This window comes from Sylvia atricapilla, chromosome 13 (assembly GCF_009819655.1).
Source record: "Sylvia atricapilla isolate bSylAtr1 chromosome 13, bSylAtr1.pri, whole genome shotgun sequence".
Classification (NCBI taxonomy): domain Eukaryota; kingdom Metazoa; phylum Chordata; class Aves; order Passeriformes; family Sylviidae; genus Sylvia; species Sylvia atricapilla.
In genome coordinates, this window is record NC_089152.1 from 8,792,485 (window position 1) to 8,863,765 (window position 71,281).

A 71,281-nucleotide genomic window follows, 5' to 3' on the forward strand; every position below is an offset into this window, starting at 1 on the left:
CAAAAGAATGAAAAGGTGAAGGAGGATCTAGAAGAGCTCTGCAGAGAAGCAGAATTAGCAAGTCATGAGCTATCACGTGGCTGTTCTCAGACTGAAAGGCTCTGTTGATTCGATTTATTCATTAGGGCTTTCCAGTAGCGTAGGTTATTAAGTAGGAGAAAGTGGGGTATATTACAACTTACTTTTGTATTTCCCTTCCTGGAGGATATTTAGCACCACAGAAGCAGAGAGAATTATTGAAAGTATCATGCCACATAAATGGGAGAATGATAGGAAAAAGAGCAGCAGCTCTCTGAAGATGGATCAAAAGAACAATGCTGGGAACAGGAAGTCAAGAAAGTTTCGCTCCATTTCGAGATCACTGATACTCTGCAATGCCAAAACCAGTGATGATGGGTCAAGTCCCGACGAGAAATGCCCTGATCCCTTTGAGATCTCTACCAGCTGGGGTCAAGAGGATTTTGACTGCTGTCCCAGAACACAGCTGCCATACACATCAGAGACAGAGGACAGCCCACCTGATCCTCCACGTGTGGTCACCAGCATTCTCCAGTCCAAAGCTGCAGCAAATGAGAACTGCAACAACACGAGAAGAAAGTTCCTCACTAAGGTAAGCAACTTGCGCTGTGTATTGTAATGTTTCCCACTGCAGTAGTTCCTAAACAGATTAATGAATACTTCTCAAGAACTCAGGGTTCTACTTGGCTTTTTCAGAGCCTATAAGCCTGCAGTGTTCCTGCTCTGCATAAAAAGCACGAAAATATACTGGTTTCCCTGCTGTGCTGTTGCACTCTGCTGATGCACAATCTGCTGAAATGGGCGCCTCTAGGCCATTGTCAGTGTTCAGACAAGTACAGCTGACATGTTCTATCTGCAAGAGACTCTTCAGCTTAAAATATAAACCTGTCACAGTAGCAAAGTGCTCTTGTAGTGTGATACCATGATATCTCACAAGCCATGCAAGCATGAATTATATTAATACTGTGTCAGACACAGGACACTCAGTAGGCAGATGCTCTTTCCATCTGATTCAGAAAGAAGGCATTAGTGTCTCTAAAATCACTAGAGATGTCACATTTCCTAAAGATGTAAAAAGTCAAAGAACCTCATATTACAATGTTATTCTTTATTCAGCTATGTGAACCCTAACAATCTGAACAATTTTTCAGTCTGAGCAATATATTTTAAATGGCTTTAGAAAGTTCTTTCAGTAGGATAGCCTAATTTTTCACCTTTCTTGCTACCTGTTGCTGTGATGTGTAAAAGGGACCTCACTGCAAGTGTCATCCTGGCACGTCCTTTACTACATGCTTTTTATCTATGCAAATATGTGCTTATGTGGAAGAACTGATTATTCAGCCTAAATAGTTTTCTTGTACATTCCATTTTGTTTTATATAAAATAAAATATATATTGGCTGAAATTAGACATCTATGTCTAATCACACAGCAGCACAAATGCTACTGAAAATCAGAATCTCTCCTTACCCGTGATAATGACCACAGCATGCCCAGCATTGCAAAGACTGCAGCAGGAAGGATGCAAGGTGTTTCCAGCCTTGGCAAAGTCCCAGCAGGAAGACAAAAACAAACCAATTTGCTATTGCACTCGACAGAAAACAAGAGCCAAGTCCCCAAACTCACTCAGTCCCCTGCAAAACCATACCAACTCTTCCTTTTTGGAAACAGCCCATACGCACCCTGCTGATGTCTCTGTGAGGGAAGAAGGAGCTGGTCTCTGTGCACTCCCTCATCTTCTCTTTTCCAAAGTTGAAGCACTTAGGTGTGTGTCAGCTGTCACAGTCTATTTCCTTGCCACATCTCCTAAGTGTGCAGGGCTCCAATAACTGCTGTCATCCATATCCATATGCAACTACTCAGTATCTTATTGCAGACTGTAAGTTTAGATAATTTGCTTTTATAGCTGGCAAGCAGCTAAAATAGGGATCTGGGGAACAGAGTAAGTCCCACAATGCCTTTGCACACATAAAATAGAACTGCTAAAGATATAAATCCACTCTGAGGCTGAAGCATCAGTGTCACTGAAGAACATGTGTCGGATGCTGACATAAATTAGTCAGCAGCTCAGTCCCTCACAGCAGCATTTGGGTTGCTTAGTGCTGCTGTAAACCATGAGTACTATTCAATTCCCACTCCAGAGCTCTCATAGCAATCTAAACCTCTTCAGATGCTACATGCTAATCTTCCATACCTTTCAGAGTCAGGGATCAATGAGTGATTATAAAGTTATATCTTGGCTTGGTAAGTAGGATGAACACTGGTAACAGCCATACCAACTCTGTCCTGTGCTGCTGCTGCTGCTGAGGCTTTCCCCCTAGAGTATGAAAGCAGTGATCTCTACCTTCCAGAGGGCACAAGCCTGTCAGAACAATCTTCTTGTACCACATCTTACAAAACTTAAGCCTTCTCTCATGAAGAAGTCAAACAAGCATTTTCTCATGTCCCAGTGTAATTCCCTCTCAATCTAAATGTGACACTTCAGAAATTCATGATGTGTGACTCAGAGCTGAAGAATCTTTGTCTTTGTTCAAGAAAATTGATTCCATTCTTTCTGTGGTGTTCTTGAGGATATTCCACTATTCTTCTGCTTTCCAGCACCTCCAGCCCTAAGCGTGACTCTGAAGGTGTTAATAACTCCCACAGAACTGAACAACTTAATGTTGCTGTCACAAGGAAGGAGAGAAGAATGCTTAAAAGTGCTGCATGATTTAATGTTCCCTGTGCATTTCTTCTCCAGAGTAAGGGGGAACCTATAACATCAGTATTAAAAATGCAAATTCCTTTTTTTCTTTTGCAAACCTTTAAGTACCTCTCTGAGCCATACTCTACTTGACTGCATGGGATTCACCATAAGCCATAAACCATTAGTAAATTGGTGTTTCAGGACTAAATAACAGAGGGTTTTTTTTTTTCCTTCTCTAATATTCTGTCAGCAATGAGAGCAGATGAACAGTCTTTTAATTAATTTGGCTTCTGTGACCCACTATTCACTTGCACTAACTATTGCTTGCTGTATCTAAAGGCCCAGGGTTACCCTGGTGTCATTTGTTCAGACTCTTTCTGAGATGAGGTGTGCTTGGTTTGCTATGGTGGACTGCCAGCTGGTCTATGTATAAACAAGCAAATCTCCTTTACAGTTTGCTTCTCATAAAACCAGCAATTTTCACATGGCCTGAAAGAAAAGAAACCAATGAAATGGCAAGAAGTATCTGATACCATGAGCATGGACACAGAAAACACTGTGGAAGATGTCTTTGCCTGCTCAGACTGAAATCACTCCAGTTGTTGGAGAACGGGGTAGGAATAGATGATATCAAATCCTTCAGAGATCAGCAGGCTCTGTGAGAGCTGCTGCAAGAGCACTTCTACTACTCCAAGAAGCATTCCATTACATCTCCCCAGGAGCCCCAAAACCCTGAGAAGCACTGAGAGCTACCAGTGGGGCTGGTAGCAGGCTTGAAATAGCACCTAGAATAAACTAGAATAGAAAAGGGGTGACTTCTGATGAAATAAACATATGAGCAAAGTTGAACTGACTGCATGGCTCTACTTGGTTCTAGAAACTTCTGCACCCTTTCTTCCTTTGGCCCCTGACCCTCTGCTTGAAGGAGAGAAAAGGCAGAAGGTAATTTTTCTCCTTTGGTCATCAGCAGAATACGATTTTATTAACTTGCCTTGATGCAAACACCAGTTAGCTGGCCCTTTGGTACCAGGAAAAGTGCTATGGCAACAGACTGTAATGTCTCAAACACAAGCCCACGGGCAGGATGGAAAACCAAAGCCAAGAGAAGAGACTGCATTTATTTAGATATTTACGTGTTCTCCTAAATTTTCATACTTCTCCCTTTCTGTCTTCCCAGCCTTCTTGTTTTTGCTGCACATCATCCAGGCCATCCTCAGCACAAGCTGGGAAAAGGGCTGTTCCATTAAAACAGTATGTGCTGCAAAATGCAGGCCAGCAAAGGCTCACAGGAAAACACACCGAAGGGCAGATGATGGGTGGAAAGGTCCTTCTGCAACATCTGATGTGCTGAATTGTCAATCTAGGGCAAAGCTGGTCTCATGCCCTGCTCCTTGCCTCATCCTTGCTTTCCAGCTTCTGCCATTTTACTGGTTTCAAAGGGAATATGCTGCTGAATTACATCTACTATAAATATTTTTAAAAGACCAAGGCATTGGGCTAGGGTATGTCAGAGCCTGTGGAGTGAGTTTATGCCAGAGAGACTCTGGCCCTTTCTCTGTTAGAACTGATGCAGAAAAAAAAATTGCTCCTTGAAGAAAATCCCCAAAGACCACATTCTTTCAGAAATCCCAGCCATTTCACAGTCATAAGACCAGAAAAGCTAAATATTTTAATATATTATTGTGCTGTTCATCTATTTCTTTTCCTTTTATTTTTTCCTTTTTTTTTTTTTTTTTTTTTTTTAAACCAGCAGTCAATTAGCTCATTGTCATGCACTTGGTTAACTGAGTCCAAGACCTTACTTGAACTAGCCTTGTATAACATTTCAATTCAGACAATCTAACTACTGTGTCTTACTTTAAGAGTGCATAAAAGTTTTTCAGTTTTCTACAGATGCCATGGTTACCCTTACTTCTAAGCAACATCTGGAACTGGATGTTTTGAGATGGGACTCTGGGCTAGAAATGTCTAATGAAAGTACGAAGGAAAAAGGAATCTTTTAAATGGCAGATAAAAAACATCCTCAGAAGCTTTGTCTTTTGGATGACAAAAAATGGGAACAGGAAGAGAGAGTTGGCCTGGATGTACAAATTACTTTTCCAGAACTAAACATGAGAAAAGTTAATCTATTCTCACCTGTGGAAAATTCAAGAAGGTTCCTAAACTCCTTTACTTTTTATCTTTCAGCCAAGCAGACTCAGTTTAAATACAATTTTGCTTTGAGTGGAACTTACAATGCAGATAAGAGTTTCTCCATAGTCTTGAAGTGCTGGGAGACAAAGCAGAGAGTTTATTCACTGGCAGCAAATATATGTTTAAATAAGTGTTCTAATAATGAAGAGACCAGGTTGACCTGGGATCCATCTGCCCCCACATCAAATCTGACAACTTTCTTTTAGCAAATTTCTCTAGGAAATTTCTTTAGCAAATTTCTTTTAGCAGATTTATAGGTGAATACAGTGAATACTGTATTCAGACCTATACATCACTTTTCAAAACAAACAGGACATTTTTAAAAGGAGAAAGATGAAAAAATAAATACTGTCTTTACTCTTGGAATCATCAGCAGTATTTCTGTGCATAAAATAATCAGAGAGACAGGAAAAAAAAATTAAGAATAAACCCAAAGCAAATAGGCTTCAGGCACAAAAATCAGTCAAACATTTATTTTTCTGAAGAACAGCTTTTGCTAATTTTCTGTCATGTTGCAATAACTTGGATATGAATATAATGATCTATATCCAGGACCCAAAAAATAAAGATGTTGACAACACACAGATATTTGCCACATGTCCATAGACCAATAAAAACCTTTTCTTTAAAAAAGTAATTCACCTAAATGAATTGCAACAATGATTGAGACACAGAGCTAATTTGAAATTTAGCCCAACTGGGTAAGATGACTACATATCTAAACAAAAACTGTTCCCAAGATTTTTCTGCAGCATATAAAGGATTTAACCTCTACTTTCCTAGTGACTAATTGCATGCAACTTACTGTTCTTGGAAAAATCTTCTGACCAGTTTTGATTTGGTGACATTTCACATGAATGTCCCAACACAACGCAGAGTTTCCAGCCTGGCATGTGTCCCATTGTACAAAATACAACCCCTTCCCCAAAGGACTTAAATGGTGCTGCAGTGAAAAACCTCAGAGCCAAACCCACTGCTCTCTGTGATGTCCTGTCAAACTGGGCAGAGACACATCACTTTTGGACAATTACTCATGAAAATATTTATAAACACAGTAGCTATATACTGTGAACAAGCTATAGCAAAGGTGTGACTCAGCTTTTAACAGAGATGAGTTGGGGACAGTCTGAAAAGGCCTATAATAAGAGAATTAATAAGAAAATGAAGTGTGAAGAACAGCTGTGCAAAGTTATGTGTGTGTGTCTGACAGGTGTCTGTGAGAAGATATATAAATCTTTCAAGGGAGCATTTCATAAGAGTAAGGACTCATAAGAAGAGAAGGTGGCAAGTCAAAACTTGAATCCTGGCTTCAGGAAAAAGAAAGGAAATTACTTTTTTAAACACTAAGTTTTTAATACCATTATTCTTTCACAACAGCCCAAATCCACAAGCAGCTGATATTTGAGAAGTACTCAGCCAACTGGCAGAATCATTTCCTACCTTTAATATCTATCTTCTTTTCTCGTGTTTTACAACAAGCACACCACCTTATTGAAAACCGTGTGAGTTTTAATAGAAGCTCCATATATGCAGAATCTGACATGAAATGTCAAAATTATACCTGAAATAAAGGACAGTGGAAACAAACAGAAAAGGGAACTCACTTTTTTTGCTACTCAAGATCTCAAATTTTAAGGCATCAGAATGTTAATCTTTATTTTGTTACCATGCCGAAGTCTTCAAAGAACTGCCATAAGATTAAAAAAAAAAAGAGAACATAATGTAATCCTGATTTCAAGTAAGTATTTCCCAAGATATTTATCTTGGGTGAAAAGTAAATATAAAAGCTCCAAAACTAATATTAGAGTTCAAGCCAACTGGTTTAAGATACAATTCTGTCCATGCTTATATCCTTACCAACATATTACTCACTAGAAGAATCCTTCATGAACAAAAAAGGCTTCGTAAAATTCAGACACTCCTCATTAAAGGCAGACAATCTGGAATGTAAGCAAACCCACAGAGTTAACGAGTCAGTCAATACAAGTATAGCCCTTATCCATTACCTACTGAATTCAGCCTGCAGTGAGCCCAGGGCCCCAAGTTAAATATTTCATTCATTCCCAGCCTTAGATTTACTCTGGCAGGTTTCAGAATGGGAGCCAGGCTTCGGCAGTCAGCCTGGAAGATAATGACCTTTATTGACATTGCTGTAAATTTGCATTTTGTGTTTGCTCTCAGTCAGGTATGATGTGATCCCTATTGATTTGTGGTGAAGGAGCACAATGACTCTCATCCTCAGGGCTGGATGAACTCTTTCTAGGGCAGAAATGAAGCCCTACTGATGGTGAAAGTGGCTACAGAGCTTTCCTTGTGCTCTCAGAGGGCTACAGATTACTGGAAATAGTTTATGCCACTTCAACCAGGAGCCCTGGGAGCAACACAGACAGTTGACCACTGTTATGTTTTGTGGCCTGTCCTAACATATGAAATTTGCCTCCCCTTCAGAAATCTATACCTCAGTCATACAAATCTCTTGGGAACAAGCCTGGATCCAGGATACACTGAGAGCCCTCTTCACTTTGTGGAGTATGGAGAGGCTGGCGAGGGCAGAGGAGGTGGGTTCAGTTGGGGGCAGAGTGAGTGAATACTTGAATCAGGAGAAATACTAAGCAAATGGAAAAAAAAAAATGTGGGCTAACTTTCCAGCTTTTCTCATCTCTTTAGAATTTTCAGGTATTCACACTTGTGCCACAGGAGTGTATTTCCTAGTCAAATGTGTTGTTCTTCATGTGCTTAGTTGCTCCATTCTTTGCTTTCCATATATGTCTCAAGGTACTACTTCTCCTTCTGAATGGCCCTGTGTTAATGATTCATAACTGCATTAAAGATGTGCTTACATTTTAGTCCTCCAGATGCAATGCAGACTACAGAAATTTCAAGCAGTCTGGAGTGGACAAAGAATTTTCCACTGCTGCAGACCTCTCTGGTCCCCTGCCCCCACTTAACAAGTCAGCAGCAGGGGTGGAGCTGCTAATGTTTTGTATACACTTATTTTACTTATTTTCCGTACAGACCTCTTCTGTTTTCCAGAGCACCTAATTTTCTGGCATGTGTTTATTTTCCTCCCTGTCTTTTCTTACAGTAGTTAGCATAGGCAAAGTTTACCCAGTTACTATGAAAAGTCTGTTATCTGTTCTCTTCCCTCATGCAAAGGGACACTATATTGTAATTCTTCCCTTTTGTAGACAGAAGCCACTGAAATCCCAAGGAAAATAACTTTTGTAAAACACTGACTCTATAATGCCACTGTTTTTTCTCAAATGGACAGTATTAAAGGCTCCTGTTCTCCTGGGTGGAAACCTGGTTCTAAGTCTTTCTTAAAAAGGCTCTGAATAAGTGTAAGTAACTTTTAACAGCTTTTAGTACATTTTTGCTCATGCAACCTTTCATCTTCTGGATTAGGACAGCTGCATCTGCAGGCTGTGTTCAAAATCAGGGAACAGCAGCTCAGGAATGAAGCTCTCTAGGAGTCCGAGGTGTGCATCTTTCTGGAAAGGGTTAACAGGCAGCCATGTCCCTGCTGAAGGCCCAGCAAACAGGTACAGTACACGTGGAGTTAGCAAGTTATTATAGAGACGTTTGTTTGCATGGATTTTGCACAATCAGTTTTTTGTGACAAGCTATGCCTTGAAGCTCAGTTCTAGAGAAAAGAAGTGATGTCTGGGAGTCAATCCTTACCTTGCTTCCAGTTGGAGACAAAGGTCAAGATTCTAGAAAAACTACAACCACTCAGTGATCTAATGCTGTTCAATCACACCAAGAAATAAAATCTGGAAGAACAAGAGAGTGTACATGACATCAGGTTTTCCAAGGGTATTGCCTTGTTAAGGGACAGTGTAGGGTGGCATCAGTTCCACACAGCCACTGGAAAGCAATGTGAGCCAAAGTTCCTGACAGGGAGTGAATGTTGTCTTTGATCAATTTTCGAGTACAAGACAGTGAGAAGGGAGGAATAGTTTGCCTGAATGTTAACTGTGTGATCACCAGGCAGCTAGTGATCATGAGGACTAAGCAGAAGAGAGCAGCAACATGAAAAAATCCTAGCAGGGGATGGAGTGTATCACATGTGGGCACCTCATGGCAGCCCAGGTCAAAGCAAAGGGAGAATTGCAACTGACTCCTCAGATAGGGAGACAGGTAGCACATGGATCAGGGCCATGCTATTCTGTGTGAAATAATATACAAATATTTCTTTTTTTCCTTTAAGGGATAGCTGCCTGAGCCCAAGGGATGAACTGTTATCACTAAATGTACAGTCACTGAAAGACCTGTCTGGAATGGAGGCTGAGTCTCTCATTCCCCCAACGACACAGCTGGTTAACATCATGATGGCTCACAAAGTAAGCATGAGCATCTACGGGGTGATTGGACATTGAGTTTAGAGAGGAGGGGAATTTGTTCATCAGACGTTTGAAGAACATGGTTTTGCCTTTCCTGAGAAAACCCAAAACCTCTTGTGGTCAGACTCCGCTGATTTTCAGCATAGCTTTTTCCCAGATAAACAGAGGCTATAGGGAGGCCAAGGCCCTGGGAAACTCTAGCAAGGGTTGTTCAAACCTTTCTTTTAGAGACACACAGCTTGCCAATCTTAATTTTCCATTTAGAAGTTGAAGAAAGGCAGAAATGGATTTAAGGGACGATCCATGAATCCCAGAGGAGATGGAGACGAGGACCTGCAACAAAGTAGTTCTGTGGATCTAGGATCTATGGTTAATAGCAAAGATTTTTCAAGCTAGCTAGCTTGGTAAGAGAAACATTGCAAAATAATTACCAAAATTCATCTTTAAGGATCTTCTCTGTGTTTCTTAGTCTGAAGAGTTTCCTGAGGGAATGGGACTGGAAAGTGCTAGTAGGATTTTACTATTTGGTAATATCCCCACCTGCTGTCCAAGCGGAAAATCAGCATTCCTTAGGTCTTGTAGCTCCAAACAGAACTCCTGAAATCAGGATTCTAAAACAAAGTGTTTTTCTTGGTTGGCTCCAGTTACAATAGAATATACAGATCGTGCTCCGACTCTGCTCTTGTGGCTGTCTCAGCTCCTGTGGTATATAACTGAGAAAAAAATTGGCATTTTGTTTTATTTGTATCAGTTTCCATATGGTGTCTGTATTTAGTAATGTTCTTCCTTTAACTGGGATTCCCTCTGGATCAAAATAATTGTGTCACAGAAACAGGATCAGAATCAGAGCTTGCAGGAACCATCCAGAAATTATTCCTAACATCAACTGTTATTTAGATATGAGCATGCATTTATTTTCCATCAGTGCATAGCAATGGGGTTTGTTTGTCGGGTTTTTGTTTGTTTTGTTTTAGGAAACACCAACATGTAAGGAACCTTTGGAAATACAGAATGGTTTTCTGCACGGTAAGGCTTCATGTCAGCGGACTCGCAGTAACTCCACCAGTAAGTTGAAGAGCAATAATCTGTTTTCTTGTAATACTCAGGGAGTGCAGATCACAGGTCCCCACTGTGCAATGGTACTATGGTGCTAAAAGAAATGTCGTCCAAATTTATTCTTGGCGCCCTTAGCTAAGAATTGCTGATGCATAAAATCATCAGCTTCTGTATTCACAACATCCTCAGCCAGGTTTGGTGCATAAGGGTTTGCATGTTATGGTTTGGGTGGGGGTTTTTTTTGTTTTGTTTTTGGTTTTGTTGTTTGTTTGTTTTGGGGGGTTGTTGTTTGTTTGGTGGGGTTTTTTTGTCGGGGTTTTTTGTTTGTTGGTTGGGGTTTGGTTTTCTTTTTTTAATGGTGTCTTCTAGGCCAACACTTTTTTGGTAGGAAATACTTGCTTTTCACTACAATTAACATTAACGGCTATCCCCGAAGCGACAACTGAAAACATCAATCCCTTCACAGAGAGATTTACTAAGGGGAAACAAACCATTTCTCAGTAACATTTCCCTCGAAGGCCGGCAGGAAGGTGTGTCCACAGCCAGGTGAAGTGACGCTGCTCTCCCGCCCGGCAGGTGTCAGCCCGCCCTGGGCCGGGCCGGGCCCCGCGCCCCGCAGAGCTGCGCCCCTCGGGGCCCGCCAGCCGCCATCGCTCCAGGCCAGCCGAAAATCGCTGTCGCAGCAGCTGGACTGCCCCGCAGGGAGAGCCCCGGTGAGAAACCAGCACACGGCGCCGGCCCCAGCAGGGCTCTCGGCATCGCTTTCCTGCCAGGACCCATCGGCCCCGCAGGCCCTGCCGGGGCCGTGCTCACTCTGCCTGCTCCGCTTTCTGCCCACAGCATCTCCCAGCCTGTGAGGGGTGGGAAAGGGTCCGTGCCAGCAAACCCCCATTTCCCCAGGTTCTCCCTTCCCATTGCCCTGCAGGTTCTACGGTGTGTCTGAATTCCCAAGGGTGGTTTACACCACCCTGCCCTGAGCCCCAGTGCCACCAGTGTCCCCAGGCACCTGCCATGGCCACAAGCGGGAATGGCTCACCACAGCCCCCATTGAACCAGGCAGATTTAAATATCCCATTAAAGGCGGCTGAAGACTGGCTCCTGTGCTCTCCAGATGGATGCCAAGTGACCCACCAGAGGCTGGGAGAAGTTTGGGTTATTTATGGCCAAAAGTGCCCAGGCTCAGACCTGAAGGAGGAGATGGAGGCAAAGCTCCTCTCGCTCAGCTCCCACCTCCTCCCTGCTGCTCCCTGCCTTTTCCTGGCCCCCCACTCATCCTGAGAGACCCAAGGCTTTAACAGGGATAAGGAGCACAAACCAGAGCACAAACCCCAGTCAAACAACACCCAAGCATACAGATCCTCAGGGGCTCACTGGGTTTCCTTCTCGTCCAAGCTCCTGCATGTGCTGCCCATTTGAAGAGGCTCCTTGGCAGCATCCTGCTTTGGGTATTGCTACCCACCACAAACAGAAATAAAAAAATACACCTCCTCACACAGAATCAAAAGAAATTTGAAACTTTCCCTTTTCAGATTTAGAAGACCCATACCAGAATAAACAGTCGCTCTGGTCTGACAGAAGAATGCATTTTGGAGAGTGTGGTTTTGGTGTTGCACACCACTTACCTCAATCTCGTTCCCAAGCCCGTGTTGAATAGATAATCTTGTTCTCAATGTCAAAATTGAGGCTCTCGCATATGCAGAAGTCAAAATTTTGGCTGATTTTGCACTCTTCAACACCTGTTAGTTTCAGTTTGCTGCATTAAAAAAAAAAAAAAAAAAAAAAAAAAAAAAAAAAAAAAAAAAAAAAAAAAAAAAACAGAAAGAAAGTTTTGAACTCTCTCAGATGTGTATTGAGTGCAATTAACTCTGACCCTGCTGAACTTCCTGCATAGTTAGCTTTGGGAAATTACTTCTGTCAGTGCTTAAATTATCTTATAATACCCAATTCCATGTTGAAATAGGAGGGTTTCATTAAACATTTCGCTAAATATTTAATTAAAAGTTCATTAAAATGGGGCAATCTCAGAGGCTGAATTTAGGAAATCCAGTACAAATTCATATTTTGGAGAAAATGCTGAAAACAGGTTTGATATGTGCCAGGACAAAGTTTTTAGTCACAAGATGAGGGAAAGATTTTGAATGTCTTGATTCTAGTTCAGTTTTTGAAGGCAAAAATGGTACTTGTTTATGTCCTCTAATGACCACACATGGGGTTTTGGCATGAGGACTCAATCCAGAGCACAAATATATCTTTTTACACCATTGCACCACTTCAAGGACCAACATCCTAATTTTTCTCCAATTTAGTCCCTACAGGACAAATTCAGTGACCAGCAAATTCTGAATAACAAATGACTTATGAAAATTAGAAAGATTTTTTTAAAAAAAGAATTTTTAGTACCATCAGTTATAGGGAAGAAAATTTCAAATAAACAAGTTGCTGCCATGTATGTTGAAGAATTTCTGGTTGTGCACAAAAGAAAACAGATTTTGTTGGTTTTTTTAATGTTCACAGGCAATTTCGAGGCCATCTAGATCCCTAAGTACAGCACAACTAGTGCACACATCCTGTGGCTCACAGGCTTCAGTGATTTCAAACATTGTATTAATGAAAGGACAAGGGAAGGTAAGACTGGCTCTCTTGATTTACCATGAGTTTTACGTCATCTCACAAATGTGATCTGCAAATTGCATAGAAGTGACTGCAGGTATTAACATTGCTACTTTGGGCTGCCAATTCACATCCAAGCAAAAATTATATTATGTATGTATTGTATTATATGTATGTAATGTATTATGTTACTCCACTGACAATACTGCCCATGTAGGGAATGCAGAAGAAACTGCAAATGAACTATTACGAGAACTGAACATGAGTTCTCACACACTTTTTCTTCCATAAATCAGGGTTTGGGCTTCAGTATCGTCGGTGGTAAAGACAGCATTTATGGACCAATAGGCATCTATGTCAAAACCATCTTTCCTGGTGGAGCTGCTGCTGCTGATGGAAGGCTACAAGAAGGTGGGAAATACTTCTTCTCTCCCTTTTCCCACTTCCCATAAAATGACAGATGGAAGCTGAAATGAGCCATAAGTGTCTTTTACACCTGCATCCATGTTTGCATTTGCACGAGTCCTTTTGAGTGCATGTATGTTGTCATGTAACTTATTGCACAATACAGTAATAGCAGTATAATCTTTTCTTTTTCAAAACAGGTGATGAAATCCTGGAACTGAATGGAGAATCCATGCATGGATTAACACATTATGATGCTTTACAGAAATTCAAGGTTATGTACTCTCCTTCCAGAACAATCTCTGTTTTTAGACACAATGTGCATATGAGCTCAACCCATTCACTCATTGTCTGTTCTTTCTAGCAGGCCAAAAAGGGTCTTCTGACACTTACTGTCAGGACAAGCTTCAGCACACCTCATTCTGCTTCCAGCTGTCAGTCAGCCCTCTTGTGTCAGTCACTGAGCTCCAGTACATGCATAACCAAGGAAAACAGCTCTTTCAGTTCAGAAAATGCAGCATTCTCATTAAACCCTACAAAGCCCAATGACAGGGTCATAATGGAAGTTACCCTAAACAAAGGTGAGTGTTGACATTAACTGAGCATTGCCAACAAAGCACTGACTGACAAACCACTGTTCATTTGCTCTCTGAACGTCTTTCCTCACTAACCTGATTATTTTCACGAACTAAATTTTTTTAATACACTAAATTAGATCTTGGTGCCTGTCAGCGCTAACAAGTATCTATCAACAGCAGGATTTTGAGCACCATCTGTCCTCAAGAGCCAATCATTGAGGTTTTTTTCTCTCAAGCATTAGTCACATTCATATCCTTCACATGAAAAAGTAAAGCTCTTGCCAACAAATGCCTCTTATTAAGCAGACTGTGCAGCTCTTACCCGTAATTATGCAAGCAGTTAATTTCACTCTTGAAAAGGCTTAAAACCAAATAATATAAGCATCTAGATCTTCTCCAACTGTCATCACCTTCTATTTATAAACAACCACTGGCACAATGAAATAATCTTTTAAATATGGGAACATCAGAGCAACAAACAAAGCAAAGGCTCTATGAGGTACCAGTGACTTACCAAACTGACAGTGTGAGATCTGAATCAGTGACCGTCCAGAGCAAAGAGGATAAACTCACAGAAGTCTTAAGCTGTATTATATAAAACAGAGGGAAGACTGAAATTATATAGCTAATAGTAGTCATAGATCCTTAATTTTTAGCTTGTTTTTCCCTTAATTTTAGCTTCTTGATTTTTTTTATTCTGTCTCCTTGTAAGGTCATTTGAATTCTTCTATAATAAGAGGTTTTTTTCAAAATAAACCTGCATTCCATTGAGTCTCTTACACTTTAATCATGAGGGAGACAAAAGCCCCCATAATCAATCCACAATAAAACAATAGAAAGGTATAGAAAAATGCAGTGGAAGCAGCAACAAATACAACAAATACATGAATGTGTAACATTCATGAACATGAGAGTTTGGTTCTCATGTTCAGAAAAAAATAATTAAATTTCATCAATTTAAAAAAGTGTTCTTCAATGGTGTTTTTTTTACTGTTTCTTATGTCTTTTTTTTTTTTTTTTTTTAATTATGACTGATTCTTTCAGAGCCAGGTGTTGGCCTTGGAATTGGGTTATGCAGCATCCCTTACTTCCAGTGTATTTCAGGGATTTTTATTCACACCCTTTCGCCAGGCTCAGTGGCACATATGGATGGGAGACTCAGGTAGGATGAGAAAGGCTGGCTGTCTTATGCCACAAGTTTCTCATTGATCTTTCTTATGGGTTTATTTTTTACCTATTTGGGCAGGAAGAAATACTGCTTTCTGGGAATTTGGGGTTTAAAGCATGTATGCTGTTCTAAAGGTTGGAGCATGTGTCTCCAGGATTTGTGGGATTTCCAGAAATACAGCAACCCAGTGAAATCACTGCCTCTTGCCCAAGCTGGGCTAATTTTAAAGGTCCTAGACAAACTACAAGCTTGTAGCATTGCTACTGGAGGAGATTTCCAAATGAGAAAGTATTTGGAAAAACCTAAACATATGGCATAACTTGGCTTGTTTGAGCACTAGATTTTTTTCTCATACAGGCTCCTCAAATTCTATCACTTCTTGCCCAATAGAAAAACAGATTTGCTGAAATGGGCTTTAGTGAGAGTGTAGAGATTCACTTTCAGAGATTTTTGACCAGCTAGTAGTTTTGAACATATTGAGAATTGAACAGAACACAGCAGTTTCAGTGGAGTCTTTTTGATTTAAATTTTGGTGTTCTGTAACCCTCTTCTCTAATACTTTAGCTGAAAGAACTGTAGTCTTAGGTTACTTGAATATTTGTATGATAAAATCAGTGCATTCAGTCAGACTCTTAATGTATGTGAGAACTAGAGCAGAGCAAGGCAGTCTCAGTTTCCATATGAGCCAAATTTGGATTTCATCCAGAGGGATTCAGTTTAGCAAATTTTGATAGTTTGTTATTAGAACTTTTCTTCTAATGAGTTACTCACCTATGCAGCAGAAACATAACATTCTTCTTGACCATAAATAGTGAAAGATGTGAAAAGTAAAGTGTTAACTTAAAAGGAAGGAAGGTGTAGGTGGAAGCAGCAGCTGAGCTGCAGACAGCAGAAAAAGCACCAAGTGTGCACAGCTGAACATGCAGAAAGCTCAGAGTTTGCTTGCAACATGGCACATCAAAATCCCTTGACATCCAACTCATTCCCACTCCATTTTCTCTAGCAGGACAGAACAGCAGATTTAATCCATAAGCAAATTCGAACTTGACCTTATGAATTTGCTTTTTTTTTGTATGGGTGGTGGTTTTTTGTTTGTTTGTTTTTTTGGTTTTTTTTTTGTTTTTTTTTTTTTGTATGAGACAAAGTCAGGAAAAAATCTCTTTTGTTTACATCCTCTCTCTTTTTTTTTAAATATCTGTCTAGGTGTGGAGATGAAATTCTTGAAATTAATGAAACTTCAGTACAAAATACAACCCTTAATGAAGTTTATGCTGTGCTAAGCCATTGTGATCCTGGTGCAGTACAAATCATTATCAGCAGACACCCTGAACCACAGGTAGCACAGTCCATTTTCTTTCTGACTTTCAATATAGCACATACTGAGAACTAAGGGGGAACAAGTGCTGATCTAAAATGGAAAGTGCTGATCTAAAATGGTGGAAAAATGTTGACTACAAAGATGCTGATCTCTTAATGATCATCAGGGCACACAAAAAATCTGAGATATGCACTCTCAAGTAGAATCATTTAAGATTTGAAGGTCACTGGTGACAGTCTTACATGAGGTTCTATGCAGTGAGTAAGGAAACTATAGAAATAATATTTAAGGAATAACCCAAAACATAGTTCTAATGTAAGAAAGAATTGACAAAATAAGTAAGTAAATTGAGAGAGGGAACATACCTCCCAAAAAGACATAAATGTTTATACACTTGTCTTTCAGTAATTAAAATTTAGGTCTTGTCCTGCCAGAATTTATAATTAAATTAATATTGAGGTACAATGTTTTATTTTTGCAAGGTTTTTCTACAAAAGGCTTCCTAACACCATATACTGTATAAATTATTATCAAGTTTAATTTGTTACATAAACTATGCTGTGTTGATTTACCTTATACTGGTAAATCCAGGACTCCATTTCTAGTGAAACCTGCAAAAGAATGTTTATCTTTGAAAGGTCCCATTTTACTTAAACAGCCACTAAAAACCAGCACATCCATAGTTATACTTTTTATATACAGGGATATGTACAAATATAATGGTGTGCAATTAACTCACCTCATGAGAGTAAAATGGTGTGATATTTCCTAGGTGTCTGAGCAACAGCTAAAAGAAGCTGTTGCACAAGCTGTGGAAAGCAATAGATTTGGAAAGGAGAGACACCAATGGAGTACTGAAGGTAAGGAAATAAATGCATTCACTGAGAAATGGTAATTTTGACTTGAAAGATGTCAATGATGAGTACATACTGTATTAGAATCCTTGAAAACAGTCAAGTAACAGAGCAGAAAGAAATAAAGAAAGAAAGAGGAGAAAACCTCACAGGAAAACCCTCCTAGCATGTCTCCAGTGATATGTTACCAGAGTGAAGAGAACAGACCACGTCTGTCTGATTAACAACAAAATTTTTTGGTGCAAACTTCCTCTCACAGTTTCTCATCCTCTCTGATTCACAAGCTCTGCTTAGAGCTTTTCAAACAACTGTAGGCAACAGGACTATGACAACAGGGAACTGCACAATGAAGGTGATGTCCTAGGGGTAAACCTTGTTAATCCCTTATATATATTTGTTAATCCACAAATCCCTTATTTGTGAGGAAAGGATATGCAGTCATGGCTGGAGCTATTTGCCCAGCTCAAGTATGACATCCTCGCCCAGGAATGTATGGAATGATATTCCCTTGAGTGTCTTCTAAAGGACCAATAGGTAACAGTCATCATCAGTAAAACTATAGTGCTGACATAGGGAAAATCTTATTTGGGTGATCAGGACCTTGGCTGTTGACTCTTGACCCCACAAGCCTTCAGTGCATAAATCATACCTTTGCATTCACCGGGGATGATATTTAGCTGCAGATTTCATCAGCTGAATCTCAGAAGCAAGCACTTTGCATGTACTGAGCAGACATTGTGAACATGTTCCTGACACAGGTGTTAGGAGGCTGGAAGTGAGCTGGCACGGGAGGCACCCCTGTGAGAAGCACATGGACAGGAGTGTGGGTTACTGCAGCCGCAGGGCACAGCGCCTCATGACCCGCTCCAGCAGCGACAGCAGCTACAACCCCCGGGCCTCGTGTGCCACTGCTGCTGTGCACCAGCTCATGGACCTGAAAGCAAGAGTTCACAGTGTGGATGTCCCAGTCACCCGGCAGCCTGGGTTGCTGTACTCCTTCTCTGCCAATAATTCAGGGAGAAATTCCCCTCCGACCTGTAGCGAAGGTGGTCGAGCCTTGCAAAACACTAAGAAGTCATCAGAGATCCTCGTTAGAAAACCTAAATCATCAAAGCCCAAGCCTCCACCAAGGAAATACTTCAAGCAGGACTGCACGTGTGATGACCAAGGTAATGCAGACAGAAAAGAAAAGCTTGTATCGGAAGTGGCTGCATCACCTTCTACAAGTGTTCAGGTAATGCAACATTTACAACATTTTTCTTGTGTCTGCATATTTGTGAAGCAGGGCAAGGAGGAAGGCAAAGTGGCTTTGCATGGCAGCAGGAAGAAGGGTAGGAAAAAAAAAGAAAATGTATATACACGTGAGAGTTGGGGAAAGAAGATGAGGCTCTTCTGTTTTGAAAATAAGGTGTGTATCTTAGTGAAGCCAGTTTAGTACAAAATGTGATGTTCAAAGTAAGGTCAGAAGGCTGGGAATTGTCTGAAGAAAATCTTCCATACTAAGGTATCTGAGTTAAAATCCCTGTGAGAGCAGCTGCAAGACTGAATCTGAGTCCCTGCCCCTCCTCATGAGCATGTGCCACTGGTGGTATTGAGCATGCTCTGCTTCCAGGGTCATGCCCTAGGCTGGGGACTGGAGGGGTTTACACCGCCTCTGATGCCACCTTGGTGTGGCTGACCCAACTACCTGTGCAACAGAGTCATATCATTTATGAAGTAGTCACAAAACAATAATATCTTGTTTCAGTAGTGGATTTTTAATGGAAGAAAGCACTAACATTACGTACAGCAGGGAATCTTGGACTCAGATACATTTCTTTAGACCAGGAGGTATTAAATAAACCAATTTAAATTATGGTGCACACACATATTTGTTGATGAGCTACAGTATTTGAAAACAGTGTACATTTGTACAATACTAAATTTCAGTTCCCTCTTTTGTCTAAGACAACAGAGAATGTTTCACTTCTCATGAGCGTGAAGAATTGTGAGATCTGCATGTTGAAACAAAACTGTGGTTTGTTTAAAACTGAAACTGCTTTTCCTCAGGTCTAGTAATATGCTAGTAGAAATGAACTGTTCTCAATGCAATGCAAAGAAAAAAAAAACAAAACCCCCCCAAACAGTTCCCAAGCTGCAAAGATCAACACAAAATTATATAGAGCAAACCGAAGTCCACATATAATGATAATATCCAAGAAAATCTCAGTTAAGTGTCTTTTACCATCCCCTAAGTAGAAACTGCTGCTAGAAAATCAACTTTCAGAAGTAAAATTAGGGAAAATAAGTACTTGTTGAACTTTTCACTCCCTGCAGCTTATTATTCTTCCTACTTAGTCATTCTAAATGACAGTGAGAAAAAACTGAATCTTAAGAGCAATAAAATCCATGAAAAATCAAGGTCTGTTCAGGAAGACAACTTCCTCCATTAAGACAGTCTGTGTATCTGTGTATACCCAAGAGAGAAAGTTTCTTGACAGAATGTATTTCAGATCATTAAGAGAAGGTTTTATTAATGCTTTTAAACTTTTTAACCTTTTTTCCCCACAAATTTTGTGTTAGTCAGTCTGAAGCCTGCATACCACAATTTTATATGGGGTTTCCGGTTTTTGCCAGATTAATGTATTTTTTCAGACCTTTTTTTCAGATTAACATATAGTGTGTTTTGCATGACTGCATTCTGACACACTTTTTCCTGTTTTACAGGAAGCTGAAGTGCTAGAGGGACTTCAAACTGATGCAACCCACGGTGTCTTCACCACTTCTCCTACAGCGTATGATAAGGAGCACACAACTGCTGCTCCAGAGAGCAGAGATCAAGAAAGAAAAGAAAAATTCGGTATGTTTAATTCCATCTACTTTTTTTTTTTTCCCTAGCTAAATTATAGGACTTTGTTTGTATTTCAAAATGGGTATTGAGCTGACTTCAGTTTCTCTTTAAATGTAGTCTTCAAACCATATCTGTATGTGTTGGGATGAACAGATGAAATTTCAAATTATTGCTTAATCTCTGTTAAAAAAGGGAAAGTAGATCAAAATCAGCATAAGAGATGATTTATTGTAATTTTTTAAAATTACTGATTAATCTTTGTAAAAAGAGAAACTAGGTAAAAAGCAGCATAAGAGATGATTTATTGTAAAAATCGTTAACGGACAGGTACAATAATGCTGTATTGCTTCAGATGAAGCTGCTTAGTTATACTTAATATCTGTTATTACAGCTTAGTTTTAGCATTTCTGAAGGATATTTTTACACACAATTTCATGGCTCTAGCATTGCAATGGTACAAACCACTGATAAGTTATTTTTCTGCTGTGCTAGTTCGAATGAAGGACACTTAGTGTTAAAGGAACAAGACAACCTCTAGAGGTTTCTTACAACATAAAGGCTTATGCAATTCTGTAAGTTATGGCTCAGATCATTAAAAAAAGTAAAAATATTACCTTAAAAACGAAAGTCCACACTGAAGCAGGAAACAGTGCCTGTGCAGCTGCACAAACACAAGTTTGCTCCACCATTCCGTTCCACCATGTCCAATATTAAAAGGCTTAGTTGTTCTGTGAAGTAAAAAATATTCCCATATTAGAATCAAGTTTTTACTTATCAGAAAAAGTCAACTTGGGAAACACCCAAGGAAATTTGAGGAAGTGTAAATATCGAAGATCTTCCTTTGATAGTCATTTTAGAGTAGGATATACTTACAAATGTAGAAAATAAAAAATGTTTTTGAAAAGGATTTACTGTAATACCAGTTTTTTCTCTAGGCTGCAAACAACATTGCAATTTTAACTTTCTGTTTTAGCTGTTATAGCCTGTATCAGAATTTCAGTATTTGCAAACCTTTGAAAAAAGCAATCTCATATTTAAATGTGCAAGAGCCTTTGAAAAACAAGAAATGTTTTTAATTTAATTTCAGTGTCTGGATTCAAAGCTTATAGATTTATAACAAAAGTTATAAATTTTTAAAAAGTTTAAACCTTTTAGAAACTTCAACAAAAATATATCAGAGGCTTGAATGAAATTCAAGCTTAATGAATTAATAATGATGCAGTGAGAAGGACGGAGAAGTAGATGGATTGTTGTTCATAATCGATGTCTCTTTATTACAGGGATTCCACTTTCATCAATACAAAGACCTGTACTTAAAAGACAAGCACGGGTAGATTATAGTCTTGATACAACAGAAGATCCCTGGGTGAAAATTTCTGACTGCATAAAAAGCTTATTCAATCCTACCATGAGTGAAAACAATGTCCACTTAGATTTGCAACCTGGCATAGACAAAAAAAAAGAGAATCAAGCTCGAAGCAGCTCAGAGACAGTTCTGAAGAAATCAGAATCAGAATTAGTCGGTTCCAAAGTGCTAAAATCAGATGAAAATGACAGTGGGAAAAAGGGTCCTCCTGTTGCACCTAAGCCCACCTGGTTCCGCCAAAGTCTGAAAGGATTGAGGAAAGTAAATTCAGATCTAAAACCACAGGCAGATCAAAATCCTCCCAACCCTGACAGTATTTCCAGCAAAAAACTGCAATCCAGCTTATCACGTGTGTCTCCTGGAGGATCATCAATAAAACAAAGAATAAGCTCATTTGAATCCTTGAGTGCTCCACAGTCACCAGAAAAAACCCCCCGAAGGCTGAGCCTAAAACCGTCTGTGCAGAAAGAACCTCCTCCCACTGCAGCAGGGGCAGAGGCAGCTGCTCCAGCCTGTTCAAACCAACCCTTCCTTCAGCATCGTGAAAAGAGCCACCAAGAGCCACCTGTGCCCGTGGCCACAAAGAGCCTGGACAGATCTTCCTCTCGCAGGGAATGCATTGCAACCAGCTCACAGAAATGCAGCAATGCCAGCACTGAAAAGCCATCAAGGCTCCTAACTCCTGGAGTCGTTGCAAACTCCCATCTTGTGTCAGTAGCAAAGGCACACAGCCTAAGGTCACGGAGCTTCCCTCTTACTGCTGCTCAGGCTTGTGAGCTAATGAAGCCATATGATGAGAAGGGTAGCAAAATCTATTCCATCAGCAACCAGGTGTCATCTGCTTTAATGAAATCATTGCTTTGCCTTCCTCAGTCCCCAGCCTCTTCTGGAAACAGTGCATGGGAAACTCTGGACAGAGTGTCTCAGTCCTCCATGGAGGAGGATGAGGCTTCCACTTCATCTGCGAGTGAGAATCATCACCTGGACACCGGGTTTTCCCTAAAGTAAGATACCATACATAAAATTCAGATTTATAGATCAGCATTGATGAGCAGCTGCACTGATTCACTGACAGATTAAAATTCTAAGGTAGCAGCACACAGAAGTAAAGCACAAAGTTATGAACTTTTTAAAGCACAAAGGTTAAATGATCAATGACTGTTAATTTTGGTTTTAATTTGTATCATATACGTACATGCTTATTTCAATCATCCTGCTATTTATGGAGCATTGTTTCTGGTATCTCCATGATAAAGCAGATTTAAGTGTCTTTGCCTGAGGCCATGAGATTATTCTTATTCTTTTATGCCATGAATTCTACTTCCTTTAACTTAACAAAATTAATTTCCATTTGCCATATAATAGTTGTAGGAGTTACCACCCAAATTACATGCCAATAAGATGAAAAGATGACTGCTCCAAAATTACCTTTTGCTTTAGTGCGTATGTTCTCTCATAGCTCAATGTTTCTTTTTTTGTTCTTGTCACAATGGGACAGCCTCTCAGAGCTGAGAGAATACACGGTGAGCCTGGCAGACAAAGGGAAGGAGGAAGACAAGGAGGAACAGGGCTCACCCCAAGCATCTGGTGTGTTGGGGCAGTCAGTCATCTCTCTGCTTTCCCCCGAGGAGCTGGCAAAGCTTATAGAGGAAGTCAAAGCCCTAGATGAAGAAACTTTAAAGGTAAACCTCCTTTTTTTTTTTTTTTTTTTTTTTCTTCACATGATTTTCAGAAAGCTGTAGAGTGAATGCATTTGGTTAATCTTTGCAATTTAATATTATGCTTATGCCACTAAGTCTCATTATAAAATACACAACAGACTTTCCAATCACTGTCACATATCTTTTGGGAAGTTCTTGACTTTATTCCTTTCTCTGCCTAGGAATTAGATGATATTCACGTTACAGTTTTGCATAAAGAAGAAGATACTGGGCTTGGATTCAGCCTGGCAGGGGGCATTGATCTAGAAAACAAAGTGGTAACAGTAAGTAGCATCTTAAAAAATATTCCCAAATCAACACTCTATCTAAAAATATATACCTTACTGGTTTTCTACTACAGTTTTTGGCTTTTAGATAATCAAAGCAGGGAGCTGTATTGATAGGGTCGAAAAGACCAAAGTGGGTGAAAACAGGTTCCTTTTGCACAGAGCTGCCTCTCCAGGTGTGTGGCAGCAGTGTCCTGCTTCCTTGGGCATGGCCTCCTCAACAGCTCTGAAAGCTGAGGCAGAACACACAGCCCTTGCAGGAAATAACCAACATATCTTACTCGTGCTTATAGAAGACCATGCAGGATGGTCTGGAGAAATGGGGTGGGTGAAAATATGCCAGGGGTCTGAAAGTTAGAGATCAGTCTCCCACCTCCTTCCTCTCATGAGCAGAGCAGCAAGAAGGTCAGGAAGTAGACTATGCAAGGTACACAGCAGGCAGCATGGCTTTAGTCAGCTAGTTGGTACCAGGGCAAAATTGCTCCCTCCCCTGGCTGCTTGAGGAGGGATGTGCAGAGGAAAACTTTTCCATACAAATTCATTCAGTCCTCCATCCTGAAATGTGAGAGCAGCAATTTGTTCCTGGCAAAGAATGAAAAATGCACACAGTGTAAAGTTTTAACTAAGGGATTTAGTCATTTGTCCTTTTTTCCTCTTCCCTTGTGTCTGTGTATGGTGACTGGGCTCTTCAACAGGTTCACAAAGTATTTCCCAATGGACTGGCCTGTCAGGAAGGAACTATTCAGAAAGGAGATGAAGTACTCTCCATTAATGGGAAGTCTCTGAAAGGTGTGACCCACAGCGATGCCTCAGCAATCATGCGACAGGCACGGCAACCCAGACAAGCTGTTGTTGTCACCAGAAAATCCAAAGATGGAGAAAAAAATCCCAATGTTTCAGTCAGCTCTAGTACAACATCAGTAGCAAGTGATGCCTCACAAGAGTCTGGTAAGTTTAGTGGCATTATCTTGCAGCCCCCACCTGATAAGTGTTTACCTGAAATCCAGGTGTTCATAAAACCAACAGTGGCTGCATAAATCTGTGAACCCTGATTAAAAACAGCACAGTTAATAAAACATTCCTGAAATACACATTGAAATATCTGAAATATTTCAATTCCTATCCATTAATTCTTTCCCTTATTGAAAAGGGAAAGAATTAATGGATTTCTAAAGTAAAAGAACTCCTTAAAAAACCCAAGTAGATGTGATTCTCTATGTGAATTTCTGTAGATGTACAAAGATGGTTATTGTAGCAACACATCTAATTGAAGGTATATGACAACTCAGTGAACAGTGATTCTTTATTCTGATATTGTTACAAGAATTGTTCTCCATGAAAGAGAATTTCAGTTTGAACAAACAATGTGATATTGTTTGATGTACCAGGGGGCTACATCTGAAACACAGCTAGGTCAGAGTTTTGCAGAATATTTCACTTTCAGAATAATTTGTGTTTTGTTTTGTTTTTTTTCCTAAAGCATGATGTGGAGATCTGTAGCTTTATTTCCATACTGCATTAGCTGCCTTGTAGTCAATAAATTATAACTAATATGAAGTCAAATATTTCCCTTGGATTTTTTCATTTAACAAATTTTTATAATTCCAGTAAACATCTTACATTTCCATTCTCCCAATAATTCAAACAACTTTCTTTCCCCAGCTTCCCAGAGGACCTTAAAATGACAAAATGAGAAATTAAAAGCTTTAGTTTTCTCTTTTGTTTGGCAGTTTAGGGGACCTTTGCAAAGAATCCAAAAGTTAATTTTTTTGTAACAGATGTTTGAGCTTTTTAGACTGTGTGCTGTCCATGTGGTAACTTTCCATTTGTTTCTAGCCACTGGAGATACAATCTGCACTGTAACTCTACAAAAAACACCTGCTGGTTTGGGATTTAGTCTGGAAGGAGGAAAAGGCTCTATTCAAGGTGATAAACCCATCACCATCAACAGGATATTTAAAGGTAAACACACTTAACATGTTCCCAGCTCAGGCAGGCTTGTGGGGTTCATAACTGACTGCTGATTTATAATGATGGAAATGTTATTTTTTTCAAATGCAGCATTATATTGTTCAGTGCCAGCAATTTGTTGCCTGCTGGAACCAGGTGGTTTATAGCAAACAGGCTGGTGATCCATTCACTAATAACAAAGATCCATTTAAGTTTCCTCCACAGAAAGAATCAAAGGAAATTCATTTTGTGTCCCCAGGGACTGCACTGGAACAGAGCAGCCCTGTTGAGCCTGGTGATGAGCTCCTACAAGTGCACACAACTGCCATGCAAGGACTCACTCGTTTTGAGGCGTGGAATGTTATCAAGGCATTACCTGATGGGCCCATCACAGCCATCATCAAGAGGAAGAACCCCAGCTCTGTCACCAGCAAGTCATCCAAAACTTTGTAAGAGGAGGGATTAGACTACTGCCAATATTCAAACAAAGGATTGTATTACTTGCAGGCACTTGGCTGGCACAGCAAGATACTGAGAAAGCACCCATGAGGACTACACTGGATCTTACTGCCAGTTATGGAGAAAGCTGCCTGGGATTAACTAAAATTATTCTTATTTCAACCTTCAGAAACAGATGTTACAAAGCCTATAATTATAAAATAATGAATTTGTTAATAATATACTGGTTGTAATAAAATACATGACAGCTATAGTACTCTCCTATTTTAAGCTATTAACTTAACAAACACCAGAAGCAGATTCTGTGCTAAATTTTAAGTGCTATTCTCCAAGTCCTGTTCCCTACCTTACCTTCCCAGCAACAAGAAATGTGTCTATGAGGCTACAATTAACACTGCCTTAGAGAATGGGTAGGGCAGAGAAAGTGGTGGCAGTTTTGTGTGTCAAAACAACATTCTCTAGAAAATTCCAGCTTTCTTTTTAAAAACACAGAACATTCGAGATAGCCAAAACCTGTAAAAGTGACTTTCTACTAGCAGCTGACAGAGCTATCTCAACTGCAGCAGGCAAACACAGGGTGGAAAGGAGTTCTCATGGGGGAGGCAGGAAGCTGAGGGTAATGTAGTGGAAGTTTTCCTAACCTTCCTCTGACCAGAGGTCTCAAGAGGACTACAGCAGGACAATAACAAGGCTGTTCAGAACAAAATCTTACCTTCCAACACCACCTTTTTCTTTTAAATGTCTGTGTTAATTTTGCAAGGGAAAGTACCAGCAGGAGTAATTCTGAATCCAAGTACTTCTGAACTGAAATGTTTATTCTGGAAAGGTTAAATAACGTGGAGACAAATCTGTGCTTCAAACAGTGCTTCCTATATGCACTGTATGGAATTGTACCAGCAGCACTGGCAGCAATGGCAAGATGGGCTCATGCACTCACTTGGTCTTCTCTGACCTGCTTCATTAGGGGAGGGGAGAGAGATGCAAGAGCAGGGTGTTGGTGTGACACCCCAGCTGCAAGCCAGGTGGCTCACCTGGCTATTGTCCTTGGCTGTTCACCTTCCCAAAGGTGGCGACTTTCTGTACCCTTCCTTGGTTACCTAATTGCACCAGGAAGTAGTTCAGGAGCTCAGGAGCTGTTTTCCATACACTTAACACAATGCCCCAAAAACAGCAATTGAGAGAAAGGGGAGGGCAGGCAGGAGAAGGTATTAATTAAATCCAGGCATTGAACTTGCTGTGGCCTTACCTCACAAGACAACTGTAAATTAATCCTTGAAAGAACATTCTTGACAAGCCCTCTGTCCTTAGACTTCCAAACACGTCCTCAGTTGAGCTCTCTTTTCCAAAAAATAACCTCTTATCTCAAAACAAAAATTTTATTAGTTGGTTAGCAACCAAAGTAAGAGAAAAATGTGAGAGGAAATCCTCTTATATTTTTTTGAACTGGTACCTATGTAAAAGTCTTTGCCAGAACATTTCTAACTCCAATTTGGCAAGGCTGAAGGCTGAATGTGAAGGGCTCTTAATTCCTGGATAGAAGGTGTTGAGCACTCAGAAGAGAGGATCTCAAGTTATTCCAGTGAAGTGTCTCACCATCTTTATTGCTCAAAGCATTAAAAAAATACTTACAAATAGCTAAGAAGAAGCCACATTATCTGCAAAATTAATTTGCATTACTTGCAGAACAATGAGTGGCAACCTCAGCTGTGCTGCTTGAAATTTCTGCTAATTAAATTCATGATAATCCTGGCAAGATTTGACAAGATATTGTAATTCATGCCTAACAACTTCAGTACACTTACAAAAATACGTATAAGCCTCTGTAGTATCAAGGCTCACATCTCTTCTCAGCGAACTTGTTATTCCTCCCAAGTATAGAAATCAGCAATTGGAACTAATGACCAAGGGCAAAGATCCTTGAGGGTGAGTGTTCTCACCAAAACACCTCTCATCCAAGTAGTGGACATCATCGGGGAAGGTTTTTTTCCCCCTTTTTGCCTAAAATTCAGAGAGATGCTGGAGCTCTAAGCAGCTCTTCAGCTTGTCTGATGGTAAAAGAGGTGTATGAGGAACCATTGCAAAGGATGATTCAGGAAAAACAGTAAGATGTAGCACAAAAATATTTATTTCACCACACTCACAGAAGTTTTTACATCTTTGTATACAAAGGAGACTGGACTAAAAACTGTTTGCTTGAAAAACTAGTCCATAGGGTGAGGTTTACAGTGGGGAACTCTTTGTGCTAGTGTCCATGTCCTATAACAAAAATAAAAAAATACAGGGAAGAAAGCGGAGCATATTAACTTTGCTAAATAATCGAGTTACCACAGTAAAATCACAACCTGCATTTAACTTACTCAGCAATTATTTTTTATTTTTTTAATTATATGCAAGCCATAATAGTGTCTGACATTCCTGCAGCAGCCAGCACTGTAGATACCTCTTAAAATGGACACACCTTGGCATACAAAATCAGGTGCTGATTTCCCAATGTAATGTTGGGAGGCAAACCAGTCTTACAAAAAAGCAACGTCCTTATGGCCTGTCAAGGCAAAGCTAATGAAAAGATTATTTACCCGTTAAAACCTCTCACCACAGGAAAGCAAAAAACATTCAGTTACAGTTCAAGATGGTCATTCCATGTGCCTTTCAAAAACCAGCAAGTAAAGTGCTTAATCCTCTTTATTTATTGCCTCTATGTCGGTTCAGTTTGTTTCATGACACTGTGAAACCACTGGTTTTGGTATCAGAGGGGGAAGGGAATGTGTCTATTTGGCAGCCCATACACCTGTGCATTGATTAGCACTGCTGGACCTTGACTTAGAAAAAGCACTTAAGGCATATTTACCATCAATATTGATGTCTGCTGGAGCAAACAAGTGAAATCCTCGACATAATCCCATTTGTTCTGGCTTTCACCATTTGCTGACTGGACCCACTGAGGCATTTTAGCAGCTCTAGGAGTGCTGGCAACAGGAGGGATACATCCTCTTTTGGGGGAGAAACATTTTTCCACAGGAGTCTACAGAGAGCTTCAGAGACCGCACAGAGCTGACCTGCACCTGGCTGTGGTACTCAGTGGAGTTTAGCAATGCTTCACCTCAGACACTGACAAAGAGTGGGCAAGAACAGATCCACTCCATCTTCTCCCTGCAGAGACACCACTGCTGCCTCCAGGATTCTTCCAGCCTCTGGTGTGGTATTTTTCCAGTCATTAAAGTGAAGAATTTCAAATTACATAAGAATGCATTGTTCTGCATGGGGTCAGGTAGAAAATGCTGTTTTACAAATGTATTGTACTCAGTTCATTGTTTCATGTCATCTTTTTTCTATCTGCTAAGATAGAAAAGCCCTGAGGCCAACTTTGTATTTTTTACCCACAAGCTGACAGGTTGTTTCCTACCCTCAGCATGTCAGCAATTCATCTTGTCATGCTTTTAATGCCTTAACAGCTTTGGTCAGGTTGCTATAAAATCCAGATATGCTAGATGGAAAAAAGGAATCCACCACTGTCTGGGGAAGATAGCCACCAAGATCCGTCTGAAAGAAAGTGAGAAGCTCAGTCCTGTTTGGCTCTCTGCAAAGACAAAGAAAGTGATTTTATAGCCTGTTGTTCTTAAGAGCATTAAGAACTTTTCAGTGACTCTTACTTGTATTAGAATAGATACTTCCATGAGCTTTTCTTTTTTTTAAACAGACAAGTTTCAGTCAATGTAGCTACAAAATTTATCTAGGCCCTAATTAGCTACATGAGTTTGTCTATAAATTATGGCAAATCAACCAGATACTCATTTAGCAAAAATTAAGACCATACTTGTATGTTTTGCTGAATTTGTAAATTTCAAGAGGTCAGGAGGAATTGCATCATGTTAACAGTTTCTGTAACATTGAAGACTTCCCTCTAGGAAATGAAGATAAACTAATTCATTGCACAAAAATGGGAACAAGAAGGGCACTCAGTCATAATGATTACTGGGAAGGCAGAAACATGCCATTGTTACAGGTCACATGTGGCCACATACACATAAACAGACCACAAAATGGATAAAGAGGTCATCAGAATTTGTAACATTCAAAGAGATTGTTTCTTACCCTGGAACAGGTATGCAGAAACAGCCACAGGGATAATTAAAACCTCTCACGAAATTTGGTTGAGGAGGACACAGGGGGTGTTCCACATTGGTGGCTGAAAGAGAAAGCATTGAAGTGAAGTGTCATTCTTCCAGAAGAAAGGAAAGAGTCCTTGGTATGGAAAAGCTCCAGATGGGAAGGAAACTCACTATTCAAAATGTATTTGAAAAGAACTGCAGTACAATCTTTTCAGTGTGGGGCTGACAAGTGGTCAGAAAAGAACCATTAAAAGGAACCACTCTGGCCTTAGAATGGGGAAATCAAAAGTGTTGAATTTAGAAGCAATTGTTACTGAGCTCCGAAGGAGGAAGTTTCATCAAGCCCATGTTGTGTGAGGGCACTGCTCTTCCTGAGAGGTCATTTGGGTCACTTCCAACAAATCCACATCCCACAGATAAATCACTTGGCTGCTGAAAAGCTAGCACTCTAGCATGTATATAAATTTCTGACAAGGCTTTTCTGAACTGGATAGGAAAATGGGACACCTGAACAGTGAGGCAATAAAAGCTCGGACTTGTAAGAGTTAAACAACAGAAAGAAAGTGGGAAAAAAACAAACAACCTTCTACACAGTGGCAGCCCCTTAGAAATCAGCACTATTTGTTTTCATAAAATCAATTATTTTCACATACAGGAGTGGCACATTTATTCAATGGCTTCACAGAAACCTGTGCAGAAATTGTTAAAACAGGATTTAGCCTAAATGGGACTCCTTTTAGAAAGTTCTGTAAACTCTTAAAACAAACAAACAAACGAAAAAAAAAAACAAAACAACAAACCCACACTCAAAATATCCTAGAATAAAACAGTAAATACTTATTTAATCTCTAAAGGACAGCAAGGGCACAAACCATAGGCCAGTCTTAGCATTATCTGAGTGTTAAGATGATTTATATACTCTGGGAGCAACAATGTAGAGAGATTACTATTTTCTCTTCTGGTCAAGATCAGGTGAACAACTACTGAACAGCTCATTACTTAGTTTCAATTTTATGTTCATTTCTAGTAACTTTTACTTTACAGTTGTTTCCAGCAGCCATTGCTATCTCCAAAGGAAACATGAACCTGTTGACAACACAAGTGCCTTACCAGCAGACTGCATTGTCCCATCTTCGTATTGCTTCATTACTACTACATCCACAAATTCCCTTGGTGAAATAATCTTCATGCAAGCTGAAGGGGTTGTGGTTCTGCACACAGAGACAGTCTGGAAATCACAGAACAGAATAATGTCAGTTGATGTTTTCAAAAGTACAGCAGAAAAATCCTTGTACTTTCCGGCATTCTTTTAGTTCTATTCTTTCTAAACTCCATCAAGGAGTTGTTCTACATCCTTTGTTGAACAAAATGTAAATCAGCACAGTCAAAAGGCACTACCTACCATGATCAGTCAAGGACAGGATAAAAAACAGAGTGACAAGGCATTGCTTCCATGTTCAGAGGGGACAGATGCCACAAGGGATGCTGAAATGCATATCTGGCACACCTGTGCTCCCAGGACAGTCAAAACCCTTGTCCTCCCAGGACACTAGCAAAGATAATTTCTTTGTGTAGTATACACAGGATACAACTTGATAACCCAGTTTGTTACACTGTACAAACATTAATGCTACCATCTGCTTCCCTGACTGGCTCTCCAAACAGAAGTTTCTACCACTGATAGGTGCTGGCACATCTGTGAATTTCAAGTGGCAGGCTACAGCATTCCTGAAGTTGTCTGTAATGAATACTAAATGCCCATAGGATTCCCCCAAGAAAAATAAACTTCCTGGAACTTCCACAAACATTTCTGGGACTGGTTGTGTTTGCATCTAGCTGCCTCCAAGCACACACAACCACTTCAGACTGGGGATCTAAATCCAATGCCCTTTTAATTTTCTGACATGTTTTAACAAAAAGGAATTAAACTGTACAAGCGTGGCAATAGAAACCGCTGCTCACATACAGCCCTGCTCATCTGTCTGCTCAACGCTTAGCATCTCCATTTTAATGACAAATGCAAATCACTGGGTGCTGAGGCCAGCTAAAGGCAGGGTGTGACGTGCAGGGCAGAGTGTCACAGCTGCCATGGTGAAAGATGGGAACTGAATTATGGCTGATGATGTGAATGCTTCACTGCTTAGCTAAGTCTGTGTACTCTCTAAACCTCCTCTTCCCTCACACTGAGCTTGCTAAAAACAAACGTGATTAGCTTGATTTGCAGCATTAAAAACAATGTTGTACAGGAATCTTTAATGTTATATATTTAATGTTATACATATATATATATATGTTCTATATTTATATACATACATGTAACATGTATATGTTCTGTGTCATACATTTGCATATTTTAAGTACACAGTGTTTAGCCAAGAATCATTTTCCTTTCCTTTCAGAAAGATAAACTATTATCTATATATGTGAAATAAAATGTATAAAGTTTATGGAAAAGGATAAAGAAAGCAAAACTAAACTAAACCAAAGGAAAAAAGGTTTCTTATCCAAGCATCGTTCAGTTGATCAAGCCAGAAACACAGTACACCTTAAGACTCTCTGCGTCCCTGCACGTAACAGCGGCCGTCTCATAAGGTCCAACGCTGCATAAACCTCGCCGGAACAGCTTTTTAAGGAACTTACATCACTGATTGTTTCGATGACCTCGAAGTCCTTCACGTTTTGGTCCCACTTGGTCCTGAGCCCGCCGGCCACCGGCTTGATGCACTCCCAGACATTGTGCGGGCTGGCGGGCAGGATGCCCTCTCCCTTGTACCTGCGGGGCACGAAACGAAACCGAACCGCGCTGCTCAACCCTGCCTGGCCCCGGCAGCGCCGCAGGCACGGCCCGGAGCCCCGGGAACGAGCCGTACTCACAGGTTGCCAGCGAACTCCGACGAGGGTCTCCAGGACACCGCGACCTCACCCTGCGGGACGGGAAGCGTTCAGCCCCCGGGCCGAGCCGGGCCGGGCCCTCCGCAGCCCCCGAGCCACCGTGCTGCGGCAGCCCCGCCAGTCCCTGACCCACCGCGCTGCGGCAGCCCCGCCAGCCCCTGACCCACCGTGCTGCGGCAGCCCCGCCAGCCCCTGACCCACCGTGCTGCGGCAGCGCCGCCAGCCCTCGGGGTCCCGCCGGTAGAGCCGCAGCTGCTCGGCCGCCGCCTCAGCGCGCCCCACGCAGTCCATGGCGGGCGGGCGGAGCCGCTGCGGAGCCCTTTGAGCGCCCGCGCCGCGCCGCCCCTGGGCCGATGGCGGCACCGCCCCTCACCTGAGGCCCGGCCGCGCCTCACGGGACCGAGAACGCTGCGGACGGGCAGAGCCGGGCAGCGGGGCTGGCACGGCCGGGATGTGCTACCGTGTGTGGGATCGGAGGCGGAGCCGAGCTTCCTCAGAGATGGGGCCGCGCTCGTCAGTGCTGTAATCCCAATGACACGGAGAGAAACGAGCGAAAAACCACCCAACCAACCAACCAACCAGCCAATCTTCATGTGGGCCTTGGTCTATGCTTTCTTCAGATGGTAGATGTTGATAGTTAGTGTATCAATAACAGAGTCTTCTTTATATGTTCACTGGAGGTTATCCCAGCCAGCTAGTTTAAGTATACTATATCAATACTACCACTATGCCTAATTTTCTTTACTAACAGCAGAAATAAAATCTTATATCCTTACCACAAAGTTATTAATCATATAGCACACATCTTGCGAAAAGCTAACTTTATAATAGTCATTTATAACATTCAGAATCTAAAAGAAGTGGGAAATTGCAGCGGTGTGTGAAAAACGGGATAGAATTTAGAAGCTATGAGTAATGAAGTGAGTCTTTTAAAGGCTGCGGATCGAGGCTCAGTTTAAAAGCTCAGTTTGCCACTGAGACTCTTACCATGCTGGTCTGAGGCTCACCAGAAAATTAATAGAGGATTTAGGATTTAATATAGAAGTCTGATTTACGTTGCCAAATAACTCCCCTGCCCGTGTGATACACTCTAAAGAAACTCACAATTCTCTCTAATTAGCCGTTTTACCTAGTTTTTTTGGGCCACAGCATATTCAAACAACATCAAGATCTACTCTTAAGTAGCAGCTCCGTTTGCAGGAAGCGGATTCCCTGCTGAATTTATTCAGGAAGAATCTTCACTTCTGGCTGTAGCAGATAAAAAGCCCCTCATCTGATGTATTTTTGTAGTGGTTTAATTGAAGTGCCCCAAGTACATGGCTTTTGATTTTCCAGTAGGCAGAGATTTTGGGCTTTGACAGCATAACGGTAAGGAATAAATTAGAATAACCTTCTTTTCTAAAATTTGCCACACATCAGTTGTGATATCAAAGCAAGGTACAATAAAGAGTAAAACACACGACTTTTCCCACCTCGAGTGGCTGCGTACATGATTCTTACAAAAACTACATCCAAGTTACTCTGATAGACCTCGAATAGCAAGTAAAGCACAACAGCACATACACCAGCTCAAAACACAATGAGGTTGGGGCACTTTTTCAGACATTTGAGCACACCAGTTCACTAGGCTCAGACATACTTAGATCAACACTGTTTTTAGATTTCTTTTTGGGGAGTTTTGCCCCAGATTTTGGATACTTGTCCTTGGTATGGATGACCTGGATATACTGGTCATTGCTGCTGTTCTGCGGATCACTGCTGGATTCAATGGAAATGGAATCAGACTCTGTTAGAGATTGCTCCAGCTTTTGCTTTGATTTTGGTTTCACACGTGACTCAGGATAGTTCAGGTGTACTTTCTTGTAAGCATATGGAGGCCTGTCCAGGTCCAGCTCAAAACCATCATCCCAGGATTTGTAATGCACTCTGGCTAGGTCTTTGCCCATGAGAATGTGGCCATCAGCACGATCCCCAATGTAAAACCGTGGTGCTGGGCGAAGGTCAGACAGTGAGCGAGGGCGATGGGATCTGTTCATGAATTCTCTCTCAAGTTCTTCTTCATCCTCCTCATCTTCACTGGGATGAGGGGAATACATCTGGTGTGGTGTTCGAACCACGTATCTTCTGACATGGCGTGGATACAACTCAATAATGTCTCCTGACTCCTCCTTTCTGAAATGCCTTTGGAGTCGGGAGGTAGAACGGAGCGATTTTTTGCGGGACTCGTTTTCATTAACCAGAAAATACCTGGTAGCATATGGTCTACATCCCAAAAATACAGGAGCCCCTGCCCCAAGGGCATCCGAATTTACCTGCCGAATGGCTTTTCTGAAGAGAGGGTCAGAATGAACATCTTCAGTGTGCTTTTTGAAAGTCACTGGTGTGCAGGGCTTTGTTTTGCACAGCTCACTCGCACTCCTATGAACAACACTTGGGTATCTTTGGGAAGGAAGAAAGAAAAAGGAAATATTGATATACACACTTATCAATTAATGGAATTGAAACATATAAAAGAATTTACTGCTTTGGTTGTCAAAGACTAGGTTGAAAAAGTGGAGATTATCATATCTCCACTGTTCCAAATTTTAGAATAATTTTTAAAAATACCCAAGAAATTAGGAAATGTATTTGTTATTCTCTAGGAAAAGGTGACACAATTGTCCTTTCAAGTTATATTCCCTTTCTGTTTTCTTATTGTTCTGAGAATTGTTCTTTATACACTTGGAAAAAAACCCAAAAGATAGTTTAAAGCATCCATCTACTGATATGCCAGACTGGTTGTTTTACAAATGAAGCTGCACAGACATTCTGCAGAGTTCCTTCACTCTGTATTTGTTTTGTTCATGGAGATGGTATCCTGCACAAACTCATTTAGTTATGTGCCTGAATGCAAGTCTAGTATTTAGCTTTGCTTGAGCTGTGTATAAACTCCATCAGCGACATCATTTCAAAGGGTTTATAATCCCATCTCTGTTTAAGGGAGGGTTAAGGATGTGGTGTCACCAGCAACATCAATAGCACCCATTAATGAATCTGTTTTAAAAAAATTCCTTTGCTATCTTACAGCTCCAGACAGTCTGAAAGCACTGCTCTTTTGTAAATAAACAGGTATGGCATGGAGCTGCTGGAATAAATACCATTTCAAAATCAAAGCAGTCTTACCTGTTTGTGATATGATCATTTCTTGGTTTCTGTACACTTGACACAGAGGGAGCTGGTGTTAAAGAGGTTGAAGTTGTGGGGGTTGCATTGGCAGGTCTCACAATGTCAGTCGATGGCACAGCTTGGGGCACAGACTGGGAAATGGTTTGTATTCTGGTGCCTTTGCTCACAGGAGATTCGAAGTTCAAGACGCTGCCATTCTTTCGGGGTGTGGAGGACCGAACAGAAGACTCTTGGCTGATAATATCAGTTTCTTGCTCTGGTCTTTTGTCATTAGCATCCAGATTTTGGATTCTGGCTAGAAAATGGAAATTATTATAGGCACTTTCCAGGTCTCTATATTTAGAACCTGCTGTGAAAATTCAGTGGCTCAAGTTCCCCCTTCAGTCAGGGATCCAAGGCCAGCAGAACCCACCGTGTTCAGAAGAGAGAAAATGTGTCACACTGAGATACTTGGTGATAAAGGGGTAGATCTTCACACTACAGTACATAGCAGATGGGAGTATTGGGGACACAGAAAAAACACTGAATGTTGCACTGTAGGATTCCAAAATGGGCAAGAAGCCAATTTTTCTTCTGCTTACCAGCCTCTGCATTGCATGCAAAGTCTGAGATGATTTGAATCATCAAAGATGCATCTCAGGTTCTTCCTTGTTGGTGATAAAAGCAGGAAAATACCCACTCCAAGGATTCCAAGTGAATTTAGGTTTAAACTACAAACAATGGCTTTCAGTGTTGCCAAGATTAAGTCAAACTTAGCTCAGAAATTATCTAAAAGGAGGATTCTACAGGAAATATGGTTTTAAAAATGTAGTTGTACTTCCCTACATGTATGAAAAATCAAAATGGGTTTAGGTCCAAATGCTTTATTAATAATGGCATTTCTAAAGGTGTCCAACTTACCTACTGCCATCTGAACCACCTTTTTCTTATCTTCAGTTCTTTCCTAAAATACATTCAGAAGAATGAGAATCCATAAATTATTATGGATTAGAGAGTAAATCCCCTGCTTTGTAAGGATGGAAAAGTAGAGGATTTGTTTTACATTATGAAACACTAGAAGTGACTTTAGAGATTTAATTAGCCTCATACTTTACTGAAGACCCCCCAAATTACATGTAAAAGTGCTTTTTGCTATACTTACTGTTTGTATCTTCATTCTCAGTTGATTGTTGGTGAATTTTAATGATCTTGCAATACTTTGTAGGTAGTAGATTAGCATGCTAGAAGTGAAAGGGGTGATAAGAGTCACTTCAGACATTCTTGACAGTTTCTTTTTGAGGGTTTATAGGTCAAAATTACAAGTTCAGCTGCTGCTCTGTAGTGTTTCCTTATATTGTAATAATGGATTACAGCCTTCTTTCAAGCAAAAAGATTAAAGAAAGAAATGACACTGAAAACATATTTAACAGCAGTTCTAATTTCATCTGTGGCTTTTTGCAGGTCTTTTCATTGTGTATGTAACCTGGGATGCATTTCTAGTTGGTTTTATTTGTTTTGATTGTTTGTTGTTGTTTTTTTCTTTTTTTAATTCTAGACAGATCATTTTGACAGACATTGTTTTGTGGTTTTTTCCCAGTTCAAGGTCTTAGAACAGAGACACCAGAGTTACATCTGAGGTTGCACAACCCTTACCAATGTAGTTTTGTTGGTTGGCTGAAATAACACCTTGTTTACCTGGCACAGATGAGATCAGATCCTGGCAGATTGTGGCTGACATAATGGATTGCACTGGCTTTCAGACAATGTCTTATAGCTAGACTTCATACCACAAACATTACATATGTGCTTAGCCGTCAGTTTGAAGCAGTCAATAGGCATACTTAAATTTGTAAATATTACATGGCTGGGACCTTAGAGGGAAAAAGTTACAAATAGGAAAAGTTCCATCTGATTTGAAAAGCCAACGGTGGGACAAACTCTGCCTTTACACAGGAAAAAAGAACGGTACAAAGGTACAAGCAAAACAAAATTCAACTTTTGAGAGAAGCGAAGTGAATTTCAAGCAGCTCAAAATCAATATTATTTCCCAACTGTGAACAATTATTTATAACCCAAGTAAGAAAAGATTTCCACTAGAGAGTCTGCAGCAAGTTATATTACATTAACACTTAAGAGCAGACCATCATAATTGATTTATCTTGTCATAAATCGGGATGATTGAATAGCTTCTTTAAATGACAGACTGAGCCCTGTTCACTGTCATAAACTGAACTAATGACCATGAAGAAATGGAAAATTTATTTCTGAGGAACTCTTAAGAGGGAAGAAGGTTCTTAAACTTCCTGGAACCATCAGCACTTCAAGCCTTGACACAATGCAGGAACAAGTATCCCAAAATGTGAAATTCCTTTTGACAGTCTTTTTAACATACTTTCTTTCCTATCTGGTCCATATACCACACATTCAGTGAGGTGTTGGAATTGTTTTTTCAGTTATGCTTAATGAAACTACGACAATGCAGTTTTTTCCTCAGTATCTACACTTGGCTCTCCAGAGATAAGGCCAGTATTAATACAATCAATTTAACCTGCCTAGAAAAACCAAAGTACTTACAATAACAGTAGTAGTGCAGGGAGGACAACCACAGGACTGCTGATGTAAGTAATCACTGTGTTGAACCATGTGGGAAAATCATTTTGAATCGTTTCAGAAACAATATCATATATTTTTTCTTGACCGCTATAGAAGGTGTGGGAGGGAAAAAAGGTAAAATTAAGTTCTAAGGAATCCTGAGTATATTTGTTAAGCAGTATGGCACTGAATAAAAAACAAGCTTGGAGGGCTCTTGAATGGATACACAAGACAGTGATGTTTGGGAGATTGCTCAGTGGTGCATTACATTATGTAGCTGTAAACTAACTAAATCATGTATATAAAGCAAATCAACTCGAAATTTTGACCTATTTGCCTTATTAAATCTTATACTGTAAAATATTGGCATTAGAAAAGCATTGTCCTATCAACTTTTTTTGACTTTAAATCTGTAATTTGTGTATTATGAAACATGAAATGTTTATTGTAAGAGGGGGAAGTAAAATCCATTATACCTCACCTGAAGGGGCCGCAGCTTAAGGATGGCTTGTATCGGGCAATAGCAAAAATTGTTGGTAACATACACAAGAACAACATAAACAGCAACATGGCCAAGTAGAAGTTATTGGACCTGCAAGAAGGTGTAACATCTTTCAGATTATACTAATCAGAGAGAAAACCAGAGGCAACATAAATGTGCAAGTCGCAATCTACCTATCCAGTTCAAGATCAACATGTCTGAAAGATTAAAATCATTCTGCTATAATTAGAAAGTCTGAACAGAGCTGGCTTAAACAGACCCTTAATGATCAAAATTCTATTTGCACTGCTTTTCAGATACCAGAGCTGCAGCCAGAGAACTGGTTCCTGCACCCTTTGATAAAGGCTGCCCTTCCTGCCCAGTTGTGTTAGAGGAGAAAAAGAACAGCAGCAGAAGTCAATTCATCCTAAAAAAGATATTAGAAATCACTGATTATTAAGAATTAAAGATGCCCAAAACTATTTCTGTTTTGAATAAACAATTAACATATTCATCATAACAGAAGAAAAATTAGGAAATCTGTTGTACAATGCAACAGACAAAAGAAGATATTGCACAGCTTTTAAAAGGAGAAACATCAAGAAATAGGACTTGCAACAGTTAACAGTTAATATACATTATTGTGCTCTGTCAGATTTGTATGGAAGTAAAGCATTTATTTTAGGCCATAATAAGTGTCTAGGAATATTCCCTGACCTGTTTTTTACTTTTTTCACATCTTCAACTACCCTGCTTCACAAACATTCCAGTTTCTCAGTAACTATGTCTTTTTTCCTCAGACTTGTGCTATCGGTGTTAGTGTGAAATTTGACTGTCAACTTTTAGAGCTAAAATCTCCTGTAATTTTCTTCATATTGATGAAGGATATTTCCATTGCCTGCATTTGATTTTTTTCTTTATCATTGGTTCTCATTTTGACTCACCGAGATGCTCTGAAAACCTGCTGATGTGGCACATTGCATGTCAGCACAGCCCAGCTCCTCAGGTACATGAGGCCAATCAACTTGAGCACATTGAATGCTGGTAAGCAAGGTGAAAAGAAGGCTCCCATCCTGAAAAAATCATATCATGTCAGTACTCAGTGTTGCCAGAAGCCATTTTGATAGTAATAGAATAGACTAAAAAAACCCCAAACCCCACATCAGGTAAACAGATTAATAGCTCACTAATAACAGATGATCTCTTAATATAAAAGACTACACTGTCAATATTCTACTTAAATAGGTTTTCACTTAAATAATCAGATTGACCAAGCAATAGCCAACAGAGGACAAGAAAAAAACCATAAGGACTGCATACCAGATCATTCCTTGGTTGTAGACCAAATGCAATACATTCTCTGCAATTTTGAACTCTCCATATTCTGGCTACAAGAAACACAGTGTATGATGAATAACTTTGTCTTAATCTTGTTTACAGACTATTTATTTGACGCATTTGACTGAATCAGTTTGCAGACAGTACACAGCCTGAAACATCCAGATCAAATACCAACTGCTGGCAGGCAGCAAAACCTACCATGCAGCTAGGGATTAAATGAATAAAGGAATTTATTCCTCTCTAGTTTACTTCACATCTTTAAGGACAAAGAACAGTCTGCAGGTTTTCATGCCACCAGCTTCTTGCTAACCATGTATTACCCACTGTATTTTTCTTAAAGGGCTGTGTTCTGTTAGTTACTGTTTCTTGGATCACTATCTACATCAGGTAAAGATGTTGCGCTGCAGGAAAGAGGATGTGGGGAACGACTATGTGCCCTCGGTGTCATCTTAGACATCTAGACTGTGGGAACTGCTCTGTGATCTTATTTTGTGTAAACAAAAAATTTTTGCACCAGAGCCATATGAGTAGGCTTGAGAAAAACATTAATCTCAACATTTATCCTGTACCCTCCAATTTAAACTCAGCGCGCGTTTATAGATGTGTGCTACCAAGAAATTATTCATTTGTGGAAAGACTTTAGAGACATTTAGTACTGAGGGAAGGAGCCTACCCATCTTCAACATCTTAGCTTGATAAAATATGGATTGTACTTACAAACTTGCTTTCTAGATCCCAGCACCAGCAATCACTCAAATATCGGACACACAGTCCCCGGAAAAAGTCAATTAGCAGGATGCTTGCGACTGTGAAAATCATGTCAATAATTGAAAGCTTGAGCATCTCCTGAAATACACATTGTTCACACATACTGAGTCATTGTGAAAGAAAAAGGACTGCATATGGCTCTTTTGCACTTGTACTTGCATTTTTGGCTCAAACTTAGTATTCTGAAAAAATATTAATTGAATATATAAATTTCCTTTTAAAATTTTCCTGTTTGGCTTTTCCCTTACTTATCTTTGTTCTGTTAAAGATAATAAATATAATCAAGCTTCCAGGGTGCCTTTTATTCCTTTCAGCAGTAAAATTCTGGTTTCTGTTGTTTCTTTCTATTGCACCCATTCTTTTATTGAGATGACTCTTGTAATATGTAATTGCAAAGTGTTTCACAATGACAAAAATCTTGTTATTCAGACAAACCCACAACCCAATGGCATAGCATCATCAAGCCATAAAAAATAGTTGTTTGGTTTGTACAAAAGAATGAAGTTATCCTATATTTAATTGAGCTTTAAAAAAATTAAAATAGGAAGAATTCAGTCCTATACATCTCTAGGCCTTTCTGGGGAAAAAAATCCAAACATTCAAACCCTCTATTTTCTATAAGATTGTGCAAAAGGTATATACAAGAATAGAAGTCAGGCTAATAAACTTCAGAGGGTTCTTTTCCTCCTAATGGTCAAACAAGACCTTTAATAGTCGTCATTCTGAAACAAGAAGATCAGAAAATCAGAAGCACAATAACATGGTTCTTAATCCAATCGCCTAGACATGTGTGACACTGTCAGAAACCACAGTCTCAAATGGATCAGCGATATCTTCTGCATTTTTGTGGTTAAAATTTCTCTCTGAATGTATTAGTGTCCCTGGAAATCACAAGTAATGTACCCTTTGCATGTAGGGAAGCAAAAGGTGTCATATTAAATCTGCAGATTTTCCGCACCCCAAATGTGGGAACGTGGCACTGCCATCCAGCTGTCCCCATTTTGAAACCTTTTGTTGTTGTTGTTGTTCTCTCTCCCTCTGAAAAAGTGAAGAGCACTTGATTATCTAGAGATTTATTGAGGCAGAATGAATGGAGACTTCTGATATTGTACAAATGACCAAGAGCACAATCTCTTGTTTTAGGTCTGCAGCTCCATCTCTTGAAGCAGCAATCTGAATCTGTACAGAGTGCATGTTGCTGCTTATATGTCTTTATAGTCTTGTTTCTCTGTAGGGTTTAGAAGGATGTGCCCTGCCAAAATAGGATCCATGTCACAGATCTGTACAGATCTGCCTGTGCAGAGCTGAAGACAGAGATCAAAGCCTGGCAAAAGAACATTTGAACAGCACTAAACATACTGTAGATACTGAACAAAACCCAAAGCTTGTTTCTATGGCCATAGCACTCTGCACAGTCTTAACTCTTCCTGCATCGTCCTTAGCTAAATTCTGGAATTTATACAAAGAAAAGTTCTAAAAATTAACACAGCATAACATGATTTTAAATTTTTGTCAAATGGGGAATAAGTGGAGTAAGCTGATGACAATAAAACAATTACATACTTGACCAACATATGTCTCCCAGCACTGATCCTGCGGGTTCTGGGTGTTAAAGGAAATTGTTTGGTTAACCAGTGAGTCTGACACTGTCAGGCCTTGGGTGCGATGCTCTTCCAACGTGAGGAAGCCATTTCTCTTAATTTGTACGTTAGGAATGGTTAAATTGTCGTCCTTAGAAAGAGTGTTGGTTGCTAAGGAGGTGGTAGAATTACTTGCGTTGTTGTTCACATCAGAGTCCTGAAATAATAAATGTCCCAAAAGCTACTTCTTAACTGCACAGGGATGCAGATGTCTGCATCTTCTACAGCATTCACACACACACAGACATTTCTTCATATATTTCAAAGCAGCAGTTAGGCAACTGTTAAACAGCTGTCAATGGACAAAGTCAGATGGAATACCAAAGGGCATTCGAGATAATTTAGGTAGGCAGAAATATTTGACCTGCAGTGATAAGGTTGTTCCTTTTTTTTTCAATAGTTCAACAATGCATAGAAATCTATTTATCTCCTTACATCAGCAATCAAATGGATCCAGTTATCCTTAAAGACTAATTTAAAAGACCTTATAAGTATTTGTAAATAAACATTACTGTCTAAACTTAGCTCTACAATCCTATCAAGCCATAGTATTTCAAATAAATTTTCATCTGACTTCATATACTTCACAATAAACAGAATTCTGTCTATGAAGTCTACTAGCTTTATGCATCAGAAAACATCAAGTTAAACTTACAGTGACACTCATACTGTCCACTTTATCCAGGAGAGCAATGATTAAACTGTAGAGGTTTCCCAAGTATAGGACAAGAACCCTGAAAAGAGAATAAAATACAGGTTACCAGCATTGGTAACCATTGACTTCTCATACATTCTCTGGTTTGGCTGTACTAAAACATGAACCAGAACACACCTCTCATTTCTTCCTTTTCTCTCCACATATTTTTTTACATTAAATAATACCCATACCTGGCAAGCTGGAAGCGAAGAGTAGTCCTTGGATGATACATCTCCAGAGCTGCCACAAGTTCAAAAGCAGAGGGTGCAATCATTGTGATCAGTGACACAACTACGCTCACCTATGGAACAGAAACATGCAGCATTTTTGAAGTGTTTGATGAAGGACTTTTGTGGAATCTTGAGGGCTGACTGAAATACTGCTGAGGCACATACTTTGGTGATTGCTTTTCTTGGAGGAGGTGCTTTAAAAAGTTAATAATTGACATTAGTAATAATAGTACTTATGATCAAAAATTATAGATCTGGAATACCACTTGGGAGTCTTTACTCCAGTTATTGTAGCTTCAAAGTTCAACTTTCTTGAAAAGTTAGCATGAAGGTAATATGATGCTAGCATGCTCCTCTGAAATGGGTGAGTGGCTTCTTCATGCCTGTGCACCTCCTACTCTCACTCATTCCTCTGATTGAAAATAGGCACAGAACATTCAGCATCCCCTGATACTGGGTCAGTTTCCATTATCAAAGTCAATTCCTTTCTAGTCCATCAGCCCAGTGTTTTCTCAGCTCAGTCCTGGGTGTAAAAGCAGATTTATAAGTCACAGGAGAGATTAAGCTTTGTGCTCACAAAATAGGGACCTGCTAGAACTGCAGTGCCTGTGAAATGAGCAGCTGCACCCTCCTCTGTCCAGTTCAGCTGCACTAACACCTGGCTGCAGAGCTGAGAGAGCGTGTCAAGGCAGATCCAGGTCTGCCCATTAATTTCTCCTTTCTCCTGGCTCATCTCTTGCTATTTACACCTCTGTGCACAATATTGCTACAGAAAGCCCCCAGACAGCAATCCTGCTTCTAGCATAGAGTTAGAGTAAAGACAGTGTACCTCATTTTTTTCCCAAAGAGTCAATTCCTTTTTGGTGCGCTCTAACCTTTGGGATCGATCGACGACAAAGTAGATGATGTAAATACTTCCCGCAAGGGACAGAAGCACCAGGATGTTTGCAATAATTCTTAAACTTATGGTCACTGCCCTAGGAAAAAAAGAAGATACAACCAATACAGCAGGTTGTCTCATGACACCAGGGGTCATTTTGAACAGGCTTAAGAAGTACAAAAGAAGCAGATTAGCACTGATATCTGCATTGAAACAGTGCTTTGAAAAGTATCTCTTATCTTATATACATACAAGTTTTTGCTTTTCTTCTTTTCCTGCTCTTCCAGTATAGCTTCCTTGAAAGAAACACAGCATTACCATTTTAATAATGTTTAGGAAAAATCATGCACAGATCTTTCACAGAAATTAAAGTACACTAATAAAAACCCATCAAATCCTGGAGGTGCAAGCAGATAAATATCACTGTCCTCATTGATTTGTAGCACTGATATGTGATATTAAAAAGTGATGGAGATTTCTGAGAAACAAATACACAGTAATCAGATACTCAGGCACTTTCAGTCATGCATGTTCAAGGAGATACAGAAAGAGGGTAAGACTTTCAGATTTTTTGGCAGAATGTGCCAAATCTGGGTGTCACTAATGTAATACAGTACTGTCAAAAACTTACCCTTAGTCATTGAAATAAATAAATATCATAGCTTATTAATTTACCCCTGGCACAATTTGAAATAATTTTTGTTTTAATAATGAGAATACGCCGAATTTGGGAAATAAATTGCTTTTGATAAAACCACATATACTCTTAAATTCTAGGTGCAAAACATCTATATTTTTATCAGTTTTCTGATATTGAGAGACCTGTAAGATATCCCTCCATTTGTAATGGAGAGATGAAATAAATCATAGAATCATAGAATATCTCCAGTTGGAAAGGACCCATAAAGACCATTGAGTCCAACTTCCTCATAGGAATACTTTAAACTAAACCATTTGACTTAAAAGCATCATCCAGATGCTCCTTGTACTGCAACAGGCTTGATGCCATTACTATTTCCCTGGGGAGTCTGATTAATAGCTGATAAAATAAAGAAGAAAGAACAATAAATTGTGTGGAGGAAGTTATAAACCAAGGAAAGAGATATAAAACTTATTATCATGTAAAAAAGCATCTTGTAAAATATAGGCTGTTGCACATGGGTTCCCTGAGGCATAAAATAATTCCTTTGCATATAAACAAATATACCTTCTATTAATTTGTTTGTTTTTCTGCCAAATCAGTTGTTAACACGAATTTGATTCCAACACTCAATGAAATTTCATCACTAGAGATTTGATTCTAGTTATCTAACCTCTTGTCACACATGCAGGTGCATTAAATAAAACTCTCTTGAGGAAGGACACAACGTCCCCTTGCCGGGATGTCGGCAAATATGATGTGCCTGTAATACCACACAGATGTGATATTGGCCCTTCCCTAGGCAAATAGGTCTGTAAATAAATACAAGAAACCGATAGGAAGTTCAAGGGGATGGGAGGAAAAATTTACATGGTTTACAGATTAACAAGTAAAATCAACTTGAAATAATTCGAAAGTCAGTTGCTCACTCTGATGCTGTTGACTATGGCAGCAGCTTTGCTCTCTGCAGCCTCAGGGTTTCCTATTAAATAGTCCCAAGCACAGAACAGTCTCCAGCAGAAAGTGTAATTTTCATCAGAGGCACTTGCTAAACTCATTCTTGAGTTCTTTGCCATTCTGTAAAAAAATAACAGGCATTTAACTGCTTCTGGTGTGTGAACATGGTAATGAAGGAAGTCACTGCTTTGGTTCATGGTTTTCATATGTTTATACATTTAGAGCTACCAAAGGTTTGCAGAAATTTTTATCACTGTTGTCAGCTTTCTGAAGAACATAAAACAGGGTGAGGTGCAGCTCATTAACTTGACCTTGCATCTAGAGAGAAATGACTCACTGTGGAAGGGCATTTCAAAATTTGCAGTCATTATAACTGACAAATAAAGCAAATAAATCTCACTAGAACTGTGGGCTTACACCTATTTCAGTTTTACAATCTCTAGGTAGGATCCAGCTGGAATAGACCATCACTAAGATCACTGTTACAGGAATTAAATCTAGTTTTGAATAATCAGCGATTGTGCACAGGATCTGTTTGTTTGCTGTACGGTTTTAATCCTCAAAGTATATGTTATTGTCAAACAGAAACCCAGTACCATTTTACACATTTTGGGAAAAGAAAGAAAACCCCTGCTACTCATGTCAGGTGAACAAGGTGGCAGAAATAGGATATGAAATGAAAATTAATAGCTTGTGAAAGAAAGGGCATCTGAAAAGACCATGTTAAAGGGGAGCTGTAGACAGCAAAGAATCACTGAGCCAAGTCAGAAGAAGAAGAGCTGATCATATCTAGAAATTGCAGATCTGTAGATTGGTGTGAAATGTACTAGTGACCCTTGGCACAAACCAGCAGGTAGATTAAAAATAAATGAAAAGGGAAGGTTTGGCCTCAAAAACAAGACCTATTACAGACAGCACTGAAAACATCCATGGACTGCACTGTGCCAGATAAATAGAAGGGAAGAGAAAGAAAATCAGGAGAGGACAGAGTGACTTTGCCTCTTCTCCAAGCATTGCACATCCCTGGATTTATGGTCAGCACAGGCAGTCCTGTTCTCTCTGCTAAGTAACTCCTATGGCTGGCTCTTCCACAGCGAAGAAATTAAGCTTACATTCCAGTGGAATGCAACATACCCACTAAAGCAATGCAAATGATATTACACCTAGGATGGTAGTTTTATATTTGAATTTCAATAGACGAGAATATTAATGCTGAAATCATTACACTTCAAATATAAATTTCTGTCATGGCAATATTTATAACAGAAAAGAGGGGAGAGGAATTCCATAAGTGTGGTGCCTTACACTGCACAAAGATAAAGCACACAGATGATCTGTGCTGCCCTACTTTTATAGGCTGGGAAAAGGAACAGAGAGTGGAGATTATAAGAAGATAAGGGGCAATCTAGGATTGAACCCAGTCTGTCTCCATGATACCAGCAGAGGTGAGCATGTTAATAGAACTACACAGAATAAATACAGAGGAAGTGGAGTAAATACCATTGCTGATTGCCTGAACACACAAGTTTATGAGCAGCAGTAAATGGGCACTATTACTTTTTTAGAAGAATGATGAAGCTGTAAGCAAACACAGCCATTCCAACAAGGAAGTAGGCAAGAGGCAGCCGGTATCCAGCTTTCCCAATCTTCCTGTCACGACCATAATAACCATAAAACAGAACAGAGTACTGGAGGTAGCCCTGCAAAGACCAGAGCGTGTCAGTAAGAGCAGTAACCAACAATTACAACAGAACAGCAACAGAAAAATAATAATGAGTGGTTTGAGTCTTGCCCCCAGTGACCAGATGGTGTCCAGGTCTTGAGCAGATGCAATGTGCTCCTTGGGAATGGTCTTGCTGACCGTGCTGCCGAATGGGGCTCCGGCCAGGAGCTGCGGGAGAGAGAGGAGGTCTCAGAAGATGAGGAGAAGAGAGAAGGTCTCAGGAGCTGCATGAGCCCATCTGAGCCAGGGCTGCACAGTGGTTCCCAGCAAGAGCTGCCCACAAGGTGAGGTACTCCCAGGGTAGCAAGTTCTGTGTCAGCACTGCACCATGCTTTCAATGTGAGCATTTTTAAATTAAATGGGGCAGTGGCTGATCTCAAAATGATAGTTCAGGGTTAAATTTACTTTTTCCATAAAAATTAAAAAATGAATGTTGACACCTTTTTATTTCCGGTTTACTTTTTATTTGTTCGAGGTGTATTCACTTTTTTATTTTGTGCAGTGAGAATAAAACCAGGTATTCCCATGTTTTCCAATAAAATTATTAAAGCACAGGGTAGGTGATGCAAAATAACGTTTATGAATAATTTAACAAAGTTAACAAATTGCCTTACTTGTATGCAAGAACTAAACAAAGTTGTGGCTGTTCAGAATTTGTAGGAAATGATTTTTAATGGACAATAATTCAGAGTCTGGAGAGGGGTGCTCTGTTTTTCTCCCTGTAAATGACACTAATAGGACTTGAATGTACTCAACACCCACTATGTCTTTTAAGAATGGGTTCCTTATTTTAGTAATCAGATAAAAACATATTCTCTAAAAGCATTAGTACCATGTTGACAAAATACCATCTCTAACACAATAAAAAAAACCTGTTATCCTTTGGCAGAGAAAAACCTCTCAATAGGGGAATTTATTTTAAATAATTCATTTTACAGTGTACATTTCAAACTGATGCATGATTTAAGTGTGGTGTTTGCTCTATTGAGAAAGGAAAGTGCAACAGCAAGTGTTTCTCTGTAAATATTAACAGCATGTTCTTACCTCTGGTAGGACTACAAAGGCTCCTGTCATTATGGTGAGGACAATATTGATTCCAAACAACCATCTCAGGAAGATGAAGTAAGAGGCAACTCCAGACCCAAAATGACCTTAAACCACAACAAACCCAGTTACCTGACCTGCACAGTCTATAAAAGCTTGTATCATTTATCCGTGAAGTATTAGAATAACAAGGCAAAAAGAAAAATCTCTCATAGATGGCATTCAGTAAAGTAGAGAATTTTTTCATTTTCAGAATCCCAAAGGGACAAAACTGAATTTTCAAAAGTTATCCCCCAACTAAGACCATCAATGGGAGCTGTGCAGTTTCTGAAGTACAAGGAAAAGATGAAAAAGCAAAGCTTTAAATAAAGAATTTGCTGCTGAAAGTATGCATTTAACTCCTTCCCAAATATTATTTAATTCAGTACATTAAAAAAATACACCATAAGACTCAGCATTTTAGCATTTTACGAATACTTTGAAATCTTTATACTTACTCTCAATTTTCTTTATTCTCATTTCCCAAGGAATAAAGATTACCACAAAATTATATGCAAGGCGAATAAACTTCCTCCAAAGCTGGGAAAAAAACAGAGAAATATGACACTTCTCCACATGAAAGAAAATTAGAAATGAAGTGCTGAGTATTTTGCTCATGTCTTATCTTTTATCACAAGAATTGTTACAAACATTGATGAGTAAGGTCTTATTAGGAGGATAATGCCTCAGAGGAAATTCTCTTAGAGGAAAAATAAGCTTTTTTATTCAACAACAGCAAATTTAACTGCTATATTCTCAGCTCTATATATTGCAGCCAACACCTGCAGAAATCCTGTGGTTATATTTTGTAGTTTCTTCAACCTCCATTTTTGCATGGTCACAGGATCTTCCTGTACACACTGTACATCTGTGGGAGAAAAAGTAAAATCCACCTGTGCAAAAGTGAGAACAGTTTTTGAGTTGTTGAGTTAGAGCTATAACTTTACAGTATCAACAGGAAAAAAAAAATTGTATTCCAGACATTATAAAGTATTTTTAGCACAGCTAGATATTAAAATACTACCTATATTTTAGGCATTTTAATAGCAGTGTCAATATTCTATAATGTAATTTCATCTCCTAAAATTAAAGAGGATTGAATAAGATTTTAATTACTGAAAATATTATCAGTCTCTTTGGCAAAAGTTAATTAATATTTATGGTGATATGGGCATTTAATTACGTGAATGGAAAGTATTTTAATTAAAGAAATTGTAGATGCTGGGAACTGTATGGGATTTTCTGGGATTGCGACTTTCAGTTGAAAACAGGGTTCACAGGGCTGAGAAAAGACTCAAGCACCTTGTGCCAGCTGCACCACAGATTAATAAAGAATACCAATGTGTCCACAGTGAAGCAAAATTTTCCAAAATTATAATTTGATAGCTATCATCTCTTTTCCTCCCTACTACATATCATGAGTGGAGTATCCAATCATGAACACTATATATTTTGCAAATTTAAAAAACTTATGTAAATACTTATACAACTAGTAGCTGCATTTTATTCTTAGCACATGTTCAGCCACTAAGTTCTTAACTTTGATGATGTAGTGCTTGTTTTCTGTGCTACAATTTTTGTCTCCTTGGTCATCACGCTATTTTCCAAAAAAATATGCAGGGAAAAACTCTCTTCCATTTAAAACAAACAAACAAACAAAAAGCCCCACACCAAAAAAAGGCAGCTCATTCTGTTGCTGTTGCTGAGTTTAGCCCTAATGTAAAGGCTATAGCCCCTAATTGGTGCTAGGATAAAAGAATACAGATCCCCCCACACATAATGACTGGTACTAATTAACTGCTGAATTACATCCCTCTGCTGAATGTCTTCAAGCAAATACAATAGAGGCAATTAGATTAGACACAAACTTTTACTCACTGTGAATTCTAAGATAAAAGCTTTTGCTTTTGTATAGGAAGAATTATATGAACAGGCACTGAGCCCAATCTCTGATTTACTGACATTCTGATTTAGCACTTTTCTTTCTAGCTAAAGTCCTAGTTCCACTCACATCAAAGGCAAAAAATATTGTTTATTTTAACAGCATTTTTACTTCCACTGGATTTGCCACACATGCAAAGGCAGAACAAGGAAAACTTTCTACATTGGAAAGTGAACATTGCTTCGGGGGGCCAGCATCTCAGAGCACCAGATACGTGTGCAGCTCTCCACTTGTTCCCATGAATAAACTGCATGGTCTCTTGGCCTAACCCCGCCTTTTGGAATGAAGGCAAATTAGTGATTAAAAATCGACTTGTTATGACAACAAAAATATTCTTGACTGCTTAGATGACTAAAGAAGTCTTTTCTTGGTTGCTTATTAAATACAATTTCCTGCATATTATAAATTTCCAGAAACTCAGGCCAGTGTCTATTTTCAGTGATGTAAATAGATCTACTAAGATTTGATTCAAATTCTCTGGGTATTTGCAAGCAAAACCCCTTCTTTAATAATTTATTTAACATAAGCCATTGTAGGATTGTCTTCCAAACTAAAAGCTAGACACATTTTTCTTACTAAACTATTGAGCTGTGGCCCTAGTTTGTTGAAATAGCTCTTCAGAGGATACTGCATCGTGTTTGTTATCCCATCACCCCCTCTAGCAGGCATCAATACTTGGAGGCTGTCTGAAAAGAAAGCTTACACTGCATTAACGGAAGGATATTCATCACTCAACACATGAGATTAGTCTGCAAAACTGTAATTAATAAAAGTACAATAGAGAAAAAAAGAAAAAAGCTTTTAGCCACTTTTTTCTCTCTATGCACTTCTCTGGAGCAGAACTGGAAATGGCTATTGGTGGGAACAAGAAATCTGAGACATTTAAGACAAAGCAGCTGTACCTCTGCCCCAGCAGCCTGGTAACCTCTTGTTCTCGTGAGCCTCCCTTCGTACTTCAGCACGATCTCCTTCGCCTGCCTGCACAAGAGAGGGGAGGTTCAGTCTCTACACTGATCCCATTGCTCACATCTCTTATTCTGCACAAGCAGCAGCTACCAGAGGGGTCAAATGCTCTGAAATACAGCCAAGAGATAACAGACTTTTTTCTGAAAGAGTTCAGCATTCAAGAGTTTGACCGCAGAGAGAGTTTTCTGTCCCTCTAATTTATTTCTCTGACCTTTTGTTTCAGAGTCTTTCTTCTAAAATGGTAGAAGCCAAATGAGTAAAATAACAAGATCCCCTTTACAGGCTGGTAATCTGTGGATACTGACAGCTCTTCTGCAGGTATGGAGTAGCTTGTGAGAGGCAAAGGGGTGCATTTTCATCTGGTCATACACAGTCTTTGACCTCTGCAGAAGGTGGATTGGAACCCCCAAGGTCTGATCAAAAGGAACAGGAAAGCAGGAGGTCACAGAATATGTGTAAGAGAGACAAATCTCTCTTTGCTTCCCAGATTGCACCAGGGCTCTTGGTAGGGTAGGGATTCCTCATAGCTGCATTGCCATCTGAGCACCATACAGGGTTTTGAGATGAAAAGGGCAAAAAACCCCCAAGCATCACACAGATCACGAGGTGAAAGACCTGACACAGGTTGGACAGGTGGCCCAAAGAGTTAGCCCCATGCTCTTCCACTGGAAATCTGGAATTATAATAATTGAAATCCTAAACTGTAAAACATGTTTTTACTACACTGACCATACTTTTTAAACTTACAAGTGTTCAGTATTTACTGCATTTACAGTACATTGCCGGAAGATGTGACCAGTTTCTGCTCTCATACCATGTAATTCCCTTCAAAAGGCGGGCTGCGTCTCCTTTTTGGGATACAGCGAAACAATTTAATTTAAAAACATCTTATGGAGCATTACCAACAACCTTCCTTTAGACCACTGAATAGCTGACAGTCTCTTTTTGTAGTTAATAGCCAAAGGATGATTTCTTGCTCTCTTTTGTGCTGTGACTCTCTAAAGGGAGCCACAGACATGCACCAGAGACAACTTCACTTACAGACTGTCCACCCAGAGGCTGCTGCCTTCAGAACATCCTCATGGAATGTTTTCTTAGCAGCTCTAAATCATTCCTGTGCTCTAACCCTTCCATCTTACACTGAAAACTCCCGAGGCTGGAAGCACTGTCACAGTCAGTGAACCTGAAAATCTCTGTGCAGGCACCTTTACCTGAGCGCCCGCAGCTTCTGCCTCATCGGCCACGGCCGGCAGCGGATGTTGGACATGATCTCCTTCTGGTACTGGATGTTCTGAAAGATCTGCTCTGGGTCATGGCTCTCGGCCTTCTCCTCAGCAGCATCTTCATCTGAGTTGCTGGCAGCCCAGCACACGCCCCACGAGAGGAGAAAGGAGACAAGTTATTCCCGTTTGGATTCCCCACAAAGTGTTGATTTGCACAGTATCCTACCTATTTGAGCATTGTAAGAACAGAGAGCTAGGGAACTCACATGACCTAATTGTTTTAAAGTTGATTAATTATTTGGATGGTTTCTCCATTTCCAGGACATAACTCTTTCCTTCCCCACCCCTTGCTGGTCAGTCATAAATTATCCCCGTTCCTGACCATGAATCCTAGTCTTTCCTCTCCAAGCATTTTCAGCCATGCAGCTCGTACATCGTGCTAGCAAGACTTTCTGTATATTCTTCTGGGACAAAGTGCTGTCTAAACATTTCCAGAAAGAACAGATAACATTAGTTTATTACTCATACCTATTATTTTTATTTCAATAATGATATTTTTATTTCAGTATTTTATTGTTAGAATGAGGGGAGCAGGTGATTCAGTCATGGTCACTGTTCACTCCTATTCCCTGCTGAGGGCCACAGGGGTGTAGGACCCCACATACCAAGAATTACTTGTCCCTGTGAAAAGATTGATGTGCTTTGATGCAGATTTCTGTGGATGATTATTAAATCATCTCTTCTGATGCCGTCACCACATTTACTAAGCTACAGTTCTTGCAATTCCCTGTTGGTTTATGAAACAGCAGCAATATTCATTCTTACTCAGGCTTAGGTCTAAAAATCTGTGGTGGCTGTTTCTCATGAATGACGAAGGGATCTGAAGTACTGCAGCAACCACCAGCCAGAAAGTTTCCCAGTTGTACTGCTATGTACTTGTTGGGAATGTTCCTTGCAGTTTTGCTGAAAAAACAGCCTTTTGATCATGTAGAAATAAATCATAACCTAAACCATGCCATGGAATAATAGTTGGGGGGACATACTTCATCAGACCACAAATCCGTTGGTCTGCAGTCCTGTCCCTTCAGTCTCAGGAGAGATTCAAGGGAAATTTATAGTTACACAGGACAAGAATAAGAAACTTCTCTTCTTACCATGCTCTACCCCGATACCCTGCTTTATGTTTGTGTTTCAGCATGAAATGTGATTTTGACCAAAAAAAAAAAAAAAAAAAAAGAAAAAAAAAAAGAAAAAAAAAAGGTTTGAAATGCATCTTAAGACACAGAGAAAGATTTTTTTTTTCTTATGCCTTACCTGTGGGGTGGCTCCTGGTAGGTGTAGATGCCGGTTTGCCTCTTCACCGTGCGCTGCTTCTTGCAGGACCTGGCCGCCCTGAGCGCGGGGGAGCCGGGCGCTGCTGCCATGGAGCCAGGCGGGACTGTGCCCTGCCGGGAGCCGCTGCAGCTGCCCGGGCAGCCGCCTGGCCAGCAGCCAGATGTTATTTAGCAGAGAGCAGCGAGTGCTGCGAGCCCTGCGGAGCAGAGGACCGCTGCCCGCCGCTCCAGCTGGAGAAGCCCCCGCTGCCGGGCAGTGCCTTAAAGCCGCAGCGCACGGCGGCCGCGCCCGCGGAGCCCAGAGCGAGGTGGGATGCCGAGTTCGAAGGTGGCCCAGCTGCGACCCTCAGCTCCCAGCTGAGTTTCCCTTGTTGTGGCTGAGGGACACCCCTCTGAGTGCCATCCCTCTGAGTGCCATCCCATCCCTCTGAGTGCCACCCTTCTGAGTGCCATCCCTCTGAGTGCCACCACCTCTGAGTGCCATCCCTCTGAGTGACATCCCTCTGAGTGCCATCCCTCTGAGTGCCACCCCTCTGAGTGCCATGCCACCCCTCTGAGTGCCACTCCTCTGAGTGCCATCCCAGGACACCGTGCTGGCCCGCTCGGGGAGGTGTTTCCAACAAACACTCTGTAGGTGCTGTTGGTGTTTCTGCTTCCTGTGCTTGAGACAAGGGTCTTGCTTAGGAAAAGCAAGATGGTTTGTGTTTTTAGTAACAGGGAAACATGCAATGACATTCTCTTCCATTTGAATGGTGGGGTGGCCCCTGACACCCTTTCTACAGTCAGTACCAACACAACCTCTCTGTCAGCATCTCTGTGATACTGGGCTTGGTTGCCAGGATATAAGAAACTGCTCCAGGTACTGCTGGGGCCAGGGAAGTGAATTTTCAATGCTTTTCTCCATCATAGATATTCTGGTCACATTCTTAACACATGGCAAAATAGACCAAAAATACTAGATACTAATAGTTCCTGCAGCCATAATTTGATGCTCAGAAAGTGGAGTGAAAGGAAGAGTTTGCAGAGAGTTTTTACTTGTTCCTTACTTGGTATTTTCTCTCCTTAATACCTCTGCACACAGTGCAGCAACTATTTTGATTGCATAAATCAATGGTCTGTTGTAGTTAACTTTTGTTTGCAACATCTGACAAAAAGAACATTGAGTTCTCTCTTCTCAATTTCCTGTAGAGAATAGCACAGGCTGCTTTTTCTCTCCATCCTGAATTAATCTAAAATCTTGCCACTTGGTGAGAAGTTTTACTTTTTTACTGTCTGTAGTCCTGGACTTACTTAGTTAAATAACTGAAGGACTAAGTAGTCTCAAGTTTTATCTTTTGTTACAGTATTGAAAGAGTTAAGTCCATTTGGTGTAACTCAATTTCTGAAATTACAAGTAAAGACCAGATAAATATGATTCTGCATTTCCAAAATGTATCTCACAATAAAGCCTAGAGTTTGCCTGCTGGTCTGGTTTGAAGCTTCCCCAGAAATCTGGGAGTTCCATGAGCACAAAGCACAGTGGTAAAGAAATGCCCCTATTCAGAGTTCAGCTGTATTCTGCACCACAGAATGTGCCACATGACTATTAAATCCTGCTAAAACCCACTTACCATGTGAGTTTTTCTGTGACTGAACTCTCTAATCCCAGCTTCACTCTGAGCATCTCTTGCACCCATCTCCTTTAGCCGCAATAGAGACTAAAGCCTCTGGACTCCAGTTTTCAGTTTACCATGGATGGATCATAAAAAAATTTACTTTTTTCTGTACTATGTTTTATTATTTTTTTGTTAGAAGTCTGTAAAGCAAAGGCTGTTAGAGCTTTGACATCTCAGTCTTTCTGTACCATTCCTAAATCCTCAAACCTCTGAATGACTTCCCTCTTTGGCTCCCAGTTCACACGACAAAGGAAACATCTCACTACCCTCTCTCTGTCAGACCATTCATCAGGTGAAAGTAAAGAGCCAAAAGGAATAGATATCAGCCCAGAAGCACATCGCCATTAAGTCTTATCACCTCTTCCCAGCTGGAAAAACAAAAGAACTATTCTGGATGCCAGGAACGCCCTTTAGAGCTTTGATGCTCAGAGAACTGCAAACACACCCACGTCACCACTTTTTTTGACATACCACAAGATACATTTTAATTATATAATTTAAAAGCAGGAATATGTTAGTTCAAATGTCCTTCCCTGGCTGTAATGATTTCCTTTGCATTTGAGCCACTGGCACAGCACTGGGGGCAGGTTCTGCTGCCTTAGCTCATGAGGACAAGTTTCCCTCTAGTCAGGCCACTCTACCACAGTCCATTAGCTCCCTGTTTATTCCAGCTATGTGCACAAACATTAATCGCATGTTGCAGATAAACACTCACTAAGGAAATGCCCCAAAAGGCAGGTTTTGATGCACTAACAGCTTGAATTCCCAGAAGGCATAAGCTAGATCTCCAAAATCTGCAGGACAGAAACACAGATATCTCTCCTTCTGTACTACTATTCCTGCCTCATGATTTTCCTTGAGATTTTAGATGGCTTACTTTTCATCTGAATGGACCACAGTGGAGAGATTAAAATCTAACATCATCTATAGATCCTAGAGATGACTCTATTTCACAAATAAAGCAGCATCCTGTCATGTCATGGTGTCACAGCACTACCAAACCCATTAAAACACTAGAATTACTGATTTACATGGATTTAATTGGCTAGTGTATCTTAACATGTCAGCAAGGCAGACAAATTTTTTCCCCTTTGTTAGAAGATGGTTGAGAGTCTAAAAAAACAAAGGGACAATTTAAGGCTGACATTTATACAGCTCTAATAGTGCCAGTGCTGGAGGAACATACATCATGTAAAGTTACTACCAAACACTAAAAGCACAATGAGCAGCAAGAGACTTATGAATTCTGAGCCCATCTGACAGAAGGATGCAGGGAAAACAGAAAGCAGGCTTCAAGAGCTTAGCCCTGAAGCTGGCAACATCCTCTGTCGTCCAGGATCCCTGCAATAACCTCTTTAAAGAATTCAAGTGTTAACTCAGATCACAAAGACAGTTTTGGTTTTGCTTTGCAACTCTGCCAGCAGTTCAGCAACCAGAACACCCAGCTGCCCATTTCAATATGCTCTATTGAATCCAGAAACCTACTTGGGTTTGTTTTAGTCTGAGCGAATACTACAGGGGTTATAGATTTGATTTCAATTGCTATTAACGGGATGTAAAACAGGACATTAGCCTTTTACTGCAAAACTTTCAGCTCTCTGTGTGTAATAGGAAGACTCACATTTGATCCACAGGATCATTTTGCATTTTCAAACACTTACCCAGGAAAGAGCTGGGCTACTGAATTCTGCTTACTGAAAATTCAAAGAAACAGTAGGCTTTATTCTTTCCCATATACTCTATTCCCATAGAAGTAGAGTTTAGGTTTTACCAACCATTCCAGCACTGCAGTTCAACTTGGGGCCTTATCAAAATCTCCCTGCTTGGGAAATTCAGAACATTGCTGGTCTCGATTTCAAGGTAAAAAAAAAATCAAGAAAGGGACAGGTATTCGAGAAAAGAAAAAGAGAATATTGTCCCTCCAGATCCTTAAGTACATAGAATAAAATTGGAGGGAAAGTATTTGGAAACACTGACCAAGTATTTTTAAGTGAACTAATTATCAGCAGTGCTGCAAACATTCACAGACCCCAGTGACAGGTAATGGTGCTGTAGAGCATCTAAGTTTGTGTGAGAAGACTGAAGCTCCTCATAACTGGAGGACCTTTACTTGTAGAGCTGAAAGCACTAAGACCAAAAGCCTCCTCAGTTAGACTTCAAAGACTGACATTTCTTTCTCAAATTGCAATCTCAGTTCACCTGTTTAGTCCCCAGAGGTAACACAGATGTGCAGCTGGACACAAGAGCAGTTGTGGGATTTCCAGGGTAACAGTGCCAAAGCCATCATTTTCACTTATGGAGAATAAAATTGATTTACTGAGCCCTGCTAAATCATCCTCTCTCCCTAAGATTGTTTGGACAGTCTAATTTCATACAGTAGGTTCTGCTCTTCAATTTCAGCATGTTCATAACTCTTGCTGACATTTATCACACTTGGATCAAGGGGAATGCTCCCACTGTAGTTCAAGTTTCTTTGTGAATTCACATCCCACATAAAAAAAAAAAAATCCATCTTAAAAGCTCCTCCTGTGCAGTTAACTGGTCTTACAGCATCATGAGATGACTATTTTTATTCTTGGATGAGTATCATGACTATTAAAATATACATTTCTTTGACAGTACAACTCATAAGAGAATATATTGAAATCAAGAAATTTTCAGGAGTGTTTTAGAGACTAGTGCTAAGGCAGAGGCTAAGAAAGAAAACCAAGGTAAGCAAAGGGGCTGAAGGCAAACAGAAATAGCTCCATGCCAAGCCAAGCACCCATGAGGGGCAGAACAGGCATTAACAGCTTTTACAGCCAGTTCAGCTGATGCTCTGGCTTACAGCCCTGCCCTGCCCTGCCTGACTCACTGTCCCTGGGACACTTTCAGGTGGCAAAAAAGCGATTAGGGCACCATCAGAAAACTAATTTTTCAAGAATATTACATAAGCTGCAGCCTCTTCTGCTATAAGGAAATCCATCTTTTGTGCAGCTTTGCCTACCCAGCAGTCTGATGTGCATCCCACAGACGTGTGCATTTCACCAGAGACCTTTTTGAAAGCACTGTAACCAAATTATTTTCCAGACTTATGTGAGTCGTTACAGGCCAGGCCTGGGAGTCAGTGAAAATGAGGAAGATAATTTTAGTCTATTAAATAAATACATTTAAAAAAAAATTTAAAAAAGAAGAAATTTCTCATTTTAGAAAAAGAGAGGAAGAATTCCAGGAACTGAAGGAACTGACAATGGCAGAAAGTAATTGAATAGTCAGGACTTTCCAGAGTATAATGATATTTGGGACAACCTAGCCCAGTCAAAAGCCCAGAAGTATCTAGAGCAGACATCCATAAAAATCTATTTCTAATTTCCTTGGGTTTTGTAACATTCACTCAATTTCCCAGGCTAAAATCACACCCTAATTTTAGAGGGTTGGACATTGGAATAATAAGATTAGTTCACCTACATTTATCTTCACAAAGGAGATATTCATAAAAAATGGCCGAGGAAATTCAGATGAGTTTAATTCACTGCATAAGGAATGTCAGTAATTGTGTTATAACCTAGGAGGTTGTTCAGGTACACAATACTTAACTCATTAGCAAAAAGTTATCATCATTTGTCCAAGGAAAACCCACAAATGCAGCGACTCAAATTACTGTCTGCAAAGAGATGAGCTTATTCCTCCTGCTCTCCAAGATGTTGCATCAACATCTGGGGGTACCAGGCTGTGGTTACATGATCACCTGGATTCAGCATCTAACACATTAGTTAAAAAATAGATCTAGAAATAGACCAAAAAACTATGAAGGGGAAACTCTGAAAGTGTAATAGAACAAAAAAAAAAAGAAAAGCTTTGTAGACTTTAAAATATTACACCCTTGCAGAAAACTATTTTTAATATTCTTCACACAAGGACAAGGTGCTAGTGGCTAAATGCTGCAATAACTAAATGCAATAAAATTGGTCATTTCTTCTTACCCTATCCCAAAGACACACCTCTACAGCTAAAAATAATGATGTTCAGACTGATGTTTATTAAAAGTAGGCAAAATGTTATTAATTTTACACAGTCTCGGAAGCACTGTGCTGCCTGAGCTTACTGAATATCAGATGCCCTTGAAAGTGCCTGAGTCACGGGCAGTTCAAGCTGCAACCTCAACAACCATCCTAAATCTTATACATTGTCACGTAGTCATTATCTGGACTTTGTACTTTCCTACCACTGAGGGATTTTCACATAAATTATACAGGAAATGAAGCAAAATGCAATTACAGTCTCCAACAGCTCCAAGGCAGATAGATAGCAAAGGCATACAGCACAGTTCAAGAGTCAGCTTTCAACAAATGTCACCTATTAGGAAGAATCTAAATGAAACATATATCACTAAGCCTCCCACTTCTAAATTGTATCATTATCTCATCACTAGGATAAGCAGTTATAAGGTTACAGCGATTTCAAATAATCAGCTTTCGAACAGATTTCTCAAAGGGACTTTTCATCTTTGCTTTTACACATCACCGTTTGGACTTTCACATATACTGGAAAATTCTATTATACTATATTAAATTGAGTTATCCCAATGAAAACATCTCTAGTAAGGTTAACCCAGACACTTAATAATCCATTAGCACCCTCGCTTTTTCAACATAACAAGTTTTCTCATAATAGCTTTTCAGTCTCCAAAGGAAAAGACACAGCCATAGAACTTCTGAGTGTTCTCAATTGATGGGATTCAGCTGAACAGTGGGAACACTGCAATGATGAATAAAATCATAGTTTTTCCCCTGCCTTCAGTGGATGGTAAATCAGCCCCACAGCCTTTGCATTAACTGCTCATAGCCCAGGTCCTGGGAGACCACATGGAACATTCACACCTTCGAGGGAGGATCCTTTCTTAACCCATTTTTTAAAGTGAGGATCTTGGACTTTTTTGTTGCTTGCATTTGAGGGGCTTTTATGTCTGCTACCCTCAGTGCAAAAGGTTATAAAAACACTACAAACTGCAGTTTACAAACAGTAGGTAAACATTAACAAAATCTTGATACATATATTTCAAATATTTCTTTCTTCCCAGGATCTCCCCATGCAAATACCTTTATCTGCTGCTGAATTAATTATCACTGAGGTTATGGACATCAAGTGTTTGAGGCCAAAAGCTACAAGAAAAGCCTCAAATCATAAAGCAGTGAAGAGACTTTCTTAGTTACTGTGGTAATGATCTCCTTCCTGCCAGCACACATTAAACACATGCTGCTTTTTGTAAGTTCATCTATTGTGTTCACTGGTCTCATGATACATTTTATTTCCTCTGTAGGTGGAATGTTTTGAGAAAGCTCTTTAATAGCCAACATGGGCTTTGCTAAATTAACCTATCTAAGATTTGAGCTGTGCTATGAAGATGCATATGGGCAGCCTCTAAGGCTCAGCTCAAGCAAAACAATTTAAATCTTAATAAGAAAATTATGACTCACAACCTATCATTAATATTTGGCTTTTCTTTTATATTATTACACAACAAACTAAGTCTGATTTCTTTTTTTTTTCACTCCTCTTTCTTGTATTTCCTGCTTATGGTATAATCATTAAGTTCTCATTACAGTATTTAATTTTCACACTTTTAAACAACACCATATATTCTTCTCAAGGTTTTAAGATGTGCAGTTCTTTTCACAATCTAAAAATGTTTCTAAGGTGACACCTAAATGAAGAAAATACATCAACAGAATTAAATATAATTTTTTTAGGTTTATTTAAGTGAGTGCAATCTCTTTGCAACTTGTAAATCATCTTAGCTGTAACTGATACTGATTCCTTTAATTGGTTAACTGGTTTTAATGCTTAAAGAATTAAACTAAATCAACTCCAAGGCAGGAAGCTATTTAATTTAACCTGTACCGACCTTTAGATTTGTATTGTATTTCAAAGCACATAAAGGTGAACAAGAAAACAGAACTACTGATAATGTTGGTTTATGGTCTAATTAGTCCTTTCAGGATCTGTATTTGTTTTTAAATAGATAGCATATCTATCAATAGGAAAGAAAAAGTTATGCAAGAGGTGACATCTGGGAAAAAAAACACAGAAAGAATATAAGTTAAAGTTCTTGTAAAAAGTCTTACTTTTTATGAGTAAAAGGATTTTCCTCTGAGGCTGTGTTTCTATTATCACACAATGGATCTTCTGCCATCACAAACACAGATGTTCCCTTAAGTCTGCACAAAAGCCAAAAGCTCTTTGTCTTAATATCCACTCTGGAAGGGCTTCTATGTTAATGAGGATGTATTAGCAATTTATTTAGTAATGTTCCTGCATCTGCTGCTGGTCCTTAGCCTTTCCCTGTCGTGTGATCCAAGTCAAACATTGCACAGGATGGGCCTGGAGGAGGGCAAAGCACAAAATGAGTTTTGTAGGTGAGGACAGCATCCTGCTCCTGTCTGTAACATCAGCGTGTGTGTGAGGGATTTGATACAGCCAGGGGTGATCAGTGGGATGATTTCCCCTTCACCTGCGTGTGACAGGAGGCTAAGAGCGCAATCCTAATGCTGAAGGCAAACTGGATTTGCCGGACTGAATTAAACGCCCTGGTAATTAATTTTCACCATTAGATGTTTCCAGACCTGGGCGGGGGCAAAAGCCGTTCCCAGCTCTTCCATTGCACGTATAAGCATAAATCACAGCGAAGATCCCGGGAGGACTCGCAGGACCTGCAGCATCCCTCTCTGCAGGAGCATCCCGGCAGCTCCGGGGCTGTTCCCTGCGGAGAGCCGAGCGCTCCACCGCGTGGCCGAGCCGCTCCCGGAGCCAGCGCCTCCCTCTGCGAAAGACTTTTCGCCTCTAAGAAAGCTTGGAGTAACTCCTGGAGAGAAGCGAAACAGAGAAAAGCAGGTGTTTTCAGATTAAAAAAAAAAAAAAAAAAAAAAAAAAAAAAAAAAAAAAAAAAAAAAAAAAAAAAAACAAAAAAAAAAACCCACAAAGCTCTCAGATAAATGCTCCAGATAGAGTCACAGGTATCTGGTTTAATTGCAGAGCGTAGGATGGCCATGGGAAGCAGAGAGAAACCCGAGAGCACCAAAGGCACAGGGAAATGACGTAAACGTCTAGAAACAGTTAAATCCCCACTCAGTCCATATCAGAGTTCAAAAATCAAAGATCATTCTTTTCATTTGTTAATAAGCTGTGAGCAGTTAATTAGGAAAAAAAAAAACCCCAAGCTTATATATTATGTAAAATGCTTTTATTATCCTTTTTCCTCTCTGATATATAAACTGCACCACTTTTCATTTAGGGTTGGGGTTTTTTTTCTTTACTCTTTAATATCAGAAGCATTAAGAATGGAAAGATTTTTTTTACTTTAACCTTTTTGCTTATTTCTTCAGTGAACTGTTTAGGCACTACTTCTTCAGTATAGAATAAATATTAAGAGCCACATTAAGTGCCTAACATCTGCAGGTGAATAGAAAAATAAATATAATTGTGATTAACATTTATCAACAAAAAAAATCAAAAATAAGGGATATTTAGGCTCCCATTTAGACAAATAACATCTTCTGCTGAAAGGCAAAGTTCTCATAAGTAATTAGATATTTTTGATACTTAAGAGGAAACTGATTCTAATGAGTATTGTTTCCTAGTAATGTGACTCCATTGCCTAATTTTCATAAAAATTATTCCTTTCTTCTTGTAATAAAATCAATATATTGGAAGTGTCAGAACATAAAACAAGCTTGGAGTGCAGAAGGTGATTTGTCACAGTCATTGTCCTTTTTGTAGAAGGTAAATGAAACAGTTTAAACAGCACTGGTATTTCAAGTTCCAGACCATACTTCTGAAAACTACTTTCTCAGATTATTAGTATAATCCACTGTTTACTTATTGTGAAAAGTGTCCTTGAAATAAAATTAAGGGACGGTACATTCAATACTGAGTGCTCTGCTCCTCCTGCTCACCCAAAGCAGACAAATTCTGTAAAACATAAGTTTTTAAGTACCAAGTGCAGACATTTAAGTGTTCTGTTAAAGCACAAGAAACTAATCTGATTTTCTTGTAACCTGATTTGAAATTTGTAACATGACCTAAAATGAAGAAACCAGATCAATAAGATTAGGAACCTGTACTTCTAGGAGGGAAAAAAAGCCAACAGAATAAACCCACAGACATGCACGGAGACAAAACAACTGGAATCTGAGATAAATGTAGCTAAACAAGATTCTATCATTTGAGATTACATACACTGATTTCCCAGAACATTTAACATCGATGTGATTTGCTGTAGATTAATTAGAAACTAAGAATACCTGAAAGGGAAAGGTTCAAGTCACTGGATCATAAATCTCCATTTTAGAAGGTAAAAATCCTCCAGCATCCATTCTGATGGTCATATTCTCCCTGTGACCACTGCAGCACTTTGCAGGAAATGGAAACAAAAGTCAAAGCATGAAAACAATGCCTAAAGCATTTGTCCCCTGATTTGGGAAAGTGTCTGCAAAGTACAACTTGACAGAAGTGGGAAATGTCGCAATGCAGCAACCAGACAGCAACAGGAAGGACTGGAGGGGAACAGGTTTCATCAGATCTAATGCTGGAACCCAAGGTGCTCTGATTCACACCCTGTGCAAACCAGTCTGAAAGGAATCCTTCTGAGACACTGCTGTGATAAACAGATGTTGTCTGAAGGTCCAGATCTCAGAATACGTGAAAGATTATTTAGCAATGAGTTTGTCTGGTTGTTCATGGGCCATATGTGTTTCAGCAAATGACATGAGTGAAACCTAGAGAGAAATTATCAGATTAGGAAAATCCTTGAGAGATTCCTAGGAACAGAAGTTATAGCACAAACCTTGACATGTCTAAAGATTTCTTTTAGTTAAAAAAAAAAAATCTGTAGTAAAACATCAATAATTATTACACCTCTGGTAATTACACTTCGATTTAGCTTTCATGTCTCATCCCACACCTCAGATCTGGTTAACACTGCTTAATAAATGTATGGTACTTTTTACACAAACATAGGTGGTTTGGCTGTTTAATCCTTTTCATTGCAAGTTCATCTACTGGGTATAATAGTCCCTGAGCATTTAAATGAGTGCTACAATAAACTGCAATTCTCTGACCAAACAGCAAGAAAAGATTTTTGGTTTTATTTAAATCCTTTTCTGTGTACACATTTCTGAAGCACAGTTGAGAGAAAAACTTCAGTGGGGGACCAAAGCCAGAGAAATTTAGAAGGCAACAAAGGCTACAGCTTCTGCATCTAATCAGCTCTTCAAAAGCCTTTTGCCATGACCTCTCATACATTTAGGCACCAAGAAATCATTTCCACTCTGCCCTCCAGGCCAAGAAAACAAGGTCATTAAGAACCAAACCTGAGGACTGGAATCCTCACATTGTCAAGTGGATGGTTAAACCTGGCCAGCTCACCTGGGAATGGTGGTGGAGGGCCAGCTCACTAGGGATCTGCAGGAACTTCCCCTAAGGAATTCAGAGAAATTGTTTTCAGTGTGGTGAACTGATTTCTACCTGCCTGGGTGAACAGCCTGTGATACCTTTGTGCCCCAAACGAGTAGTGAATCCCTGGAAGCAGAAAGGGAAGCTTGGCCTGGAATGTTTAACAGCACCTGCTGGGGGAAAAGGCTGGCTGCTCCTGTGGGATAAGCATAGTCAAAAGGCGTTAATGGTCCTGAGAGAAGAATCCATAACGTGAATGGCCTATACCTCCATCACTTGATCCTGTCAGGACAAATCAGCTTGCTTGGTCTCTGCTTTTCTGTAAGCTGAATAAACAAAACCCTCAGGAAAACGATTGCTATTTCCAGTGAAATGAGCAACCTTTCTTTCACCGATTTGCAGAGCAAAAAACTGCCAAGAGGACATAGAGAGGAAGACAGTCAAACACATATGAAAAAGGAAATACCGTCCCCAAGTTGAATTTGGCTGGTTGAGTTGGCAGGATGGGATCAGTAAGGGTATAATCAGAGAGAACAGAATAACAGAAGGCATCTGAGTCGACGGGAAGAGGAAACAGAAATAGATTGTTCAGCCTTGCAGCCTATTGCTGCTGCTGTCAAACACAGCCAGCCCTTCCGAGGCTCCTTTGGGAAGTCGTGTGCTCTGCCAGGACACAACTGATGGAGCTTCAGCGTGAAAGGGACCTTCAGCTCTTTGCAGCCAGTGCCGCAGGCTCTGCAAGCTCACTCCTGTAGTAAGGCTGTAAAGATTAGGGAGGGGGAAAACCCCCAGGAGTTGAATTTAAATGCGAAATCGCCCACCAGTATTTGCAGTCCCTACTCGCTGGCATGTGCTATAGGACTTTGCCTGCTGTGCCCCAGAAATACTTCGCCGTGACAAGGAAGCAAAGCCCAGAGATGAGCCTTTCCCAGGCAGGCTGTGCTGCTGCCCAGCGCAGTGTCCCCACGAGAGGGCTGCAGAGGCTGTGGCATCGCAGTGAGCACACACAGCCCTCAGCTCAAGGGCTCAAAGGACCTCAAAGGCACGTGGCCACTGCAAGTTCCTTCTTTCAAAAGTGCAAATGCTTCTGACATCTCTCAAAACATCATTAAATTATTTTTTTTAAAAAACGGAATTTAATAATTTGCCAGGGTTTTAGATTTTTTTTTTCCTTTCCTGTTTGGCATGTTATTCTGCTCATTTTTTTTGTTATATGCTCCACATAATTTAAATCATCAGCATCAGATTATTTTTTTTCTGCCTTTTTGAAATCAGTCTTTTTTTAGGAAGTTCTTTTGAAGCCTCTGCATCTCTGTTTTCTGCAATTAGGTTTTTGTGTTAATTACATTGATGGTCAAACCTTCCATCTTTCTCATGCTTGGCTGCCACTCACTGCTCACAGCGCCTGTTCACTACACCACCCATTCCTTTTCATTTTGGATTTTCTGGTAACTGGCCATGCCATTTCCTAGTTTGACACCAGCTGGGGGCCTTAAGCTCCAATTCAGCCAAGGAATATATGCATAATTCTAAACACAAGCTTGAGCAGGAAAGGCTTGGCTGGTCACCCAGCCCTGGAAACGTTGCCCTGACAAGGAAGATCAACAGCACCTAAACAGCAAACTCAGCCAAGGACTCCCACTCCCTCTGAGTGTGAGCAGCTGAAATCCAAGTTCTGTCTCATCTGTCTGAAACAGTTTTAGCAATGGGTAACACAAACACTTTAGTCCAGGGAGATCTACAGCCCTTATGATAATTGTAGTTTTCTGAGGTCTGAAGGACATAGTGCTGATTTTAGCCTGGAAACCTCTTGTGTAACAGATATTAAATGTCAAACAACCCAGAATCCCTTTTTTAGCCTATATCTAATAACAGCCTTAGTTTGGAAAGTCCCACAGAGAAAACCGACATATGATTTCTCCAAAATCCATCTCTATCCCACTCTTGGTTGAACCCTGGCTCATTGTCAGATTTCTCTGCCATTCAGAATAGCTACACTTGTTCAAATCCATTCATTATGCCATATATTGGAGCAAACTTTGGCTAAATAGTAAACCAAAGCCTACCTATTTCTACCTAGCTCAGTTTTAGGCATGATTACTTAGAGATTTACATTCCCTTCTTACCATGAACTCAGCCACAACCTCAGCATACAACTTCTGCTGTTGTCAATTTTAATTTTCATCTTGGTCTAACAAAAAATCCTATTTTATCCTTTAAATGTGCCCAACTATTACCTAATTAAAAAAAATGAAAAAAAAAAGAAGGAAAAAAAAGAAGAAAAAAAAAATCTACCACTGATGCCCTGAGAGGCCACCAAGAGCAGAGGCTAGACAGTGTTAAAGCCATAAAGCAGGTATTTATTAAAAGGCCTTCAAAGGATGGACCTTGGGCAGTACAAGAGCCCAGCCAGGGCTGCGCCAAAATGGACAACAGGTCATACATTTTCACACTTTTATAAATTTTGGTGATTCACATGTTGGGGTTAATTGTCCAATTACAGCTCCAGGTTATGAAGTCCCATCCTCCCAGATTGCTCCCCTCAATTCACTGTTGTTTATACTTTTTGGGCCTGAAGCTGCAACAGTGTCCTTGGTTCTGGGGCTGGAAAAGGATTGTTTTGTCTAACTAAACTATGAGGAGAACTTGCTAACACTTGATATGAAGTTCAGAATTATATACTAATGCAGTACAGAATCTGGAAAATCTGAAAGCTAAAACTTAAGGCATCACCATCACCCATATATCAGTACATTTGGGGTTTTTACATCCGTTTTTTTCTGCCCCAAGATGGAACAAAATTATTCAGGGTCAGACTACCACGGACCTTGTTCATCAGGAAAAAAAAAGAGCTCTGGTCTAAATTTCAACCATGAATAAATCTTCATGGCCTCATCTAAACCCAGCCCCTTAATTTTCATTATTACAGTGTCTGCAATGTGAGTCACACAGATATCCCCTTTGGATAAGGCCACAAAGATTTTGTTCTAAGCCCTGAATGTGCACATTTAACCTTCTGAAATCAATTCACATGGCCATTACTAGCTGTTGTTTCATGCTTGTGGATTTGAGGCTTGGCTCTTATTGTAGAGTTGATTGATTAATTTCAACATTGCAAAAGCCTCATTTTGCCAGGGGGACATTTCTGGAGTTCAATTTTCTAACTGAAAACCAACCATGAGAGTACATTAAAATTATCTAATTTTGAACCTCTAAATCTTTTCATGAGAACTTGCATACGGACATCTTTCACATTTATTTTTAAAAAATACTTCATTATTGTGTCACTGAAATTAGACATGATTCCCTCCCCCTATTTCTTATTATAGAATCTAAAAGGGATTCTCTTGTAGATTGCTTGCAATTTAGAACCTCTAAAAAGTGTGACAATTAAGACACAGACTTAAGAGACCCTAAAACAAGAACACACCATGTGTAGGTTAAGGTTCTCAAACTGGGCATAAATACATGAGACAAATGCTAAAGCAGGAAAAACTGTTTATTTTAGAAAGATCTCATTACTGAAGCAGAAAGGACAGTTAAATCACTTTGCTTCTGTTTCCCTGGGAAACTGTTCCATTAATGGCATTTCCCACCAAGAAAAGTTAGCACTTTATTAATATTTTATTTGAAATTAAATCAAATTATGATCATTTGAAGAAACTATGTAATTGCAATTTAATTTCTTTTCCATTTTCCCTTTTAAATTAATTCAATATGTGATAAAGAGTGTGAAAATCAGAGGGAGGGGATTCTTATAGTTGCGAGAAAAGAGTGGGTAGTTGTAAATATTTGTGGAAACTTTAAATCTTAAAAAAACTGACATGAAAACATGGAACACTTTCATGTGCAATTCAAAAATCAGCCTTTGAGGTGAAACAAAGTGTGCTGCAACATTCTGAGATTTTTAAAAGTAGTTAGAATTTTTTTCTAGGCTTTGGAACAAAGGAAGCTGCAAAAGAAAGATTTCTCAATGAACACACAGATATGAAGAAATTGTAACAGCAGATGATGTATGAGAAAAGAGTTACTCACCCTGCTCCAAAAATTACTGTTTTCTCCCTTCCACTGAAGTTCTGTAATGGTTAACTGTAGAGTTTAAAAAAACCTGCTAAGGAACATTTTTATTATACATATATATATATATATATACACATATACACACACATACTTACATACATAAATACATACAGATAGATAGATAACAAGAATTTTCAAATCAGTGATGAACCCTAATATTTTTGGAATATTTTACATTCTGAAGTAGGATTTCTTTCCCAAATGATGGTGCATGGAATTTAAATATTAGTAGTAAATTGTTATTAAAATATATTAGGAATACAAACATTACCTTTATATCTATTTCAAACTGTCAAGTATCCTGCATGTATTTCATTGTTCTAAGTGTGACATTAATATTAATATATCTGAATATCATATAAAATTATGGAAATAACTGTAATATTAAGATTACTATGAGATTGTATGCATTCATACCACTTACATCTGCTGTCTGAAAGGGCTGTATCAGATATGGTGAGCAGACTAATCAAGTGCTGTAGGCTTTTCTAGCTATCTCTTTTTCCAGATATTACCCTGGTCATTACAAGTGACACAACAAACTAAGCACTGAACAAAAGACAGCTCTTAGAGTGAAAATAAAGCTTGTCTAGTTGGAAAAAATCATGCATTGAGAGTAATTCCTTCTCAGGACAGAAATGTAAATTGACTTCTAGGCTCCAGCAGTGTCAGGAATCTGAGTCTTGGGGGAATCCTGGGAGGGCAGCAGTGTTCTGGTGAGGAGTATGGGATGTCCTCTGCAGCTCTTATCTCCTCTTAATGTTGTCTAAGAAAGCAACATCTGTCTCTTCCTCTGACACGGACAGCAGTGCCCTAGAGGTGGTTAAGTCACAGGATCCAAAAGTTATCTGTACATGAAAAAGAAATGCACTCCATCCTTTATTTGGCTAATTAAGGAGAAAAACAGCTTAGCAGTTTTGAGAAAATCCAAGACAAATTGAAGCATCTGGTATTTTCCACTCATCTCTTCGTTTGGGCTTTCTTGGCATATGAGCTGTATTTTTGGCTGATTTCCACTACAAGCAGAGAAGAGAAGAAGTCAAGAAGTGTCCTCACTTTCCCACCATTCATCCTCACTCTTAAAAAAAACAGTGATAAGACCAGAGTAATCCCTATGGGCATCCCAGGGATAGTGGGGCATCTGACTTTCTTTTAAAAAAATTATATTATATACAGTTGCAATAATTTTGACATATTTTCTCCACACATCAAATTACTTGGAGAGTCTTGACAGCTCTTTTGGCAACTCCTTTTCTTGCTGCCTCCTCAGCTACAAAAGGCTGTTTTTCTTGTCAACCCTAGTTGCATTTGCAAAAAAAAAAAAAAAAAAAAAAAAATAGCCAGTAAGACAGTAAGAGACTGCCAACAAATCAGCAAAAGAATAAAAATCTTCCCCCTTCCTCTACAAATATTTTCATGTATCTACATTCTGTACAAGTATCTGTTATGTTCCCACATTTAACCGGGAGTTGCACTCATTATTGAAAAAGAAAAATTTCATGCCATTCATCTTCAAAATGATCGTGTGTGAGAAACATTTAGCCTCTTAACAGAGCTTATTTGACTTCACTTTATCAGGAACATAAGTTTACAACAGCTGATGGCCAAAATAAATAATACCTGTTTCTTGCACATGAGGAGTACAGGTCTTGCAC

General features: G+C 39.7%; 3 protein-coding genes across 5 annotated transcripts; 1 reads left to right on the top strand and 2 right to left on the bottom strand.

Annotated features, from left to right (window-relative positions):
- The first annotated feature begins 228 nt into the window (after window positions 1-228).
- On the top strand, window positions 229-26,378 carry IL16 (interleukin 16). 3 transcript variants are annotated; one of them, XM_066328341.1, is made up of 22 exons: window positions 229-610; window positions 8,302-8,438; window positions 9,107-9,239; window positions 10,214-10,304; window positions 10,872-11,008; window positions 12,810-12,920; window positions 13,202-13,316; window positions 13,511-13,584; window positions 13,678-13,891; window positions 14,933-15,050; window positions 16,260-16,392; window positions 17,147-17,234; window positions 17,987-18,462; window positions 18,549-18,559; window positions 18,650-18,657; window positions 19,945-20,067; window positions 21,339-22,428; window positions 22,923-23,106; window positions 23,307-23,408; window positions 24,107-24,359; window positions 25,248-25,373; window positions 25,621-26,378. In XM_066328341.1, exons 1-22 carry the CDS (start codon window positions 248-250, stop codon window positions 25,812-25,814), a joined length of 4,281 nt encoding a protein of 1,426 aa, XP_066184438.1. In that variant the 5' UTR covers window positions 229-247; the 3' UTR covers window positions 25,815-26,378. The 3 variants fall into 3 exon arrangements, with proteins under 3 accessions (XP_066184438.1, XP_066184436.1, XP_066184437.1); XM_066328339.1 differs by lacking the exons at window positions 18,549-18,559; window positions 18,650-18,657 and having other exon boundaries at window positions 17,987-18,490; window positions 19,939-20,067; XM_066328340.1 differs by lacking the exons at window positions 18,549-18,559; window positions 18,650-18,657 and having other exon boundaries at window positions 230-610; window positions 9,107-9,215; window positions 19,935-20,067.
- Window positions 26,379-27,927: 1,549 nt separating this feature from the next.
- On the bottom strand, window positions 27,928-33,112 carry STARD5 (StAR related lipid transfer domain containing 5). Its single transcript, XM_066328342.1, has 6 exons — window positions 33,023-33,112; window positions 32,804-32,853; window positions 32,570-32,702; window positions 31,040-31,157; window positions 29,913-30,006; window positions 27,928-29,397 (listed from the first exon to the last, which is right to left on the bottom strand). Exons 1-6 carry the CDS (start codon window positions 33,110-33,112, stop codon window positions 29,250-29,252), a joined length of 633 nt encoding a protein of 210 aa, XP_066184439.1. The 3' UTR covers window positions 27,928-29,249.
- A 959-nt stretch (window positions 33,113-34,071) lies between these two features.
- Window positions 34,072-54,552, bottom strand: TMC3 (transmembrane channel like 3). The gene is made up of 23 exons (XM_066328343.1): window positions 54,443-54,552; window positions 53,117-53,260; window positions 51,842-51,917; window positions 49,456-49,537; window positions 48,959-49,065; window positions 47,984-48,082; window positions 47,749-47,891; window positions 46,164-46,311; window positions 44,847-44,890; window positions 44,544-44,691; window positions 43,676-43,785; window positions 43,443-43,521; window positions 43,360-43,388; window positions 42,711-42,924; window positions 41,097-41,225; window positions 40,359-40,426; window positions 39,983-40,111; window positions 39,039-39,149; window positions 38,540-38,665; window positions 37,128-37,206; window positions 36,887-36,929; window positions 35,984-36,281; window positions 34,072-35,260 (listed from the first exon to the last, which is right to left on the bottom strand). Exons 1-23 carry the CDS (start codon window positions 54,550-54,552, stop codon window positions 34,420-34,422), a joined length of 3,357 nt encoding a protein of 1,118 aa, XP_066184440.1. The 3' UTR covers window positions 34,072-34,419.
- Between the last annotated feature and the right edge of the window lie 16,729 nt (window positions 54,553-71,281).

Bases quoted from the DNA above. Each gene is read 5' to 3' on its own strand.
- IL16 (XM_066328339.1), top strand. From the start codon at position 248: ATGCCACATAAATGGGAGAATGATAGGAAAAAGAGCAGCAGCTCTCTG. The intron at 23,409-24,106 runs GTAAGTAGCATC...GCTCTTCAACAG, and splicing joins TAGAAAACAAAGTGGTAACA to GTTCACAAAGTATTTCCCAA. The intron at 25,374-25,620 runs GTAAACACACTT...TTGTGTCCCCAG, and splicing joins CATCAACAGGATATTTAAAG to GGACTGCACTGGAACAGAGC.
- STARD5 (XM_066328342.1), bottom strand. From the start codon at position 33,112: ATGGACTGCGTGGGGCGCGCTGAGGCGGCGGCCGAGCAGCTGCGGCTC. The intron at 32,854-33,022 runs GTGGGTCAGGGG...CCCGTCCCGCAG, and splicing joins GGCGGCGCTGCCGCAGCACG to GGTGAGGTCGCGGTGTCCTG. The intron at 29,398-29,912 runs GTAAGAAACAAT...TTGTCTTTGCAG, and splicing joins TTCTGCATACCTGTTCCAGG to AGAGCCAAACAGGACTGAGC.
- TMC3 (XM_066328343.1), bottom strand. From the start codon at position 54,552: ATGGCAGCAGCGCCCGGCTCCCCCGCGCTCAGGGCGGCCAGGTCCTGC. The intron at 43,522-43,675 runs GTATGGGTATTA...TTCTCTTTTCAG, and splicing joins CTTCGCTTCCAGCTTGCCAG to GGTTCTTGTCCTATACTTGG. The intron at 40,112-40,358 runs GTATGCAGTCCT...TGATTTTTTCAG, and splicing joins TACAACCAAGGAATGATCTG to GATGGGAGCCTTCTTTTCAC.